Consider the following 67602-nt stretch of genomic DNA (forward strand, 5'->3'; position numbering starts at 1 on the left):
CCGTCTTTTGCAACATAGTGTTCTTCTACTCATCCGTGCAGCCGAAGCTTATTCCGCCTGGACTGATCCAATCGCTGGCTCACTCAATGCACACGAAATATATCTGTAATATATCAAAACCACATACGAGGAAAAAATAAAAGGTTTGTTTCTTTTTGAAGTAAAATTTAAATTTCAGCATTTTAAAATCCTACAATTTTTTTTTTTTTTTTTTTTTTTTTTTTTTTGTTATTAAAAACCACAATAGTATTCATTTAGAAGAAGAAAAAATTTGTTCTGGAACATTCTAGAAATTTGTTCGTAGTTGCTGTTTTTTAAACTGCACAGTTCTATAAACAGATCTTAGACGCAAGGTATTCATTTTTAGATTTTAGATGCATTCTATTTTATTTGTATTTAGAAAAGTTCTTTCAATAAGTAAAACTTCCTGCAACCATGAGGAAATTTCGCACATTTTTTAAGCCAAATATCACAATCATTTTAGGTTTTTCTTTAAACACAGCGATAATTAAACCTTCTTTCATTAGAAGCTCTCCCATTTTAAATTCCCAAACTGAATAATTTTCATCGGTTAACTTTTTTATGTAAATTGATTCTTTTCCATTGTTACTGGTTACAATTATATTTAAACTTTGTAGCTACTATTGTCAGCAACAAGAAAAGATTTTAATATTTTATAACCCTGGAATCCTACAAAAATATGCATAAGTACTTACTTCTCTATCTAACACAGCTATAAAAAGAATAATCGATCAAAACAACTGCGAAATCGTTATTCAAGTAAGAGACTTTTATTTATTTTAAGCAGTACAAAAATAAATAAGTAAATAAATAAAGCAAAATCTGAAAGAGTACGTATTTTAACGTTCGCCTAAAAAGATTTGTTACGGTTTTCTTATGCTCTCGCTGAGCTGGTAATTTACTAGTTTGCTGTTGCACGTACTCCAGCTAACCCATATTTTTGTCATTTTAGATTTTTTTTTTTATGAAGCATTATTTTCTTTCCACCTGTGTCATATAGCATATATATTTGAACAACAAAAACTGCAAAAGTTTCAAAAGCAACATAACAGCATATGTTTAGAATTCCCATGCAGCGTTAAGTGTTAACATACAGTTTTCTTTTATTTCCAGTTTTTTCTCAGATTTGTATATAAATTATAAGTTTTATTAGTAAAATTTCCTTTTGTATTTTTTATAATAACGTTTCTGTGTTGATTTATTTAATGCATTTCATGTTCTTCGCACTTATGCCACATAAAATTCAATTCAACAGCAAAATCATAAAATATTTAAAAATAGCATATCTTTACAATTTCCGATATACAATCTCGCGCGTTGGAGGTAAAAATGTTTTATTCCGCGCGGTGTTATTAACGCTTGCTTTGAAATCATTTGAATTATTAATCAAAAATTCATTAAAAGTTTTAGAAAACTTAAAATGCACAATAAAATATTTAAAAACAGCATATCTTTAGAATTTCCGATATACAGTCTCGCGCGTTGGAAATAAAAACGTTTTATTCCGCGCGTAGTTGCCAGTGCTCGCTTTGATATCGTTGAGTTTGATAATCAAAAATCCACTAAAATTATAATATATGAAACAGATAATAAAATTAATTTGAATTTAGTCCAGGTGCAAATCTTTGAGTTGAAGACTACGTTATTCAAAAATGGATTTCTCTGGGTAGCATCATTTTTTCACAATGCGAAAAACATACATAATGTTTGGATATGTATTTAATATTTGCATTTCTTTTTTTTTTGCCTAACTTATTTCCTCACTATTTAATTCTATATATTATCGTTTTTTTCCTATGGCGGGCATCGGTCACATCCAAGGCCAAATGTGGTTGTCTCTTTATTATGGAGGTACATAACAGGTTGGCCACTTTAGCCTCCTATGAAGGGACAGACAGTTACATCCATGCCTTCTTCCGGAATTCGAACCCAGGCCCTTCGGTATTGCAGCCAGGCTCTCTTAACCACTATACCGTCTGGACGGCATTCTATATTGTCATTAATATACGTTAATCGTGTTACTGGAGACATGTTTTGTTTCACTATTGAATTTGTGGAAATGGTAGCAATATTGTTTTATGTTTGAAAATAGAAGAATATTTTCTTAGCCGCACTGTGCTGCAGGCATTTTTCTGTTTAATAATACTTCATGTTTTAAGAATGTTAATAAAGTTTGTATGTCTACAAACCTAATTCTTTTAGTCCAAGGTGATTTTCACATACATTCATGCAGATTAATTTCTTTAAAAGTAATGCAGGGCAATAATATTTCGTGACAACAGTCTGAAAAGTGATTCAGAGATTTAAAGTGATTCCCTGCAAAATCCCGTTTCGGGATTAATAGTCCATTCGGGCTAACGCCCTTTTGAGCTAATAAATTTACCAATAATTTTCAGAGACATTACAAATCAAAATGTTGAAAAACAAAATGACTTACGTAAACTAATTCATCAGACTTACAGATTAGGTGGCATTTCAGCTTCAGGATTATTTGCCAGAATGACTAAAACCTTTGCTACAGGATACAGGGCACAGCATTTGATGCTTTTATGCTTGGTTGGTATACTGGCTTGCAGCAGGGTGATAGTGATCCCTACTTTTGCCAGTTATTTAAAGAATCCCTTTAGGGCCTGACTTGTGATACAACCGTAAAGAATATTCTCCAAAAGAGATAGGTACCTGACGGGGAGGGCACAGCATTAGTCCTCTCTCGCCAATTTATAGTTTAGCATGCGTTGGATAGATGCGTCTCAGTTATATTATGCAAAAAGCGATACTAAATAAATTTTTAAAGAGCACCAAACGTTAGTTTAACATTTAAGTTTTTATTTTTAAAATAAATAATATAAAAGTAATAAACACTTAAAAAATCGAATTCATATCATCGGGTGTTGTTTATAGTTTAAGTTAGGCATTTAGGGTAGCCTGCTTTTAAAAAATTAATTATTAGAAACAGATACTGAACACAACATCACATATTTAAAGGGAGCAATTAAAAATTGTCCACATTATTTCGTCGTAAATTATTGCCATGTGGAGATTACCGCATTTAATTAAGAGGCTTATTGTTTATTTTACTAGACGGTTTCCGCACGAGCTTTCAAACAGATTTTTACCACATGTGATAATACTTTCTAGTTTGCCGGATCATGAAATACGTTTAACGCGAACAATAAAAACCTCGGAAGAGTTTTCTTTCGAGGCGTTTAGTAAATAAAGTTTAAACCTGAGATCTTCAATTTACAGTCGAGTATTTCAAAGAGAATTTTACTATTGCATGAATAAATTTAACGGTTTTAGTTGCTAGCTGATAAAACTACGGGTAAATTATGACTGTTAAATAAAATAAAAAACTTAAATTAAGAAAGGAATATCAGTTTTATAAACTTCGGCTTTTGTTTCTAGGAGGTTACTATTTTTTAACGTACAATAATAAAAATATGAAAATATCAAATTAAAAAATGCATCAACGTTTGAATGAAAGTTTAAAAAAAGTGTGTATAAAGAGAGATCTACACAAATTATGAAATTTAAAAGTATTTCAGTTGAAATGTTACGCGGATCAAATAGGAAAGGTTTAGGTTAAATTATTTGAATATGGCAAAGCCAGAAGATCTATTTGCTTAAGAAAAAGGATATCTTCATTGGGAAACTTCTGAGGGGAATTGTCTCTTATTTACGTTACACATGAGTAAATGCACCATGCAGTCAGCCGGTTTGCCTAGGTTCAAGCCCAAAGTAGATGGAATTACCAGGATTCAGTGGTATTAACAACGTGGCCATTGGTAGGACTTCAGATAGAAAAACGAAGCACGCCACTATAAACTTAAAATTATGTGGACTTTGACATTTTTTAATTTATAATACTATTAATATAATTAATATTTATTCCTGAATGTTATTAAGTAACGCAGATAATTTTTAAATATTCAATTCGCTTCGCTGATGAGTTAAGCGTTTTTATAAAATGCAAAATACGTGAAAGATTTTTATGGCTTTCTCAATAGCAACATCTTCTTTGTGTCAAATACGAAACGTTAACAGTGATAGTTTATTTTTTTAAATTTTGAAATGAACTTCAAATACTTCAGAGAAAATATACGTGGATACGCATATATATGCTTGAATTTACTCATATGAAAATACTTAGAGATTAAAATCATCTATCGCCTGAGTCGTAGGCAAACATATAAAAAACGTAAACGTTGACAACACTTGGCAACGCATCACTGAAAATGTAGATGCAACACATGCAGATTATTTCCAAATGTCTTTTCATTTACGACATTCATTCGCTCACTTATATTAAATTTGTTATTTAGGGTTACTAACGTACAGGCAGCTCTATAGTCCCCTCCAGGATTTCTGTACCATAAAAACTATAACAAATAAAAAGTCTCTAGCAGAAAACCTATAACAAATAAAATAATGCTATCAATGCATAGAAAATTCTCCATGTTTATTCCCATAAAAGGCCGTCTCATGCAGTTGCAGATTTAACTGCTATGCGGCATATAATTCAAATTTTGTATTTATTGGTGAACTTACTCTCCCTACATATTAGAATTCTTTAAAAAGTTGGTTATAACGGCATTACAGAGATTTTCTCTGAAATATCAAACAGAAGTACCTGCAGACGAGATAATCTATGCGTGCAGTAATAAGTTCGGAAAGACTGGGTACATGTGCAATGCAAAACAAACAAGACAACTCGGATCGATGAGTGTTACCAAAATGTTCCACATCACCAGTAATGAGGATCTGTTAAGATGCATACAGTACTTAAAGATTATGTGCCGATATGCAACATTTTTGTGTTGCTGTTGTTGTTACTGATCCTAACTGGTTAGCCAATAGGCTAGACCAGATCCATGAGTCCAAGAGCCGCTATTATTTCAGATACGAAGGTATGTCTTTTCAATAGGTCATGTTTTAAAGTCCCAGACAGGTTGTAGAGTCATTAGGTTAACTGAAAGCAGAAAATATGAAAAATATGCAACCGCCTTCACCGGGAATTGAACCACGGACCTCTAGATACCGACCCAGCCTGCTACCGTTACACCACGAAGGCACGCTAGGGAAGTGGGAGAAATACCTTATATACTCCCCTTCTTAAAGGGCGACTAGGGTTTTAGGGGATCTAGCCGCCAAATCCTGGGTACGGAGAATCATCATCCACAATCCTTTTAGTTCGGGCGCCACTTGTAGAGTCATTAGGTTAATTGGAAGCAGAAAAGATAAAAAATATTCAACCGCCTTCGCCGGAAATCAAACCACGGACCTCTGGATACCGGCCCAGCGTACTACTGTTACACCACGAAGGCACGCTAGGGAAGTGGGAGAAATACCTTATAAGGTGAGAAGAGGAATTTAGAAGTCAAATACAAATATCTGCATACGGGATAATTTATGCGTCCAACAGAAAAGAAAACTACCTGAATCATAGGTGAGGAAAGATGTCCAGGAGTATGATCCATGAGTCAGACATTTTTTTCTTTCTGAGCCTTATAGCTGATAGGTATTGTAACTTTTAGAAACAATGAAAAAAATATGAATTACTCTATCTTGTTTTCAAATTCTGGTCATACTTTTACAAATGTTCGTGTAAGAAGTTATATCCTAATAGTCCAACCGCCGGTTCGAATTTTAGTGAAAGTACTTGCTACATGGCTACTGTCATTCATTTCCTTATATTTAGCTTAAATATGATTCAGCTTCGTTTAAGATGTTCTCGACGAAAGAATTCGCTCTCTTAGACAGATAGGCTTTCTGTGCTTTCCTGTATTTTACCCGCCCCCCCCAAAAAAAAAGATCATGCAGATATGTATTCTTTTTGTTAACACTTAAAGTTCATAAAATGCAAACGATTCGGTTTACTTGAAATTAAATAATATTAAAATAATTAATTTCAAACTTAATATAAATAGAAATTTAAATTTATACTAATGTTATTGAATGTGGTGTATATTTCAGATTTTTCAAAATGTTGAAAATTTCATCAAAAATGTTGATCTGGGCGATCAAAAACTTTATATTTAAAGAGAGGGGGGAGGAGAGATTATCTATAGGAGTATTTATTTTAATGTTAAATATTAGCTCCAATAATTTTAAACCCGTTTTAATCTCAAGGTTGTAAGGTTTTCTTTGTAAATGAAAACGAGAATATTCCTCCGAATTGTCAATAACGTAATAATCATTAACTTTTTTTCCATGTAAAAGAAAGGTTCTTCTGTAGAAACAATTTTTTGTTACGCGAAAAAACGTAAACAAAATTCAGCTATCAGTATTTTATCTTAATAAGAATTTTTCTTCGTTGTTAAAGACTTTGAACTTCGATAAAATGTAGGAATGATAAATATTTAAGCAACAAATATTAGCAGAATAGATTCTGTCAGAAGCAGGTACAGACAAAATACCTGTACAGAATTCTATTTTTATATTAAAGTTCAAAGGAAAATCAATGGTGCTTGCTGTTTGCTTTTGTTTTATAAAGGTAATTTTTAGCACATTTTAGTAACTAAAAATGTTTATTGCAATTAAAAGTTTAAAATATAATATTATATGAACTCAGTGTGGAATAATGTGGTTGGTTATAAGGGCATACTTCCCATTTTTAGTGTAAAATTATAAAACGTCTACTGCCTTTTTGCTTATACAGCGACCCATTATGTGCATTATCTTTATTGTTAATTAGACCAGATTATCATACAAATTAAAATTACTTTTAAAATACAAATATGAAATAAGGATTATGTGATACAATTAAAAAATAAATCAGTTTCTTTCTTTCTTTTGAAATCTTCCTGTAATGTTTTTCTGTTCTCCGAAAGTACACGTCAATCTGTCTTCTCTTAAATAAACGTCAGAGAATTGTGAAGACCTATCTTCGTACAAACCTCAGCAAAAGCGGTTATCAAGGAACGTATTTCCTTGTTCCCTTTTTAAACAATTTTCAGCAAAATTCTGTATTCTTCCAGAAATTTTACCACAGTTTTTTTTTTTTTTTTTTTTTTTTTTTCAATTGCTGGCAAATTCCACAAGTTCATGTTTTAAAACTAAGTTTAAGGCAAAACATGTCGCCATTTTTTCACAAAAATCATTGGAATTTGGAATACAAAAAATAACGCATACGGAAGTTATGGTGTTGCTTCACTGAAGGACTATTATGAGCATAGTTGCCGAAAAAATAGGTATGCACATGGTTGCCAGAGTTTGACGTGTTCTGAAAATTTGCTGATTTCTACTGAGGTGATTGCGTTAATACGTAAGTACCCAGATTTTATAGTTTAATATTCTATTATTTTTCTTTAATTGTATTATTAGAGTTAATTTCTGCCTTACGTTCAATTTTTAATTTCTTCTGTGCCGTTACTTACATACTAAATCATCTTTTTCTTGAAAACGAAAAAATTCAAATCAATGAAAATTTTTGCTAATGTTTGTAACCGCTTAAGCGTTTATATGCTCCATGCAGATACTTAATGCATTTGTCGGAATTGGGGAAATTTTATTGATCATTTAGCTGTTGCATTACCTATAACACTGCCCACTGAGTACCACGTAGTACGACTAAATTACATCAACCAAAAGAGGGAAATTCCATCCCAGTTTTATAGAGATTATCTCAAGCGAACGGAGCATCTCTTACCCCTTTTCACCTATTAATAAACCTCTCGAGAAAGGCAGCTGGATTCCCTATGACATTTTATTTGAATTTCGCTAACAACGCTGATTTTAATTTACATTTTTTTTTCTATTGTTTTTATTTCGCCGCGAATCTTGCTCATTCCAGAGATTATGTACCTTTGAGCGGCAAGCAGTTTATTGTTAATTTAGGAAAATAGCTCCTAACTATGTATAAAAATTTGGATCTCCGTCCGTTGCCTATCATCCAGCTTAACATTTTAGCAAATAGCGCAAGAATAAATTCTCAAAGTAGAGTTGGTTAGCATGTTCAGATTTTGAGTAGCTGTTAGTAGTTATAGCTGATGTTACAAATTACTTGGTTATTATACATTAAGTATGCAAGAAATTTTAAAGACATATTTTTCGTTCACAGCCATCTCCAGGTGGTAACTTTGTGTTGTACTTTCTTAAATTTAACTTTCACAAGCAATGACGTAGAATACATTTAAATTTAAATTATATTTTAATTTAAAATACTATCTGTGTCTTTCTGCTTTCAGAGTTTAGTTAAATTAATAGTGAAAGTTAATCCAAGAATTTCATGTAACAGGTAAACTCTACTTGAGTTAGATTAAAACCCAGACAGATGTTCCAGCTAGTTCCCAACGTTAAAAATTTTAAACAATTCTTGTTGAAAAGTTTTAGAAAGAATTTTGTGTTGTGTAGGATTTGAATTTGTGGTGTAGCTCGTCATTGAAGTACAGCAGTGGTAAAGTTAAAGGTCAAGTCAGACTACGATGCTAGCAGAAGTTTGGCAGCTCCAGCACAGTTTGACCGCATGCAAAGAAATGGTGCATTAGAAGGTTTTGGCCGGAAGAATCATGAAACAAATTTAACGGTTACATATGCACAATTTGAGAGTATGACATTCTAAACTTTATACCAACTTCAAATGGGGCTTTAAGGCATCATTATTTCAAGTATCTTAACTTCTGATAACGTTATTAATATTAACACATTGATCATTTTATTAGTGGTTCCTCTATTATAATACTATCACTTTTTAAACTATTATTCAAATAGGTTTTACTGTCCACAGCTTGAGTCCCAAGCTTTTATACAGTATCGGAAACTTTAACTTCAAAACTCATCTCTGACACAATCGTATTCCAAATTGCAGGGTTTTTTTTTCCTAATAAATATACTATGTTTCCTCAAATGAGAGTAGTATACAATAATTTCCTTATCGTTCTTACAACAGGAATTTTAATTTCAGTATATTTTTAACTGTACATTACAGAGTATTACATTCTGATAGTTGGGAAATCTTGATTCGTAGTTGTGTTGCATATTTCTTTCAAACACTCCATGAGATTCTGAAACATACATTTATTCCATCTTATCGTTCTCGTAAAGTATGAGAAATAATTAATATGTGGCCTGTGTTTTGACTGAATATAGGGAACTGTGTTATCATCCTGTTCTAAAACAAATTTAAATCAGAAATGAAAATTGTCTCAGTGACTCGGAATTTGTGCTATTATCATTCTCATGTCAAATTTCTTAAGTGGTGTTCTTTCTACTAGTAAGCTTTGATTCCTTTCTGTTATAAAGAGTTTCATGTTATAAAGAGTTTGTGTAAAAGATTCACTGAATTTCAAAACATGTTGCTTTAGCTCAACAGATCTCAAAAACAATTAAGTCGGACATACAACGATGCAAAATTCATTTAGGTAGCGATAAGCATTGAGATTCTAATATGCAACTTGTTCATGCTTATCGTTAGAAGAAATCCCTAGAGTGAAAAATCAATTGCGGAAACAACCTTTATTGCATGACATATATTTATGCAAAACTTATCTGTAAAATCAGTACTTACGAAATATCCCATCGCCAATCACGCCAAACCAAAAGAACCCATTTACTAAATACAAGAGAAAAACGTTCTCGTGAAAGCGAGATGGGTGTAAACTTTAAAAGCTATTAATCTCATACTCACTGCAGTGAGTGAGTGAGTGAGTGAGCGCCACCAAGGAAGACCACTGACCTGGCCTTAGCCTCACAGTGTGTTATCTTCCTGGCAGAAACCATCTACTCTCTGCTTCATCCTGCTCCGGGAACGCAGCCGAATAGACGGCTAAGAGCCTCATAAAGTCTACATATAAGCTTGGATGTTGTTGTACGGGGAAAGAGTATTCTGTTAGAAACTACTTAAAATTAAGCAAAGAAGCAATCACAAGACTGTTAAGAATCGCTGTTAGAATAGACAGAAACTTGTGTTAGATAAAGTAAAGATAGGAGGACTCTGCCTGAAAAATTAACTGCCGTGGATTTTCTGGACTTGCTAAATGTCTACATGCGGGTGCTTATCCTGACACAACTGTCATATCTTTATGGGGCTTCTGTGAAGTCGTTGGTCCTGCATGGAGGAAAGTTGTTACCTATTAAATTATTGCACATAGTAAACTTTAAAAAAATAATAAATAAATAAAAAATAAAAAATAAATAAATAAAGAGAGAGATTAAAAGATGATTAAAAAAATCCTAGCGTCCAAACATAATTTAACGCAGTTTACTTTCCATGTGCCTGACTCTTATGTAAGAACATTTAAAAGAATGGGTACCTGTTATCACTAAGATAACAAATTCCTGCATAATTTAGTTCTTTGCGCATACTTAAACCGTTGTTTTACAAATTGAACCATTCACCTACATTTTCTTTCGTAGTACTTGCAGACAGGATAATACATACATAAGTACAAAACTGAATATTAAACTGAAAAACTAACATGATACAGAGTACAGAAATACAGAAAGCTGATCCCTAATGCCTGCATACATAACACTTAAAAATGCATACATAATACATGAAAACTAAAAATAAAACTGATAAGCATAATACATAAAACTGATCATTAAGTACTGCTATGTAGTCTAAATCCTAGCCAAGTACGAACTGACCTTCATAGTACATGCAGAGAAGGAATAAATACAGACTTAAATACTTTAAAGTGAACATAAACAGAAAAGTACAGCACCATACTCAGTAAAACTGATATCTGATTCCAAACACTTGAATACATAATGCTGATACATAATTACAAAGAGAAACTTACCTACATTAATTCCATAGTTAGTTTTATCACCTTAGAACATGCACATAATTTATACAAAACATAATTAAGCACGTAATGCTGATCACTAGGGAAGAGATTCAAACATGCAATTGATCACATAAATACAGATATTTCTTCCCTAAAATTTGCATAAAAAGTTGAATATTTATTAAAATTAAGAAGGCAAAAATGCCATACAAATAATAATATCATTCATAAACTTGAGGTGATAACATAAGTTGACCTTGCCCTTCTTTAACCTATTTATCACAAACTTGTAATTTAAATACACGATTAGTAAGTGTAGGAAAAACTCATTGCTGTTGAAGATTTTACTGGCACGATCTGGTCTTGCGAGTCCTAGACCTGTACATTAATTGCAAAAGTAAACATTATAAAGAATATTGGCAGGTTGTTGCCATAGTCCTAATTATCTAAGTTAGCCTTGGGTTGAGACGTTCGAGGTGTGTGCCCAGATTGATTTAGTGTGATTTATACATTTTATGATTCAGAGCGCTAAGCACTTGATTATTTCTATTTGGGACACTTATCGTCGTATTAGAAAAAACTTTATCTGACAATGGCTGATTACCGCTTGTAGCTTTTTATTTGCTGTTTTGTTTGTTCTCATATTTGCCGCCCATTGTGGCCAGTAAGCTTGATTTGGCTTTCTTATATGGCACTGTGCCGTGTTGGTGCAGTGGAAGACGGAGTAGTCTGGATCCCCCACCTCTCCACATTGACATCTTTCTGTGTCACTCAGGCTGAATATATGCAGATAGGTCAGGAATGTGACATGACCTGTATAAAACTGTGTCTGATTACCACTATTGCAGTTTAACTCTAGCGTTGTTTTTGGGAAGAACATATACATTCTCCTTCCTGTATCTTCTGTGTCCCATCTGGCTTGCCATCTGTCTATCAGTTGTTTTAGAGTGATCTTTTTGAGATGAGACCTAGGTAATTTATCTGGCAGTTCTGTTCTTCACGGAAACCATACTGTTTTGCCGCTTCTTTTGCCAGGGTGTCTGCTTCCTCATTGCCTTTAATGCCCACGTGAGTCGGAACCCACGTGAGGCATGGCCTTTCTGATGGTAGAAGACAGAGGAGGATTTTTCTAATTTCTTGGACGTACTGGCTTCTACTTTTGTAACCTTTGATTGCGTCAAGGCTAGAGGCAGAATCACTGTAAATAGTAATGTGGATAAGTCTGTTCCTCTTCACATAATTAATTGCTGCTTTAAGTGCTGCCAGCTCAGCTTGGAATACTGAGTTCCTACTGCCAAGTCTTCTTTTCCATTTATACCCAGCTGTATTACCTTTTAGAACGCAGAAGGCACTGCCAGTACCCGTCTCGGTTTTTGAGCCATCTGTAAATATAGCTGTGTGGTTATCTTTTGGTGTCACATAGTGGCCTAGAATACACTTTTCTAGATGTGTTTCAGCCGGATGTCCTTGCGTCACTGGCTTGTGTTTTTCAAAGTCTTCAGCAAAGTGGTGTTGTTCCCATAGAACTCCATCCTCACCTAGCCTTAACACTCTTGCAATTAACGACTCAATTTCTGCTTGCAGGTCTAGCGGAGGAATTCCTGCTAGAACCTGCAGAGCTGTCGTTGAAGTAGTTCTGTAGCCCTTGCAGATGAGCAAGAGTTGCAGCCTTTGCATGGACAGGAGTAATCTACGCATGCTTACGTTGAGTGTATTTCCCCAGATCGCTACGCCGTAGAGAACAATTCTTTCTGTTATTGCTTGGTACCACCTCTTAAGCACCCATGGTGGTGCTCCCCACTGCAGTCCTGTTGTGCGTAGCATTGTGTTTGTGAGTGCGATACATCTTTTCCTGAGTTCTTTTAAGTGGGGAATCCAAGAGAGATTATTGTTGAGGATAAATCCTAGGTATTTTATGTTTGAAGAGCATTTTATTGAGCTACCGTTGAGTCTAATGGTAGGATTTCTTTTCATTACTCTTTTACGCCCTATAAATAGCATGGTAGTTTTTCCTGCTGAGATCGTAAGTTTATGTGTTTGTGCCCACTCTAAGAACCTATTTAGTGCATTTTGTGTAATTTTCTCGATATTATTTCTTCCCGAGGTTACTAGAAGGAAATCATCCGCAAAAGCTTGCAGATGTATTTCGCTCTCTATCTCAAAAATTTGGAACGCTCAATTAGTTACTAGGTTCCACAGGGTTGGCCCTAGACAGGAACCCTGTGGACAGCCTTTCTCCAGTTTATGCTGGATTATTCCATCGTTTGTAGTTACTTGAACTTGTCTGTCTTCAAGGTAGCTCCTTATCAACTTTAAGATCTGAATTGGGCAGTTGATTGAATCTAATTCTTTTGTTACATCAGGCCACCAGACATTATCGAAGGCTCCCTTTATGTCAATAGATATTACTATTGAGTGATTGTCTTCCTCTCTGTTCTTTTTCAGCACTTTCAGGAGATCTGCTACTGCCTGTTCCGTAGATATTCCTTAACGGAAGCCATACTGTTTTTTATTAATTACTGAACTTTTATTCAGGAAATAATTTAGCCTCATTAGAATGATTTTTTCTAGAACTTTGCTAATTGTGGGAAGGAAACTTACCGGGCGGTAGGAGGTCGGATCCGAGGGATCTTTCCCCTTTTTGTGAAACAGAGCGATCTCTGCCAGCTTCATATCTTTCGGAAAGTGTCCTACTTTCCAGCATGCTTTGCAGACTGAGTGGATCAGCTCTGGAAACTCATTATGCAATGCCTTGAGTATTATATTGTCTAGGCCATCCGGCCCCGGTGCCTTTTTCCTTGCCAAACCATTTATGATTAAGTCTACCTTCTCTATTGTTGGTGGAAGATAGTCTCCATTTTTGGAAGACCAGAATTTTTCCTGAAATTGCGTCCTTATTAATGTATGCGTTTCTGAGTCATTGGCGGGATCATCTGAAGGAAAAACCGTTTTCAGTATTACCGAAAGAATATTTCTTGTATTTGGTGCGTCAGGGGCCACATTCGCAGTCAATTGAGTCGGTCTAAAGACCTTACCAGCGGCGATTTTTTGTATTTTCCCAAAAATTTCCGGTATTCTACTACAGTGTTCCTGCCAGGAGTCGGATTTGGCCTTTATTATCTGTAGTTTGTATTGCGCAAGTGCCTTCTTGTACGTCTGCATTTTTTGGTCCCTTTGTATGGATTCTGTTTCTGACTGTGCTAGTCTTCTGAGCGCCCGAACTCTGCTTCTGTTTGCCGTTAGTTTGTCATTCCACCAGGAAAGTTCTTTCTTCTAGCTGGGTGTTTTTTCTTATACGTTTGCTTTGCTGCACTTGTTAGAGTTCCAATTAAATGCCTGTAGGCATCATCCAGTCTGTCTATAGTGTTGCTTGCTTGGAAGTTGAAAATCAATTGACCTACATAAGGACGAAGCAAATGAAGGAACTTCTGATGTCCTCCATAAGCTGTCTTGAACCTCTGTTTCAGAGTATAAGTTAACTGAGCGCCCATTAGATAGCTGATTATTCTGTGGTCGCTCAGAGAGGGAATGTCCATAACATGCCATTCCGACATTTGATTTGCTAATTGGGAAGAAACCATGGTTAAATCCGGCCAACCTTCCGCCCTTATAGTGCGAAAGGTGGGCGGTGAGTCTGACGTGTTTATGATGCTTAATCTGTTTGTCATTGCATATTCTAAAACCATTTTGCCTCTTACGTTTTCCACTCGCACCCCCCATAAGGGACTTGAAGCATTGAAATCACCTGCTAATAAGATTTGATTGTTCCCTTTTCTGACGACAGTGCTGATTTCTATTAATAGTGGATCGATTTCCTCATTTGGTGGAAAGTACACATTAGTAATTTGAAGGTGTCCCGTAGTTGTCTCTAGTTTAATGGTAACTGAGTGTTGCGTCTGAGATGTAAGGAGGGGAGATAGCGGACCATTATAAATTATGACAGCCTGTTGAGAGGTTGACTGGAACGTCTTGCTTGTGGGTGGAATTCCTGGCAGATGACTATGTGCTAAGTACGGCTCTTGTATGAGGGCGATATCCGCATTTTCCTTTGTCATAATATCCATGAAGTTAAGTGTTGCAGATCTAGCTCTCTGCAGGTTTGCTTGGAGAAACTGAGTCCTGTGACTTGTTGGCGGAATTGGTTACTGCCTACATCCGTTGTTGCTGTGTTTTGCTGCCTCGTTGCAGTTCCTGTCGGTACACAGGACATTTTGAAGAACTTGCCGGATGACTTGCGTCAAAGTCTGTGCTATTATGCGTATTGGAGTGAACACAATTCGCACAATTTTCCTCTTCTGCCGTACACTCTTGTGTTAAATGACCTTTTCCTCACGGCAGTTTATCAATTCACCATTCAACAAAAATCCTTTACTATATTGCCACTCTAATTTTTCGTGACTTAAATTTTATGAAAGCATTATTCGCTTATAATCCCTTACGGAAAAGGAAATGAAACCTATTTTCTTAAGTAGAATACAAAAGTATGTAATAAATTTATCAAAGATTTTGTTCAGAAAGTTGATTTATATTCATTCACACTAGGCAAACCCTTAAAATGCAAACGCGACAGATACATTTCTTTGCCCTGAATGAAATCACTGAATACAATGCGCAGTATTTAATGGAAATTAATCGGTATTAGTAATGGACAGAAAATTTATCCTCTTCTTATTTCTAAAATCTAAGTTTTTCTGTCTATGTTTAATAGAGTGCTGAAGAATTTTTGGTACTTACGTATTATCGCAACCAGGTTGGCGCGATTTGTAAGTTTGAGTAAAAAAGTATGGGCTGATCTTTAGAATATGGTAACTGGTAGTTTGGCGACATTTTGGAGGCGATAAAGGTTACTACCTGGGACTTTGGTAATAATGTGAGCAGTACTCAGTTCCGATTACGCATTATTTTGTGTGAGGGAAATGAGAGATCATGGGATATGTCATGTGATATTAATGGACGAATTACGGTTCTTTAATCGGAAAAGGGGGTGAATTTGGAAAAATATCTGTGGCTGTATATTATTTTGTATTAAGCTTCATTGTCTGTTATGTGAAGTAGGGTTGAATAATTTTGGGATTGTATGGCGCTGTCTAAAGTGAATTCTAGATGTGATAAAGAGAATTTTGCTTTTTATTTAGCGAAGGAAGTGTGGAGGAAAAATTCGCAGAAAAAATCGTTCAGTAATTTTATTGAATCCATAATAAAAGTGTATCCACCATGTAAGCAAGATTCTGAAGAAGATTAGGTAAGTTAGTATTTTTAATTATTTGAGGATATTATTTTTATGCATTGTTCTAAATGTAAGGTGGAAGTAAAGTAATTTGGTATTATTGGGAAAATTGTTATTAGCAATGATTTAGTTTAAAGTAATTAGGATTGTAAGCTAATTTTTATTAATTTAATGTATCTGCTTATTTATATTTTAAGTAGTGCTTTTGAATTTAATTATATTTTAATTAAATGATAGTTATTTTGTGAATTTTATGTTTGTAGGAATTTGGTATACGTTTTAGTTGAAGTAAACGTGCATGGAAATAATTTAAATATTTGACACTAAGTATTTGTAATGCTTGCGGTATGAATTCGTTGGTGATGTTTATAATATAATAGATGATTTAGAGGTAAAAGTTTTTGGATATTTTATTTATTTTATATGTGGAAATGTTCATATTTGGAAAAGGTATATACTTTTTCGCGATCAGGTAATTTCATATATGTTCTTTTTACCGGGTTTAAAGATTCAGAAAATTGTCATGTATTTTCGTGAAATTTTTCTAATTTATGAGAAAAAAGCAGTGTACATGGATATAGTGAAGAGTATGCGCAATGCCATTTTTGTGTAATTCTGGGATGTTTTTTTAAGTAAAAATAAGTCGACGTGTACATGGTTTATGTGTATGTGTTATTTTGAAAAACGCGTAAGGAGTATGGTATTGTGCACTTTTTCCCAATTTTGCAGTGAATATTTGTCATGATTAAGCAGTTTTGTTAGATAAAATTTCTAGCATAAGTGTAATTTGGCTAGTAGATTGTTGGAAGAAGTGTTCAGTAGATAAAAAGAAAAGAAACATGTCTTTACTTCGTGAAGACAAAATGGCGGCGGGAAAAAAAAATAGAGGGTTGCTGTAGGAGAGTTGGTCGCCAAATTTTCGCCAAAAAATCGCCAAGTTACCATAATCTAAAGATCAACCAAAGTATGAATAGAAAGAAAATGTACATTTATTAATTACAGATAATTTTTAATACAGTTTTTTATATTATTTTGTTTTAAAATATAAAATAGCAATTAAACCCTTCCGGTTTCGAATTTGAATATGTTGCAGAATTATTTTTTCGGCGGAAATCTTTTGGCTATTGCTTTTAGCACTGATTGAAAACCGTCTTCACCATTAACAGCTTGAGCTTGGCACCATATAAATTCGATAAGGTATGAGTCAAGATGATGACGGGCTGTTCCTCTCTGTTTTTTGTTGCGCCATTTGGCTGAGCCCCACATGCGCTCTTCATGTTGTCTGTGAACACCCGTGTTGGGATCCACAAAGTTATATTTGTGATTAACAGTTCCATGCAGAAATCCAGCATTTTCGAACTCACTTGTATTATATCCTTTCCAGCAATCCGAATAAATGATGCTTCCTTCCTTGATATTTTCGAAAATTTTTTCTATGAGGGTAACGGCGCTTCTGTTAGGTACAGTAACCAAAAAAGTCTCTTTCTTTTCTCGGCAAATTCCGCCGAAAACCCATTGATGTGGTAGTACACGCCCAGTGTTATTTTTTCTTTTTACAAATAAACTTTCGTCTATTTGCACACACATAGGGTTGCCGTAAGTAGGGTCGCCAAATTTGGCGATTTATGCGAGTTTTGGCCTGGTTGCGTTAATACGTAAGTACCGAATTTTTTCTCAATTAAAATTGCATTCTTAAATCTTCTGTTCTAACAAAATAAAGGCGTTTCCATTATTTCTATTCAAAACATTCTCACTATAGCTACAAGTGAAGCAATCAGTCGCTGAGACTTTACAATTAATATTTTCAGGTGTGTCAGATCAGTTCTAAACTAAAACGACCGTTGCTTTTGATACATTTTGATATTAGGCCACAGACCATTATTCTCGACACATGATTTTGCTTTGATTCACTCTAAATGTCGTCCACTGCAAATGCGTTATTTCATTTTTCATCCGGTTCAGTTTCCATTCGGCAAAATGCAAGATATTAGTCTTTCGTCACTAATTTGTCTGTTACTGATGAACAAACTAAACTATTTAAAAGGAATAGATGCAGTTCCTAAGAAAATTATTTTTTATTTTGTAATCTAATTCATTTAAACAAAAATTAATTTAATTTATTGTGTATAGTATATCTAATTAAAAACATCCATTTATAGAATTACGTTATATATCTTTAAATGATGTATACCATTTCTATATTGGTCAAATTGTATGTTCATCTAGTATCTGCTTCACTATTTCCCATGAGCCATCTCTGTTGTTAATCTTTACTGATAAACCATATTAAACTCTAAAAGAGTCCTTTTGGGCGAATGTTAGAATTTGCACCATTTCAAATTCTTTTATTTATTGTTTACATCATTTGTTGGTTTGTGGATTAATAAATTTTTGACATATAATCTGTCGGTTGTCTGCACAAGACACGCTATATTATTTCTACTAAGTCATACATAATTTGAATCATACTATCATTACATTATCTCAAAATGCTTATATTTATAATCTCAAGTTTCTATTCTGCAGCAAAAATGGGTTCGCAGAATATAAGAAGCTGTATATACGCATTAAAAAATTATTATACATGCGAAAAACTGGGGACAGTTTTATACAGATAAAATCTTCTTGCAAAACAGCAAATTTTCCAATGATTTTTTAATATTTACTCTTGGGTACTTGCGGAAAATCCCGTCATTCGCAAGAGACAGTTCACAATCGCTCCAAACAAAAAAAAAAAAAAAAAAAAAAAAATATTATTAAATAAACAAGAAAAAACGTTCTATTCTTATTTTTCTTTCAAATTTATTATTTATCATGTATTTATATTTAATTTTTCATTAAAAATTTCCATTATTTTTTATTAAGAGATTACTGTAAAAGCAATTATTTTCGCTAGGTTTTAATTTTCGGGAGAAAATATAAGTCTCACGAAATACATCTTTTTCGCCTCAAATAATAATAAAAAAATTAGAAATTTTTCACTTACCAAATTTCGCGAAATTTTCAGCTCGCGAAATCACCGATATCTTCATTTTCGTGAAAATTAGGCCTTGATTAATTAATTAAATATAATAATTTTGCGAAAATTAGGCCACGTAACACATGTAATCAACGTTACACCGAACCCAGCGTGTTTGTAGGAGACCTTTCCATTTTTGGCGAAAAATCGCGTAGTTTGGTGTCTTTCCTTTAACAGGCGAAAATGGCCGACGGGGTTTTCTGTAAATACCTATTCTTGCCTATTTTAATTTATATCAAAGTTACAGCTTTTATTTCAGGAAATCAAAAGGAATTCCATTTCATATTCTATGTTCTAAAACAATGCTCTGTTTGAAAGACTACGAAGACTACGCCAGGGAGCACTTAGATCGCAGAACATGGGCTTTTTACAGCCAAGGCGCAGAACGGGAAGAAACCTTCAAAGAAAATCTCAGAAGTTTCACAAGGTTTCTACTAAATCTTTTTTTAACTTCTTTTTACTATTAGAATTTACAGAATGCGGAGTATTGTATTCACCAGTATTATCTCTTCAAAGAAAGAAACGGGTGAATAGAAACTAATTTTCTGAATTTTCGTAAGGAAAAGCTGACACCCGCAGTACAAAAACTGACTATATATTTAATTTTAAAGTTTGAGGTTTTTAAAATTTCGCAGCGCCAGAAAATCGGTTAAATCCTCGAAAACTCGGTTAAAAGTAAATTAGGATGATACAAGGTTTAATGGTCTCCCCCCCTCATTGTCATACCAGTCAGTGCTATTCGTCTGTCGTTTACTAGTATGTAACATTCCTTAATTTATAATATTACATTTATAATGCGCTGTATTTTCACGGAAGTCATTTATAAGTTTCTAAATGTTAAAAATATATGAATATTCACATGCAGTTTTATCAGTTTAGAATCACCTTCTATCATAATCGATAACCATCGATTCTGCATATTTTATGCTACGCTTGTACGTTTTTACATGCCCCGTAAATTTACCCCTGCGCTTTGTGTGCATTTGATACAGTTTTCATTTGTGAAAGACTCATGTCTGGCAGATGATCACCTCGGTTATCAATACATTGCAAAAGACGGTTACAGACACTTTGCATGACGCCGTCAAGGAAATCCCGAGTTATGACGGCAACTTCCTATCTGATTTCTACCTGATTGACATTCTTCAGCTATGTTTTATCCTTCAAAATCCTTAAAGGAAGGCGTCTAAGACACTAAAGTCGGGAATTTGACGGGATACTGAAGATTATCGAAATGAGAAATGATGTGACTTTGAACGAACTCTCGTAATGCGTTTGTGCTGAGACAGCACACGGCGCTAGTGGCTCCGTCTTTGTTGGTACCAAAACGTAGTCGATAGTGTTCGCAATTCTGGAATGACACCCTCATGCACCACTTGAAAATATCGTTCTTCTGTTACTGCGTTTTCCTGGTTATTTGGCATTTTCAAAAAGGTACAGCCCGATACTCCATCCACGCCGATACCGAACCAAATTACGACACTCTGTTAGTATAGCTGCTTTTCATGTGTGCCTTGTAAGTTGGATGGCATCTACTATCGAAAGTTTGTTTTCTTGATATAATCTGTCAAGTGGAAGTTTGCTTCATCTGTTATCAGCAAGGATGAATAAACTGCTGATAGTTATCGAACATGTTATGCATGTATCACCGTGCGTAATTTCTTTGCCACGCGCAATGAATTGTTGCACAAATTATAATTTATATGAATGTAAATGAATGTCCAAACTTAGGATCCTGTGGAAGCTAACAATGTATTTCAATTTGTCGGGTATAATTTCATTATTCCAACGTAACCTTATGTTGAACATTGATAGTTCCGAACAATGGTTGGCTTCACGAACTCTATGAATGATCTCCCGTGTTTTCTCCGTAGGTGTTATTTGTTTAGCATATTTCCTCTAACATGCTAATAGTTCACCCATGCACTGATTGTCTTCCGATTAAGAATTTTCCATAGTCTTGGTTCTTCGGAAAATTCCTATCTAAAGGCATGCTTAACACGCTGAACTGAACCGATTGACTTGGTTTCAATAGACGTTTTTACGGAAAACACACACTATTGCACGGGCGAGTTTTCCGTGACTACTCGTAGTCAAAATTACAAAACTGCCTGAGCAGCATTTCCGTCATCTGGCCCGAAAATTATCAGTTTTTCAGACATAGTGTTTTCACAAATAATTGTACCAATCGCGCATATAGCGCAATAGTAAGGACTACATGGCATGCATGTAAATGAACAGGTCTACAAAAAAAGTGAAATAAAATATTTGGAATCTTTTCTAATATGATATACTTTTATGTAAGAATAAAATATTTAGAGAAAACGTTTGTTTACCCAAAATGAATGGATTGTGGTTCTGTATTTTAATGTGCATGCGTTCAGTTTTTCAATGTTCTTATTAAATATACCTGGCTCATTTTGCTAAAATTCGTAATGATATCGATTTTGAAGTAATACCATTGAAAGTTTTCATCACGTTATTTTGACTACTGCACTGAAAGGATACGTAATTAATTTCCTAAGCTCAGCATAAAGCGCTTATTTAAAAAAGAGGACGAAATATATCACTAAATCTTTTCAATGTTACTAAAATTAGCATTTACCTGATATCTTCTTACAATAAATTAAACGCCTTAAATCAAAAACTATCACTTTCCGAATATTATTATATACTAGCTTATATTTATGAAAATTCTATTACTGTAAAGGAATTAACAGTATGAAATAAAACTTCTTGATAGCAGGGTTTGACATGTAGGGGATTAGAAATGCACAGCAAACGTGCATGCCGCACCCAGCAGTTTACTCTAGACTGTTCTGTGGTACTTCTGAATAGGAGGTTGTTAATAATATAAACTAGATCGTTGTCAGTTAATTCAAAACTCTCCTGCAGAAGTCTCTAAACTACATCGATATGAAAAAACATTTTTAAACAAACTATAGAGTTTCACAGGAACACGTTAAGAACCTGAATGGATAAACATTTTCGTATCTCTAAAATGCTGCTCTTAAAGAACATAATGTTATGAACAGATGCAGAAAGAGTGTACTGAAGACAACCAATCGAGTCGAAATTCTGATAGTTTTCTACAAAATGTGATGACACCCAAATAGACAGTTATTTCATCTGCATGGTAGTGACGAATCCTGCAACTGCTTCCCAAGTGTTAGCCTAGTATTGAATCTCTATTACAGGTACGATATGGTTTGCTTTTACGAACCAGCAACACATGCTTCGCAGAACCTTGCATATAAGCACCCCTTCACGAAGTATTCTTTTGATCAGGAAACGCGAAGGGTTCGGATTGTAATAAGAGAATTAAACACAGAGAATAGCTTGCAGAATTCTGTATCATACATTGCGTATGCATTAAAGTTACATACGAAATGTATGGGACAGGTGAGTCTGTTACTTTCCAATCTGCAGTGTTACATAAGACGAGAAACAAGCTTAATGATGTAGGGCAGCATTGGTACCACAGGTAAACTCAGCTGCTATGAATTCCAAAAGTTCTTAACAGCAAACCTTTATATCAGGAAAATTATAAAGGCTGAGACCACACTTTTTCTTCAGTACATTCTTGCACCATTCTCTAATAAGTAGACGGCTGGCGCCCGAAATGCCCAAGTATTCTTCGCTGTCTAGCAGATCCTGATATACCCTTTATCCAGATGTGTTGCTATTTGAACATATACAACTTAATGCTTGCTAACTGCCGATCACTCTCCTTCATTTCAAGAGTTTCGGATGAGAATGGAGGCTTTTGATTTTCCTCTTCTTCAAGAACCTTTATCCACAATTCATTGGTACTGTTTCTACTTCAGCAGTCAGTACCAATGAATTTCAGATTCGAACGGAAGCAGGCAGGCTTTATTATAAGACCACAAGTATAAAAGTTCTTATTTCAACTTCACCAAATATTGATTTGAGCCCGTTTAGATAATCATTTGTTGGTTTGAAACTTTGTCTATCTGCATCGCCATTGCTAATGTGACATTAATTTCTTTTTAACAGATAGTTACTTCATAGTGATGAAAATTACACGTATATGATTGTATCTGAATTATCTAATGTGGTAAAGAAAATTAAAACTCTTCTTCTTTCAATATACTATAAATATATACTTGATCTATTTGAGTATTATTTTACTATTTTAATTATTTTTCCATATATGTGTTTTAATGTGCATATTAAGTCATTAGAGAAAATAATAAATCTTACATATTATATTCCTAACGCAATTCTAACGCTTAAGTTTGCTATGAGCCTTTGCAATACACTATTTATCTTGAGAAAAACATTTAAGCATTCCGTAATAGGAACAAAAATTTAATATCTCAATCACTAAAATTGATATCAGATTGAAATTATAGTACTTAGCTTTTCATTTTGAAAGGGCCTATCATAAAGCGAATTTGAATTTCTTCATAGGAAATAAGTAGTGTGGTGTGTGGTGTATTTAATTATGGCAAAGCACACTAGGGCTATCTACCTAAGGGGAGGGATGCCTTCGTGGAGGACTTTCTAAGGTAAACTGGCTCGTATACACGTTACACATAGGGAAAACCACGAAAACACCCATGTAGCCAAGCCCGTTCGCGGGATTCGAACCTCGGACCGAACTACCAGTGTTCAGCGACTTTACCGCTCGGCCGCTGTTGGGCCTCATAGGAAATAAAATTAAAAGACTGAGTTTATTTTATTGACAGAAGTGTAAAAATATCTAAACAATAGCATATTTAGATGATGTATTATGAGTTTAATATCGAAGATCTGCAAAAAGCTTAAATGCGCAAAATATTTTAGTAGGAGTTTAATATGTATCAATGTTTCTGATATTTTCGGAATAATATGTTTGCAATTAATTATGTAGGTTAAATTTGTCGTACATTTACAGCACAAATTGCTTATTTTTCCTGTTCGTTTTTAGTCAGTATTTATGCCGCGAGGGAAGCTAATTACTATTCCTTCTCTTTAGAATTCAAGCATGCACTGTATCTAAGCATTTTTGAGAGTAACATTAATTATAGTCTATTATCATTACAGTTAGAATTTAATACTGAATATTGTTTTGATAATATTCTGAACCATATGTACCATTCTAGAAGAAAATATTTTACTGCTTTTGTTCATAGATACACATTAATACCCAGAATGTTGCGCAATAAGAATAGAAGAGATCTGTCTGTAACTGTCTTAGGAGAAAGGATTTCTATACCAGTTGGCATTTCTCCTACAGCGTACCAAAGATTAGCACATCCAGAAGGAGAAATGGCTGCTTCTAGAGGTATGCTTTATTTGTGAAATCTTTATTGTTGTCAGGTTTCTTTGTATGTTAAACGGAGCAAAAAGAAGGTTAATTGAAAGATTCATATTTTTTCCCTTTAAAATAACAATAAAATATTTAAATTCCAGTACACCTAAATCGTCCTTTGTTTGTTTTTAAATGAGATTTCGGATTTCAAAATCAACACTAATTATTATTAGTGTTGATTTTGAAAAGTAATAAAGCATCCTTAACGAAAATGAAACCATATTTAGTTGAATTCTGATTAAATGAAATAAGAGTAATAAAGCATCCTTTACGAAAATGAAACCATATTTAGTTGAATTCTGATTAAATGAAACAAGACTTCGATGGAGAAAACATTGAATCGATGACTTCAAGACCTTAGGCAGTTTCACTTTTTAATTAATATTTTTTTCTTTTTTTTATTAGCCCAAAGGGCGTTAGCCCAGTAGGGCTAATAATTTCGTTTTGGCATTTTGCGATGAAAACTTTAAATGTTGCTTCCAAACATTATCAAATTGTTGCCACCGAAACATTAAAGCCCTGTATTGTATTTAAAGAAATTAAATAATGAAGAATCTGCATAAACGTATATATGTTTCTTGCATTGTGATAAAACAACCTAGAGACATCAAATTTTGAAAAACGTAATCCTCCATCGAATATGGGCATTTTGAAGCCCTAATTTGGAATTTGTTTTATTACCTGTTTCATATTTTGTAACACTTTGACGAATTTTTGATTAACAAACTCAACGATTTCAAAGCGAGCAATGGCAACACTGCACGAAAATAAAAAGAACATGATATTTAATAATTAAAGGTAACACACAAAAGATTTAAAAAAGTCCCTTTAGGCGTAATATAAAATCTGAAAGCTTTCAGATTTTTCTTTATAGTTTCTTAACAAATGAATACAGATTCTACATCGAAACTAAGAAATCTGATTATATTAATCCTATGCGCAAAATAAGTGTGTGAGAAATTGCCGATCAACAGATAACTCTGATGTACACTCCTCATCAATCTTTCGAGACTTGTTTCGGAGTGATGTAAGAGGATAAATTCTCATATTATTTTGAATAAAAATAAATGAATGTACGAATACATGCTTTTCCTTAATGTCCTAACATGCACTTGTTTCTAGAATTAGCTTCTCAATGTAATTATCATGGTTGACCCCAAAAGATGCCTGTAGTTTACGTCTCAACGCATATTTTTCGATACGTTTCCAGTAAAAAAAACATCAGCATTTAGAAATAATCCTGAAGCCAGGATCTTTACATAACATATGTATATGCAAAATGTATTGTGAAACTTTTACGACCCTAGTTACGAGTTTTGATATCCCTCATCTTTCTTGACTCTTTCATAAAAACTTATCGTAGCAGATCCCTTATCTTGGTGTGATTATCAACAAAACTCTTCCCACACATTACATCTATTATCCAAAAGTTTCGAGTTCGTAAAGCTAAACTATACCCTTTAATTGCTCGAAACAGTGTTTTATCTATTGACAACAAGTTACTCATTTATAAGTCCGTTCGTCCATTACTATGATATGCTAGTCCAGTTTGGGCCTATACCAAAAAATGTAATAGGGGAAAATTATAGACTTGCCAAAATTCTGTTCTTAGGCAAATAGTTAAAGCGGAGTGGTATATTCGCAACAATAGAATTCATGAAGAACTGGGTATGGCGTAACTACGCTCACATTATTATACACTTGCTAAAAGCTTCATTGAAAAACAAAAAAACAATTAACAATCCGGCCATTAAGATTTGCAATTATGACTACAATGACCTAGCAAATATGGACAGGCCCATGGCCCAAATGAATGTATGTAATATTTATTATAATGCCTTTACGGTTTATGTTAATCTTCTCTTATTGTATCTGCTATGCTTATTGTATCTTTTTAGTCTTACGTTCATAGAATTTATTTCTTACTTATCGGATTCAAATTACCAGTGTTCGCCTAATCTTGCCGCATTCATTTGACATCGCTTTACACTTTAATTAGAATTTCCTAACTTCTGGCTTAAATATAAATTCTAAATTCTGAATTATTCATTTTAAAAACTTTATTATAAAAAACAAATTACCTTAGATATCTTTTAGGTTATTTCATCATACCATTCGCAATTTGCAAACTGTTCTACAAGGGGTAGAGCCTTGTCGCTCAGGTACTCTGGTGTACCAAACACCTTTCCACGGAGGAGATAAAACTTATCGCCCGATTCCTTAATTCTTCATTGAATGAAACTCGTCTTCAAAGAATTTTAGAATTAAATCAACTTGAATTTAGATACTTCCTCACACCAGACAGCATAATTAGTTTTTAGACAATACTGAAAAATAGCAATATCATACAAAGCTATAATTAAGAAGTAATTATATTTGCTTTGGGAACACTCAAGTATTAGTTTTTCTATTTATGTGCATAATTAAGGAAGAGAATGTAATACATAATTTTGTATTGCACGCATGCATAAAATCACTACAAATTTGACAATATTTTCATTTCCTCTTTTAGGTTGTATTATTAATATGAATTACATGATCAATTGTGAAAAATTGTTTTGAATGTTTTTTCAATAACATGTATCAGTCGGTTGTTTTTCATATTCAGTCTTAAATCTAATAATTTATTCCTATAGCTGCAGGAGAAATGAATACTATATATGCCCTCAGTACTGTATCAAATACATCTATTGAAGAAATATCAAGACATCGGCAATTCCATTCCCCTTTGTGGATGCAAATTTTACCTCTAAAAGATCCACGTTTTACTAAGGAGTTGATTAAAAAAGCCGAAGCACATGGTTACAAAGCAATAGTATTGACCGTCGATACACCTGTTCCAGGTTTGCAGCTCAAAATGTGGAAGAATGGTTTAGCAATGCCGCCACATATAAGGTAAATTGTCTTTCATAATTAAAAAGCACAAAGCACTTAATTTTTTCTTTTTAAGTAAAATGCTAGAAGTGCAGCATTTTATGAGACTGTAGCATAAATATTTTAGTGGATTCAAACTGCGCACTGAAAAATTAGTTAAATTGCGCTATAATTAAACAAATTGCGCTATAATTAAACAAGTTAAATTATTACATTAAACCCTCATAAATGTATATCTAAAAATATTTGAATTATTTATCTACTTTCCTGACACAAAGTGTCACAGTACCTAATGCAAAGTAGTATCTTCTTTACCAGTAGCGTCACTTATACACATCGCATCATTTTATAATTTCACTTGCGCATTTCATTTTTCAGTAAAACTCATTATCTCAAGAGCATCAGTGATGTGATTTCATTATAACATTCTCTTAGCTTGAGACGTTTACTCATGTGCTTAACATTTATGGTGAAATTCAGTTATACTAATAATATTGTCGACAGAGTACAAGTTAACTGCGAAAACAAGAAACTGTACAAATATCAGTACTAAAATGAAACTATGCACTATTATAAGAAGGTGTCTGATCTCTCAAGTTGAATTAAATTTTAATCAGAAATATTAGAATAAACACGTCAAAACATGCCAAAATAAGTAAATCTGTTAGACTGAAATGAGACTGGTTGTATTATTATGCATTTTCGTTATAAATATTTGTACTGTGTAACATGTTACTTTTCCCCATTGCCAGGTTTATCTTTGCATATACTGTACTTGCACGCTATTTTACTGACAACCGTCCTCTGAAAGGCATAGCACATTATTGAAAGTGGTTACATGTTTTTTTCAGTTTTTTTCTCATGTGCTTTTTGCTGAAAATTACAATCATGTCCATAAATTAAGGATAATTCGGAAAAGCGGAAATCGAACTCTAAAATAAATATATCACCTGTAAAATCACTACACACATCTTCAAGAATCATATGCAAATTTCAGGAAGTAACCAGATGACACCGACGGTACGTCACAATTACGAGAGTGTAAGAGAGTGATATATAAGAAATACAGGCAAAGAAGTAAAATTGTTCGCAGGCGCTTTATAAGCATTTCAGTGCAATAACTGAATAGTTATCACACAAAGGACGCATTTGGATGATTTTTTACGTGGTAGAATTATCGGCCGTGTGGAATGTGGGCGTACCCAACTGGAAGTATCAGACGAACTTGGAATTGCCCAGAATGTCATCTCCAGGCTTTGGCAACGATTCCAAGATGATGGTAATGTGAGTAGACGTTACAGCACAGGTCGCCCCAGAGCTACAACGCCGAATGAGAACCGGTATTTGGCAGTTACTGCCAAAAGAAACAGGCGGAGCACAGCCTCAGACTTGTTTCGTCAGCTCTCTTCAGCCACTGGTATGACAATTTCAAGGCAGACCGAGTACAGACGCTTAGGGCAGAGTGGCCTATATGTTCGTAGACCTGTCAGATGCGTTCCACTTACTGCAACGCACTGCCGCCTGCTGTTAGCCTGGAGTAGAGAGCATGCATTGTGGACACCGCAACAGTGGGCTTGTGTGACGTTTTCCGACAAGTCCAGGTTTAGCTTGTAGTCTGAGTCTCGCCAGACTTTCATATGGAGAGCTCCAGGTACCCGTTACCACCAAGAAAACATCATTAAACGACACCGTTACGGTGGTGCAGGAGTGCTCGTTTGGGGTAGAATTATTCTGGGTTCCAGAACTGACCTGCATATTAAAATTGGAACCATGACAAGCCAAATCTATTGGGACGTCATTCTGAAACAACATGTACGTTTGTTTCAGGGAGCCATGGGCGCATAATTTGTGCTATGGATGACAACGCCCGTCCTCACCGTGCAAACATCGTAAGAATGCCTTCAATGGGAGGATATCACCCGTATAGACTGGCCAGCATTCTCACTGGACTTGAATCCAGTAGAGCACGTGTGGGACATGCTTGGCCGACGAGTTGCAGCCCGTCAACCTCCTCCTACATGTCTACCTGAACTTCGGAGAGCATTGCTTTTTGAGTAGTGTAATCCCCCAAGATCAGATCGATAGTTTGAAACTCAGCATGCGTAGGCGTTGTACGGACTGTATTGCATCGTCTGGGAGACATACAATGTATTAACAATCATACCAACCATGTAATATTGGTTTTTTGTAAATAGTTTTTTTTTTTTTGTAATTTGTTCCAGGGAGAAAAAATCGCTAATTTTTTTTTATGATATCAAACATAGAGCATCTTTTTTGCTCTTTACCTTTTGTTTAATAAATAAGCTTTACAAATAAGTCAAATGTGTTTTGCTTCTAACTCTTCCTTTTCCTGATTTTGAATTATCCTTAATTTATGGACATGAATGTATAGTGATAGATTAAACTATATTTATTTATTTAATTTCTGACATTAAATTATATTGTCTGGAAACTATATTTATTCATATACGCTTTAAGTGGCTTATATGTCCAGTTACTGGTGCGAAATAAAATAAGAATGGTACAGGCAAAATTAAGCGTATCCATATCAATCAATAAAATGCACAATAAGCAAAAGAGTAGAACAGTAATTTATCTTCTTTCCTAGCTTTTTGATCCACAAAATTTGCATTGATTCTTTTATGACCTTGTGAGACTAATTACGACTCATACCCAGATTTATATACAACACTGAGCTAACACCGTTTTAATCATATGCAAAAATATCAGCAGATTCTTTATCGCATAGTTCAGGTTTACACTTGAAATATGTCCAAACACGAACTTTTGTAAAAACACGCACCAACAGATTCTTTAAACACAGCATTCAAAATTTTACTTATCCTTAATAATAGGTGAAGTTGCATTTGAGAAATTTATTTTCAATTTGATTTGATTAGTTTTTCTTTGTACATATCATAGTTTAGTCTGAATCTAAAAAAGGCTAAGTTTTTTAATCTATTTTTTAAATTAAAGAAAAATTGTGCGAAGATGTGTAATTTATAACCCTTAAAATGTGTATGTATATTTTTAGAAGCATTTCTAAAACGTGTGTCCCCCAAGGGATCTATATATATTTACGTGTGTGAGTGTTTAAATATTAAAAGAGCCATGCATTCAAACTTAATGCAAAAGGAAAATTCATGTCAAATCTGAATCTCAGGCTTATCGGTATCACTGAAATTTAGTACGCTTTCCACTTCATACATAAAATATGAATTGACTTTTACCTACAAATAATTCAAATCTTTTCTCTTGAAAATAAAGAAATTTTTCCTTTCCCTTTACCCTTTTTCTTTGTTTCATTTACATGAAAATTACATTTAAGTAACAGAAGAACAGATGCCGATGCTGCACATAATCCATAATTATTTTTAACGAAGACCAGAAGTGATGGCCATTTTATAATGGATTCACCATTGCCTTTTATGAAGGGACAGATAATTTACGCTCACGCCTTCTCCGGGATTCGAACCCGGGTCCTTCGGTACGGCAACTAGAGTCACTGACCTCTTTTTCGTCTGTGAGGTAATAATTAATTGTAAATTAGGAATATGGATTAAATACAAAGAATTAGTAAAAATATTTTGGGGACCAAACTTGTAAGAAACTACGACTCTTTTTACTTTACTTTACGTCTTAGGAAATGCAATTCATTCGCTCTTCATATAAAATCAGGTAACAGAGTGAAGCCCGTAGAGCGATGCTGCCTTTGACAAGAATAGAGAAGCATCCCTTGGAAGTTGAGTTAAATTAAGACCTTTAATTTATTAAACCCATTTCCTTCAAGCACTGCAGACTCTTATAGGGCTTGCCGTTCCGCAAAGCATAAGATCTTTATTTTTTCTTTCGAATTTAATTATCCAGTTATTAATTGATAAATTGAATCATCTAAAAGCAATAAATGTACGTTTTAACAGCCTAATTCAAGTAAATACAAATGCATTTAATTAGTAATACAGTAATAATTGTTAATTCATACTTCCCTTCGTCGCTTCGGAAACTCATGATAAAATTATTATAAGCAATACAGCGGAAGATTTGTAGAGCAGTACATAAAGAATTTCTCCATGTTTGCGTCTAAAGGCACTGTTACGTTACTTTAGACTTTGTATCTGATGATAGTTAAACGCAGCCTGGTATTCATGACGAACATGAAACATGCTGCACCTCAGAATTTCTTAAATGTGAATCTATTGTGTCGGTGCCTTAGAAATTTCTTGTGAAATGTCAAACAAAAGCGCCTTTCTAGTCAAGACAATTCGTGCGTAGTACAGGTTCAGGAAGAATGCTTGTACAATGTAAAACGAGCGAGACAGTCAAGACAATCGCTAAGTCTGCTACTTTATCAGAAACTATATTGGACTTTTATGTGCTAACACGTAACTTTTTATGGTATTTATTACGATTATTGCTTTAGAAATTTTCGCAATCTCGAAAGGCATCTTGCATATGCAACTGAAAATTTTAACCCGAAAGAGGTGTTAGTCACGATTGCGATACTAATCTCGAAATGGTAAGCCCAATATAATTGAATTTTATTAAACTGGCGAGTACTAGGCCTACGTTGAATCACTATAAACGGGTTATTACTTTTCAAATTGTTGCCACCAAATATCATCGCCCTATAGTATATTTAAAGAAATTAAATAAAGAAGAATCTGCATGTTTCTTGCATTGTGAAGAAATAGCGGTACCTAGAGCCCAAATTTTGAGTAACGTAGTCCTACACCAGAACATAGAAACCTGGAAGCCCAAATTTTGAATTTTGAATTTGTTTCTTAACGAATCGTGAATATTTGAAACCTTTCAGAATTTTATTTTTTATGAATATTAAAGGTGTTTCTAATGTCATGTGTAGAGTAAGTGGTACAAAGTTCTTTCCCTTATTGAGTATGTCTAATACTTTTTAAATTATTCAAACCTTCTTTTTTATTTTATTTTAATATTGTGAAAAATTTATAGGTAAAGTTTTGAGATAATAGCTATAATCTAAAATCTTCCCAAAATTACTATTTTCTTTTATTATTACTATTCCTAGGAATAATAGTTATCGTACTCATTTGCATACCTTATTTTAATTCCCATACGTAATTCATTATTACTTTCTTGCGAATAATTCTAGCCTATTTATTCATCTGCAAAATTCCACCCTGTCCAAAACGGCCATACAACAACATACCAAGTAAATGTTAAAAGTAACTAAATTGCCTTACTCGTACTTTATTTTTTTTTTACCAATGGCGAGCTGTCAGCCGACATCGGCTTGGCGACTACTAAGGGCAGAAGTGGTGGTCACTATTATGGAGGCCCCTAATAGGTGGGCCACATTTGCCTCTTATGAAAGAGCGGACAGCTACAACCATGCCTTCTCCGGGATCCGACTCTGGACCCTTTGGTATAGCAGTTGGCTCACCTGACCACTATACCGTCTGGGAGGCTTAACAGTTATATTATTTGAAGGTTTATGTCTAGATTGCAATGCATCGTAACTCCGTCAAATTTACCACCAAGTTTAAATATTAAGAAAAGTTTGTTACCTTTGCTGAAAAAGAAATATTTTTACCTTAAATGCTTCCTCAGATATAAGCAAGCATATCAAACAAATATTCTTACAAATTTTGTAAAAATTACAGCATTAAGAAAATACTTATTTTTTTCAACCATTGTAATCTATGCTTTCTGTACTGCAAGAATTTTTTTTTCAGTGAATAAAAAAATTATTACAAAATAATAAACTGAAAACTGAACTATAGTAAAACCTTAAAATAACTTTTGCTGGGTTTAGGAAATAATACTGTATATTTTTACGACCAACAGGAAAGTAATTTAATCTATCACAAAAGCAAAAGTATGGAATTTCTTTCTTTGCGTAAATATTCAGTTTTCTGCATTTCACACGGAAAATCATGAAATAAAACGAAATACCACTGCAGAGATTATATGAATTTAATACAAAGTGAATATAATTTTCTTTTAAAATAAACAGTAAAAACTACAAAATTTAAATGTTCGGAATTTTTCAGCATGTTTTAAAATTATTGAAAGGAACAATGTCAAAACAAATTGCTTTTTTCATAAGAATAGGAAATTAATGATCAGGAGATTATGAAAATTCCTCTTATTTTTTTATCTCTAATTAATCATGGCTTATTTCTTCAGTCACCTACACGTAGTAGGAAATAATTAAGTAATTTAATTATTGATTTAATTTTCGTACCATCTGGACACACTGCCCACATATACGCATTAAAATTAAAACAACTGTTACACAACAAATAATCACAGCTTTCGCGTTATGTTTCTTCAAACAATACTTTGAAAGCAAATATTCAAAATCACTTATTTTTTTTTATTTTCAGAAAATTTACAAAAACTCATCTTTTAGGTGTTCCAATCAACAATTTTTAATAATTAAAAAACCAGCACCAAGCTCATCGAACAGCGACGAATAATAAACATGATTTAAAAATGTTTAAAAAGATTTGTCGAGTTTAGCAAGCAAGAAAAAAAACTGAATTGTAAATTAGGTTTTTTGCGATTTAATTTCTTACAGAGGATAGCTATTTAAAGAAAAGGAACACAATGAAAGAAAACCAAGCGAAATATATATTTCATCATATATTATTAGCAAATTTGGCGACATTTTTTGGCAGTATACTATGTTACAGAAACTAGCTGATTTCAGCATTGAAATTATGCATCGCCTTTTTTATATTTCAAAATTTTACTAACTTGCTCCTTCCTGTGACAGGGATATAATGTATACATGTAGCATTCAGTTCCATTTTGCACATTTAATAAATTTGTTGTAAATTGCATTTAAAAGTTTATCTTCTATATGTGGTTTATTATCTTTGAAAAACATTACGTGTTTTACTGGTTTTTTACCCCAAACCTTTATTAATCTCATAGCGAACGCACATTTGTAATTTTAGTACTATGTTTGGCCTAATTTTTCTGATATAGTAAAGAATAGAATTCATCATATTATCGTAATTAAATTAATAAAAATGTCCTTGTTTTGAAAATTTTAATTAATCAATTTATTGAACATCTGACTGGTTATGATCGTAAATTTATGAATAAAAATGAATAATAGAAGATAAATGAAAACATTATATACGATGCATAATGAAACTTCTTGAAATAAAATTTAATTTGGCAGCTGCATTTGGCCTTTTGTCAGTAAATTTCTAGAGCTTAAAAATGGAAATTAATATTTGTAAGCTGATGTTTTTCTAGATGTCTATATATTTCTTCATATTTGGCAGTAAACTAAAGTTATGTCTTGCTCGCCCTAAGCAGCACTGTCACACAAATTTCCTTATACATTTTGCCAATTTTCTAGCCATTCTATGCAAAATTTGAAAAAAAAAAAGCGTAAGTAGTAACCGCGCGGCGCAAGTGACGTCACAGAAAAGGGCGTGGTCTCCACCATCTTGGATCATGTGACAACCGGAAGTGACGTAGATGGATGGAATGACATCATCAAAGTTTCGTTTTTATTTTGTAAGACAAGAAATGGATGAACAAGAAATGGATGATGTCATTCCAAACACGTTGTTCAAGATACCGTTACCATAAACATAAAAATTGTTCGTTGCCATAAAAAATAAAAACTTTGAAAAATAGGGTCGTTGCCACAAAATCAAAACGAAACTTTGATGATATCATTCCGTCTACGTCATCCCATCCATCAACGTCACTTCCGGTTGTCACGTGATCCAAGATGGCGGAGACCACGCCATTTTTCTGTGACGTCCCTTCCGCTGCGCGGTTACCTCCGGTTACTACTGGCGTAGAAGGAATGAAATTTTGAGTAGAAGGAAAGAAGTAGTAAATATCAATGAGCAACATTCGTGCTAGATGGCTCAAATTTTTACAGCTCTGTGCAATAAATTTGAATAGAAATTAAATCGAGTTACATACGAAGCTAGAGAAATAACAGATCTAATCAATGTTGATGCTGTTAAGCGTTCAAAAAAAACTTAAATAATTTAAGAGAATTTAAAAGAATGAACTTAATGAGATAAATGAGAAGAAAGTATCAGAAACCTTTTAACTAATAAAGGACCCAAACCGTTTATAATTTAAAGCTCAGAAAATAAATATAACCTGTTGAACAGCATATAAATCTAACCTGATGAATAATATATTTAATTAAAGCACATATAATTATAGAAATCATATAAGAGGGAGCTAACATCTACTGATGCGTTTATCTCAAACAAATAGTACTCTTCAATGCCTATACATCAGTATTCTAAATAAATATAATTCTGTTTTAAATTACAGAGTAATAAGCAGATATTATCTTTACTATAGTTTCGAAGTTCTCATGTAAATATAACCGAAAATATAGACAATCGTTTTCATATTTTGGAAAAATAATTTTTAAAAAGAAACAAAAAAAAAATCTCAAAATTTTCAAATTTTAATGGCTGTTTTAAAGTTTAATATGGTTTATCGGTAGAGATTATAAACAAAGATGGCTCAGGTGAAAGAGCAAAATATTTTATAGGATACTAGACTATACATTTAGACTTACATGGGAAAATTATGTTATCTTCTGTACGTTTGAAAGGAGGAAAAGTATATAACGTTAACTATCAAGTTATTTAACGTTTTTTCATTAGATATATCATGAGTTGAATATATTTTTATTTAAAACCAGATTAAAATAAAAAATAAAAAATATTCTTATGAACTGTATCTATTGTTTCTAAGTGGCTTAGTTTGTTAATAAGTAACAGAGGAATTAAATTTGAAACATAAATATCTTACATTTTCTCAAATGGCAACTGACTCGAATTAAAAACGAAACAATGCATTAAAGTGAATCAACTCAAAAACGTGTTTTGAGATTAATAACCCTTTGGGGCTGAAAAAAGCATATTTGAAAACGCAAAAGGTCAGCAATGTAATATCACAAGCAATATTTTAATGTTTCTAATTAGATATATCATAAAATAAGGATATTTTTATTTAACTGAATCAAATTCAAAAGTAAAAGCATGCTATTTTTAAGAACTGCATGTATTGCTTTTAAATAACATGGTTTATTTGCCAATAACAGACAAATTAAATTTGAAAGGTTTACATCCGAATGGCAATAGACTTGAATGAAAAGTGAAACAAATCAAAATCGTGTTTCGAGACTAATTGCCCTCTTAGACTAAAAACTGAATCCATTATACTTACTCCGTTCACTTCTTCGATTTCGGCTTTTATGTTCTCTTTTACAATTCCGTTATAATGCAAAAATTACCTGTATTTTTTTTTTCATTGATATAAAAACTTTTCTAAATGTATTTTATGTTAAAAAGCATTTTACTTTAAGTTGTTTATTTTCACTAAACGTGTGTGAAACTATTTTTGAAATTGAAAAATTTCACCTGTCTCATGTATGATTTTGAAACAGTCAGTTCTTTTAGTTGATACTTAACCTTTCTGTCTTGATGATGACACGGAGTCAAACATTCATCAGATATAAATAGCTGCTATTTTTCACCATATAGCAGAATTTTATTTATCAAAGATAATGCGCAAAATTGCCATTTTATAAGCAATAAAGAGTAAGACAAAATCAGGAGCCTTGTGAACGGCAATTCATCTTTAATTAGATTTGCACATAAAATGCTTACCTATTCATGCAAAATTTTAACAAAATTCAATATCCCGATGAAATTCTCTTTGCTAAAAGTCTTTTAGAAGAAAGAATATAGCTTTACGCTTAAAAAATTATTTCAAATTTTTAGTTTTTTGCTGTATTATAATAAACAAAATTTCTATATTCTGTGCTAAAATTCAATAAGTTTAACTTTATTTTTCAGTATTCCTAACGTAGCTGATGCAATTAAGAAATTAAATGACGATGCTGAGTCCTCCGATCATGTCCGTAATGTGGATTTCTTCGCCGACACTCTCACATGGGAGGACGTGTCTTGGATCAAGAGCATTTCTTCTTTGCCCCTAGTTTTGAAAGGAATTTTAACAGGTTTTGTTTTTACACAAGGCTATTTTCTTGTTCGTTTCTTGTAGAAATATGTATGTACTTTACGCTTATAGTTTTCAATTCGGCTTATTATCAAATTGATGCATAATAAATACGTTATATGGGGCATATTTCATCAATAAAAATAATGTCAAGATTTTTCATAAAAATCATCTGTTACCGGTAATATACATTGAAAGCACTTTATATATTTCTAATCTGCATACAGACAAACCTCATTACAAGTCACAGAAAATTACCTTTCAGCAAATGTTTTAGTACTTATAAGATAGTTCTCCCCGCCTTCTTAGCGTGGTCTCGTGATGTATTTCCTGTTTCCTGCTTTCAAAAAATACCTAATGTCGATACATCCTAAGCCTCTTACAGTATAAGTGAATAAAATGCTTAAATAAATGACATTCTCACTAGTCTTCAAGTGTCAATTTTAAATAATTTATATTACGGGATGAAATGTAGGTAATGCATGTAATTTTACAGTATAGAAAAATGCTTTTACATTAATATTTGAATACTTCTGGAGCAGCTATTGATCATTTTTACTCAGTTTCTTGCAAACATTCGTTGTCTTTTGATGTTTCTTCTTAGCAGGTAACATCAACTGTTTGGCAATATCCAAACTCTCTGAAACATTCGCTTTAATTGGTGTTTATCGAGAAATTTTCTCGCAGTCAATTTCGGTGGCTCTATCGTTAATTCTGTAATAAAACATTTGACATATGCTATGATTTTGGCAAATACTTCGTCGTTTAAAATAATCGGTGTTAAAGTAATGGTCACCATCCATCTGTATGGTTTGCCTCTACTTGACTTTTTCTTGCAAAATTTGAGCAAGGGGAACTGTATCCTGTATATAAATCTTCTTCATAGTTTTCAACAGAAAATACCTCAGTTTTGAAACTATTTTCAATGCTTTTGGATGAAACGTCACTTTACCGCTTGAAAACTGACATAAAAAAAATAAAGGACGTAATAACTAGGGACCTTTCCTCGCTGCATTTGGAATTCAGGATAAGTCCTTTTTCCAGTGCGACATTCCGGAGACATGAATATTAGCTTAGGTACTTCCATTTCTTTGATTTAGACGTTATCTCCAATAACAGAGACTTGATTTCTTATTGATTGTTTCTAGATAAAATATAGCTGACAAGAGGTAAGCAAACTGCCAGCCACCTGAAATAGACAAAGACTTGTAACTTAATATAATAGTCAATCTTGATAGATGCTGAGATAGTCATAGCTGTGATCGAATACGTTATATTCTGGGTTGAATTTAATTGCGTATTGAATCAATTTTTAACAATTTTCCCAATCCTTGATGTGTACTCCTTTCGTAACTAACAGTGAAACTTTGCTGCTAAGAATGTGATTCTTCAACCTGCGAAGAACAGAAAGAAACATACATGGTAACAGTACGAAAGACTTTTCTTTACCTCAACCTCTCTATGTTATTTCATTGCTATTCACCTGTGAAATGACAAGTTGAAATCTTTCGTACAAAACCAATTATATTTAGTTTCTTTTCTTTTATTAATCCTTATAACAAGAAATAACGACGTACTGCAAATTACCATTTTTGTACAATTATTTGATTTAATAAAATGATGTAATTTACAATAGTTTCTACCCGATGACTTGAAATAAAATTTTTCTAGAAGTTATATTAAAAAATCCGGTTGAAGATCTCACTATTTTAAAGTACGATGTTTTAAACTCATTGGCTACTATTAATAACTAAAATGTGATGTATTTGGCCAGTTTTGATATCATATATATCATACTGTAATTCCTTTGTACAAATACATTTAGTATCCTATATATTTTAATTGATATATATTTAAAGCTACGCATGGCCTCGTGAAAAGAAATTTTTAATTCTCTTCACTATGTAAGCATGTTTCGAAATTAATAATTAAAACAATGAACAACTTTTTCATGGCACTTTAAAGAAATTTGAAATAACAATGCTTTTATTACAGCTAAAGATGTTTTGCTGGCAGTGAAACATGGAGCTTCAGCGGTTTGGGTTTCTAATCACGGTGGACGACAACTAGATGGAGTTAATGCTGCCGTAAATAAATTTCGTGCTTATAAATCACGCATATTCTACTGTGATTAAGCTTAAAAATACATATTTTGTTTAAAAGCTTAAAAATCTATATTTTGTTTCAATATATTGTCAAAACTTGTTTTTATTGAATTAATTCATTACTGTAATAAATATTACTTCAATCTTTTAAATGCAACATACTCCTTGCAATTTCATTATATCGTTCTTATTAATAACTCAAACTAAGAGTAGTATTAGTAGATAATACAGCGTGGTGTACTTATTACAAAATTATTTATTGTAAATGTTGATTTGAAAATAAACTAACTAGGTGTTGCTTAAAATACATACTTTGAAATTATTTTTGGAATAGGGACGCTAATTGTAGTAACTTTGTTAGGTTACACTTTAATTGAATGTTAGGATTCATTCTTGTTCTTTTAACGAATTTGTTTCTAACCATTTAAATAAGTCTTTAAAACAAATAATTATGATAATAATGATGTAGTACGCATGCCCTCAAAGTTTTCATTCAAATTTTGGTTGTTTCTTATTTAATATTAGAGCAAGACCGAGGGCAAAGACGGTTTTAGAAAAGCCCCTACTGGGTTAGTTACCGTACTGGATTAACGATTTTAAGTTGGTATCGCCTTTTTTTCGGGGGCGGGGAGGTGGGCAGAAGTGTTTTTCCAATATTTTTGACTTAGAGAATGCAGAAAGTTCTAAAAACTACAAAGAAATGTCTTTCTTGGTGACAGCTAATTTTTTGGTCTGCAGAAATGAGCCATAAAATTGAATTCCGTTACCTTATTACGAAAACGATAAGTAAATCGCTAATGAATAAATCTCAAGCGGCAGGAAGAATAGAGGATAGTAGACAGCCATAAACAGGAAAGCGCACACAGCAATGAGCGAAGAAAGCAAGAAATGGGTTAGTGGTAATATCGTGTTCAAATGACGAGCGTCATTTAGCCTAGGACTGAATCTTGAGTTTCCGAGCAAAAAGGAAACTTGGATTTTCCTCTCAGGTAGATGGACGCTATCGATTTGAGCAAAATGAATTTTTAAGATCCCAGCGTCAATCTTAAAATGTTGTAAAAGAAGGTGCCTAATGCTTCCTGCGAGATGGTCGGGCAATGTCTGTGATACGAACATCTTCACGCTACGTCCCTTCCTCTATCCCGGAAGATCTGCGTTTGGGAGCGTGATCTTCATCCAGTTGTTTGAAGGATGTTCATCTGGCTCAGCAAGAACTTTGACCTATGACTATTTTTCCTTCTCTTAAGTAATATGTAATTTGGTGAAATTCCATACTTCTTCCTGTTAATATTTGAGATATGCAAACTCGTTTATTTTGCCAAGTATTCAAACTGTTTAAGTCTGTAGTTTAGACTTTTTTTACTAAATATATGTTGATATTCTACTATCTAAAAGAAAAAAAATGTAAAGTTAAACTATTTAAGTATTGTATTTATTTTCTAAGATATGCTGGTCCTTACTGGGTTTTAAATTTTACATTAGGTAAAGACCTTTTTATTTAAATGGAGGTAATAAACACTATACACTATTTAATGTTACATTATTAAAAGGCAATGAAACTTTTGATCTTTCTTACACAAAGCAGTTCCCTTTTCATTAACAACTTTCTTTTAGGTTTTAACAACAACTTTATTAGTTTTCAGAATTTCATAATATTCGTCACAAGTATTGTTTTTTCGAAGAAAATATTCCAACAATCCGTTCACATCTAAGCTTTTTCCAAGGCTAAGCCTCGGATCAATTGGAATTAGTATTTTCACTGGCAATATTTCTATCTTTAGCGAATAGGCGAATCTAATTTACTGAACAATCCATTAAAAATACTCTTATGTGTACGCTATTTTTAGCAGTATAACAATAATCTGACATTAAACTAAATTAATGAACTCATAATATTGAGCATTTTCTATCCTAGAGGTTCTAATATAAAAATTCAATTTGCTTATTTTGACTAATGTTTTCCTCCCATTTCTTTTTATTAAGGGATTACTTTAACATAAACATTATTTGTTTTCTAAATGTAACTTGATTTGATTGCTAAATTTGCAGATTTTTGCAGCTCGATGCTCTTCCTGAAATCAGTGCGGCCCTTGCCGGAACTGATTGTGAGATCTATATGGATGGTGGTATTCGATGGGGAAGTGACGTTTTTAAAGCCCTAGCTCTCGGTGCCAGAGCAGTATTCATAGGGAGACCTGCATTATGGGGCCTTGCTCATTCTGTAAGTTAATCTTTAAATATTTCATAAATTTTGCCAAAAATACGAGTTTTTTTTTTTAATTTTATTTTCGTAGGTTGAAGGTTTAGTTTTTATCTTAATTATACTTATTATTGTGTTCCATTATTCTTATAATTTCTACTTGAGTTTGGTTTTAGTTTAAGTTGCCTAACACGGATTTTTAAATTCATTCAATTTCCAGGTTTTTAATTTACTTAGTATATTATCAAATATGAAAAACTAAGCAGTTTCATGGAATGTACGGGCATTCTTATTTGACTCCAAGCTAAAAAAACGATTGAGATTTTACACGCAATCCATCCTATACGGAATTCACAAAAGTATTATAGTAATTTATGACAACAGCGTGTGCAAATTTTCATCAACAAATTATTTACATTATAGGAACAAATTATAAATTTGTCCCATTATAGGAACACATTTTATGGAACAAAATAATTTTTATTATAGAAACAAAATTTTTTATTATTTTATTATAGGAACAAAGTTATTTTTATTATTTATATTTCCATTATAGGAAAAAATTATAAATTTGGGGAAATAATGGAACAAATTATTTCCATTATTTCCACATAGGTTGAAAATTCGTCTGCTTGGTCTTCATTATCACGCATATGTCATTTTTGTGTGGCATGAAGCAAGATTTACAGGCCTTTTTAAATTTACAGTGAAACAAAATTCACGCGTATAATATTCTCTTACTCTATCATATCTATTATTCGTACCCCTTCTTATCAGGATTCTTGGAAACATATTTGAAGAGAAAATCTCCAAAATTTGTGGAAATAGCTAAAAATGAAATATGTAACGGCAAAAAAGAATTCTTTTAAAATCTTGCGATCGCTGCTTTTTTCCATTTTTCTTCATTTTTCTATCGTATCTGCACTGGTATTAGGTAATCATTACTCTTGTACAGATTCAACTAAGCATTTCTCTGATTCCAAGCATGTTTCCTTCTTTCACTTCGTTTTTCATCTTTTCTCATGAATGGCGAAGAAAGAGCCTTTAGCACTTCTAAGTATATCATTTAAATGAAAACGTATTGTGCTTTTAGTTAAAAATAAGATAGCAATTATAAATCATTTAAAAATTTGAAACAGCGAATGTATTAGTTTTTGAAAAGACTGTATGAAGTGACTGACTTGAATCCTAAGATAGCTTTTATTATTGCAAAATTAGCAGAGAATATTTATAGTTTAATCTTTCTAATGAAGATAATTTTAAGCAACAGATGGCGAATTTTACTGTACTTTTGAACTCCTCAAAACGACTACTTATAAAAATTGTACCTATTCAAACTGATCATATATGTCAAATATGAAAATAGATAAAAAACAGTTTATGATATAGAAATTACTCAAATTCTTAGAGTACAGAAACTTCTGTAAATGTAGTTGAGCAAATGTAAATGATTAGTTCGAAAGAATGCAACTTATTTTATTAAAGTTTTACATTAACGAATGTTGTGTTTGCAATTTTTTTCAAGTTAATAAAGGATTATATACTTTGAGATATGGAACATAATTGCTAATTATTCTACTTGGTTTAATAAAAAACGTAATTGAATACAGAAATGAAATACCTAATGCTGAAAGAGAAATTTGTATTTAATAAACTTAAATTGCCTGCCATTAAAATTCCAACACCATGACGTAAGTAGCTGATCGACGTGAAATCTCTATAATAAATAAAATTTGGTTAGACATGAAAAGGATTAGCGGTGAAACACATACGCAAATAATGAACATTTGTAACAGTACCTAGAAACCTAGAAAAGGTAACAGTACCTAGAAAAGTAGGTTTTGCATGCATGAGTGTGGTTTCCTTCTTGCTTATTCGACTAGAAGTGAGAATATACCTCAAGGAAGAAGATAGAAATTCCAAATGAATGTATCAGAATTGATTCCAGGAGACAAATAGTGAATTTTGACTTCAGCTTATCATACCACCAAGCTGCTCGCACTGGTCGAAAGTCGACCACTTTCGTGTGACTACGGAAACGATGAGACCAGATACTACATTCATAGTGGTGACATATAGGCTCATTACGACCTCCACGCAACAATGTATGATTTGGCAGCATCTTGTGCGAATGGCCTGCGTGAACCGTACAATATTTCGCACACGTTTGCACAGAAAATACGGTATGTGGCATAATAAGAAGTGTCTGCATATTGGGTTGAAAGTTCGTCTTGTTAGTTACGCAGTGTTTACACGGCGGTCATTGCTTTTCTGCCTTTAATGTTAAAGCACATGCCTCTCCAGCTATAGTGTTCACTGAACGACGCACATTAACGCATGAATGATACAATTTCAACTTCTTAGACGAATTTGCTTCTGCTTGCACATTTCATGACGAACACGCACACATATGGCGCTGCCGTGAGCAGCTTTTGTTGGAAATTTCCTTATGCGTTATCATATCAAGTAAGCGACGGGAATTATTGGATATACCAGCCCCTCCACTTGTCATAGGTATATCTGGCATTCTTACCAGTCCGTATTACATAACAGACGTCCTGTGCCTTTACTATATCTTCAAGAACACTCCAGAGAAAAGAAACAAGACAGTTGCGACCGCACACCCCGCTCAACGTTAGACACTTCCTCGACAAAGCAATAGTTTACTGTTCTGACTTGATAGATGTTTTCATCAGATCTTTACTGAACTGAACTTGCCTATGATTCACACATTATTATTGAACTATGATACGCTAACGCTAGTGGAACAAACACCATCAGCGGCTACAACAGATGAGTTCTAGCTCCGAATGACAACTTTATGGACTCAGTTTTCCAAAATGCTATTCAAAATTACTTCGATTCTATGCCTCACCTTATAGCACAGATTATTATTGCACATTATTTTTATGCTTGGTGATATCATTCTGTTTGTTCTACATAGCTGAAATTCAATCATTTTATATTTGTATTATCTGTAAATTAAACTTATATTGTGTTATCATTTGTCCCTGCTATTGCTGCAGTTTAAATGGCAGCAGTGTAGTAGTGCAATAGCTTATAAAGAAATATTTTACATTACATTGGTTTTTATTTAGCTATGAAAGTTTATTACCCATTTAAACATTTCTCGTCCCATTCAGTTACTTTAATGGGATCATATTACTAAAACTGATGTAATTAGACAGCAAAGCTTGGAAATGCACGTTTTATAATATCGCAATATACACATGATAAAATTTCTACTTTGTAGTCACCTGTTCGCTATGACATCCAAATGTTAAAATATTTATTAAGCGTATAAATTTTGTATATGGTTAAAAAATCCTCTTTCAGCAATAATAGAAACAATTGAATCGTAACGTTTTCTGAAACATTTACCGCTCAGCTAATGAATTTGAGAAATATAATCGGATATTTTATCATAATGATTTCTTAATTGTAATTAACAGTTCTTGAACAAATCGGAGTTGAGCCTTTCATGTGGTATATTTTGAAAATAACAAAGTAGCAAGTCTGTGATGAAATGAATTACAGAAAATGTGTGATCGAGACACAAGAGAAACAGGCCGACGTTGAAAATAAAACAGCCAAATCGACAACCTTGTATTTCTGGTAGATTCGGTAAAATCCCAATCGATTTCGAAAGTAAAACGAATCCTGATGAGGATTTTTGCAGAATTTTTGCTCCGTTTTACCCTCGAAATCGATCGGGATTTTGCAAAATCTACGCCGAATACAAGGTTGTCGATTTGCCTGTTTTATGTGTGATCGAATTTGATTTCCAAAAAACATACATAAATGCATTTTCGTTTTATTTCATAAAAATATAAACGATGAAAACCCGCAACACGGAAACTTTTCCCTGTATTTAAAAGCCAAGTAGGAACTTATATTGCGTTATTCAATTCGTTAGCAATCATATGAAGAATATTAGCCTCATGTTTGATTTTTAGTTATTATGTAAACATAGCATATTGTTATGATTAAGTAATAATTTTTAGATCAATTTGAAGCACTTGTGCTGTAAATCGTTCAAACTAAAAATAATTTTCACGATTAGTGGATAATTTTCACGACTAAAAATAATTTTCACGGTAGTGGCATTACCACTACTGAATACAAATCTTTAGCTTTTAGGGTATTCTGTATTTCTCAATGTGAAGATTATTCTGCGTTACTTTAAACGTATAAAGCGTATATTTTCACTTTTCGTATCCCAGTTGTCTATTCGAATTGCTAGAAAAACCTAGTCATTCCTTAATTTTAAAATTTTGAAAAGAATAAATTTTAATTTTTGATTACTCATTGCACCTTTTTTTGCATTTAAACGAATTGAAGTTGGTAACATTATTTTACTTTTGCCATCCTTAGATATGATTACATATTTCCACTTTTACCCTCAATTTGATATTCAAATGTCTTTAAGTTTGCACATACAGGCTGAATCAGAAAAATGGTTAAATGTTGATCTCATTGAGAGATGTCAGTCTTTTGGTTACGGGAAATGAGAGAATATCATGAGAGATTCAAGCTCCAAAACAACGCAAAATAATACTAAACACTTTCCTTTAATCATTTTTGCCAGCATTTTCTTCAGAATTACCGATAACTGCTACAAGTCTCTGAATGATGTTTTCTTTTCTGAATTTGCCCTTTTATAAGCTGCAATTTTATCCGCTTTACTCCAGTCACCGTCAATATTGCTGCATTATAATCATGCCTTCCTTACCTCATAGCTTTGCTAAAATTTTAGATGCAGTAGCTACACTGCAATTCTAACAATTCTAAAATTATATGAAAAAAAATTGGCGTTCTAAAATATATGAAACTTCATTATCATAAAAGTGAGCCAGCAAATAGAAGCTACACCTTTGCATCTTAATAACTTTTAACGGGGGAAAACATGATGCCAAGTGAGACATCAGAACTGGAAACTCAGTTTAAAAGAAATACTACAAATTCCGAAACAAATTTAACTTAATTTTATTACATATTTAGTTTGAATATGAAATGCGAAAATATGCTATTTTGTTTTCACGAATCTTTTATTCTTAAACAATTTTTTTCCACTGCACCAATGCCGCTTTTCTTCTAAAAAATAGAAGTTCATAATTTTAGTGATTTTTCTTTCTTTTAGCTTTTGAGCACTTTTATCTGCAACGTAATAAGTAATTATTATCTTCTATGATATGAAATAATAAATAATTCTCATTATGCGAGATAAAAATAAACGTAACTTATTTTTGTTTATATCTTTTGGAATGTTAAATTTGCAGAATTTGTAACTTTTGGAAGTTACCAAAACAGTTTGACTATTTCATACTAATCACAATTATTTGATTTTTAAACAAAATTAAATTACTTCAACGTAAATTAATAAGTTCGGCAAAATGTGTGTGATTCTTTAATTCTTGGAGTTCTGTTAACTCTAAACAGCTACTATTCCTTCATTAGTCCGTTTTCCCAGTTTTGGGTGATATTTCTCATCGAGTCTCCTACCAATTTATAGTTACTAAATTTTTATAGTTACTAAACTCACGACTATCGAAGCGCTATAAGACCTAATGTTAATTTTGGGCATAAGGAACAGGAAGGACGTTTAAAACCTTTAATTTCAAATTTATTTATTGCTTGCGCAAACAGTTCAAAACACACAATTCTTTGAAAAACAGCAATGTTTAGTAATTTAGTGTTTTTGCTACAAAACTTTTAAAATGAGTATATAATTATCAATTATTATGTAAATTTATTGTGTAATTGTAAATGCAGCGTAGATTATAAACATTCTGTAACTATGCATGTGATAGCTGATTCAGACAATTCTCAGGTCGTTGACAAAAAGAATATAAGAGATAAAACTTGTAATAACAGAAATGGTTTGCAGAATCAATCTAATAAGGAAACACTGCGTAATCTTTACTTTTATGAAAGAAATTACGACACGATGGTAATTAAAAACATTAATTCAAAGCGTTTTGGAAGAACTGAAAAAGAAGATCACTAGCCTCTCATATAAGAACTATGATCATAATATATAGTTTATGTTTGTCCCTCTACAGGTCTTGCTGATATAGCTCCAAATATAATTTTTCATTTGACTAGACGAGAGATTTCCTTTGAAGAACTTGGTGTAATCGGGAGCAATGGAACTAGAACTAATACTGGTTTAAAAAATGGTATTATCTATCAAATCGAATTACGCATTGGGAGAAAACTGAGGGAGCTATATGTCCCTACACTTCAATGAACTTGATCTATTTTATCATTTGGGTGGTGCTATCGCAGGGTCCAAATATGTTAGCACTATTTTTTCGCTGGCTTTATGCTTTTTACATGTTGATTTCTCCATTCTTCAAGCTGACAGAAAAATTTTGAGCAAAGATTAATTATACTTATTTGATACTTTTGTTACCATAAAGTCAGGTACAATTTTAGAAGTTTTAGTAGCTCATGATCCTGTTCCGATTTGTAAACAACATCAAATCGAATTATCAGACTTTAAGTGAGCTTAGAGAAACATGCTGATAAAATTAGACAGTTGATATATGTTATTTGAATTGTTACATGCTTCTCTGGTTTAAAATCAAAACCATTAAAACTGTCACAGACAGTCCAAATATATAAAATTAGGTAAAGCAACAATCTTTTGTTTTGCGTAGATTTTACTTAAGACTCAAAACTCAAGGCTAAATACAAAGTCGTTGCTTTGCCTAATTTTCAATAATACAGCTGAATGCTTTTATTGATCATCCTGAAAAGTTTACCTTTGCAATGAACGTAGATTAAAGAGGACATATCAGAGAATAAGGTTTGCTCCGATTGTTGAAAGCTGATCACTTTCCAAGAGAAGACTTTCAAAGCTTCACAATGCTAAAACTCAGCTTCAAAATAACAAACTACATCAGCATGATTTGCTGGAATTTTTTCTTCCCCACTATTAAGAAATATTACGAATGAGGATATCAAAAATCTATTAAAGACTGTCACATCTCTGCAACCAGATTTCCAAAGCTTCCCTTGTCACACCCTGGCTATAGAACGATGTATCAAACTTGTGACAAAAGCATCTTAAACGGTATGTAGTGCTGGATTAAGAGACGGCCTTAATTAGGACGACCTTCTTACCCTTAGTAAGCCAGAAATTTCCGTAAAAAAACTAACTTTAAGGTGGCCCGTTTTGAATAACAAAACTACAAATTATAAATATATTCTCTGTTTGTTTATTATTCAGCGCTAAGCTACTCAATGGTTTTTCGCAAAACAGCAAGTGCATTGGTTAATGTCCTCACAAGTACACCGTTGTATGTTCGTGTTGAGCAAGAAGAAATAATCTAATCAGTATTTCATCTTTTCACTTCCAGAAGGTTTTCGATGAGTGGCATAATCTAAACAATTATGAAATGCCAACGATGACGCTACATGTTCACCCAGCACTTAAATGCAAGGTATAAACACACATCTGCACGATTATGACATCTCCACCAATAACACTCCGACTATACACATGAATGCCTTACATATGGAAGACAACGTTGACAGCGCACTAATTCTTCAGCATGGAAATGAAACCTTATATTTCTGGAAGCAGTCACTAAGCGGTACTAACATCGTATTTCAGGCAGAAGCAGTAGCTATTTCGACAGCTATCTAGTATATCTATCAGAGAAACCTAGAGGAAATCTACATCGACACAGACAGCATTTCAATTCTTCTGTCTATTCTCAACAATCCGTACATATCTTCTATAATTACGCAAATTCAGAGAGATTTATGGAAGCATCAACATCATAACATCACGCTCTTCTGGACAAAAGTGCAGCTGATGTGAGTGGAAACACAATTGCTGACAGATTAGCCAATGAAGCAACATCAGTAAAAATTCATTATCCCTAACAACACTTTAGTCTTGCTCATGCTTGAAGAAACAAATGAAACGCACAAATCAAATGGAAAACAGAGTGGGATGAATGTGAACAAAGCTGTCGCACATACTACTACATCACATATGTAGACGAGAAACGCAACATCACAAATGTAGACGAGAAACGCAACATTACAAATGTAGACGAGAAACGCAACATCACAAATGTAGACGAGAAACGCAACATCACAAATGTAGACGAGAAACGCAACATCACTTCCCTGCAATTAACAAGATTTATTACAAACCATAACCCCTTTACCGAAGAGACGGCGTCAGCAACATCGACTTCATCTGTGGAGAAACTGGTAGCCCGGACCATTATCTTTACTGTCTGCCTACTCACCAGAGAGCACCACCTTAAAATCCTCAGTAACAATAATTAAGGCTTCTCAACGTTTATGGTAAAGCAGTGTCATCAGGTAGCAAGGATCGCCAGAGTTATCGACAAGCATACAAAACTAAAAGCCGACTTATGCCTCTGCAATGCTTTAAAATTTTATTTCACCTTTATTTATTGGGGGAGTTTAACAATAACAGTGCCTAGAATAATAATCTAATATTCACTCAGTTGGTTTCTATTTCTGTTCTACTACTATATTTGGATGGCTTGTAATGTACATTTGTAGATTTCTGTAAAGCCTATAAAATGTTATCTTTGTAAAGTGCATTTGTAATGTGTACTATTGTTAGCGTTATGCTTTAAGTAATTTTTGTATCTGAAACAATGTAATAATTATGTAACTATGTCACAACGGCTACAGGATGTTACATTATATTGTAGCCGTGTGATACATAGTTATTTAATGTACTCCTGAGGCTAGATATACGGGGACGCGAATCAATGCTACCTAATCTCTTGCTGGAATGATGGTGTCTTCGTCTCTCGCCAGCTGTTTGTTTACTAAAAATTAAAAGAGTAAATTATCAGAAATTAAGAACTATTGTTATTTTCACAAAAATAAAACATTGTGTCTTTCAGCCTTTTGAGCAAATAATAAATTGAAATTGCAGATTTTAAACATTTTTTTGTGTGCCTCAAAACTTACATTAGGACCTACAGCCTTTCGGTAGTAGTGAGAAAAAAAATGCCGAAAATTATTAAAATTTTCACCATTTTTCAAAACTTGCAATGCGGGAGTGGAAGATATAATTTTAATTGAATTTCCTTTTTCCATTTTGCTGAACTATGCGATAGTTAACACTTCCGGTATATAAAATTATTAGAAAAAAAATTGGCCCACCATAATATACTAGTCTTTCAAATTTATTTTTAATTTACTTATAACTCGCATGTTTTTTCAGTCACATTTTTCTCTTTCCAGGGACAAGATGGTGTGCGTCATGTACTGGAAATTTTAAAAAGTGAACTAGACAGAGTAATGCATCTAGTTGGTATGTGATATTTTTTCCAATATTTATTATTTTGAGGTAATAACTTAAGTGCTAACTAAATTATTATACATATTTTTTGTACTACGTTCTTCACGTATATCTGTTATCTATTAAAAATTAAGAATTGGTAAATCAATATTACAATAAGAAATTATTATTTCGGAAGCAAAATAAAAATTAGTCCAATAACATTTAAAAATATTGAAGCAATTTATAGCAATTGAAGACTTGCATTCAAAAAGTGACCACTTTCACTGATTTGCATTTAATGTTTAGATTCACTTCATTTATAGAGAAAGAAAATAATAATAATAAAACAAAACAAAAAATCTGAAAGGTTGCAGATTTTAAATTACGTCCAAAGGAGCGTTTTTTAACGTTTAAATATGACGCTCTTTGCACTTAAACAATAAAATTCAGTTCAATAGCAATGTCGCAAAATAATTTTAAAATGAGCATATCTTTAGAATTCCCGATACACAGTCTTCGGCGCTGGAGATAATTTTTTTTTCCATACATTAGTGCCATCCCTCAATTTGAAAGCTTGAGTTTTCAATCGAAAATTTGTTCAAGTTTTACAAAATATGAAAGAGATAATAAAACAGATTTCAAATTCGCTTCCAGATGCCCATATTCGAGTGGAAGACATGCAAAATTTATTGTCTCTAGGTTCTGTTGTTTCTTCACAGTTTGAGTATGCATTCATGCAGATTCTTCATTTCCGATACATAGTTCCGTGGGCTGAAGATGAAAAGGTCCCCTCCCTATAGAGTGTTGCCATTGCTCGCTTTTAATCATCGAGTGTGTTACTCAAAAATTCGTTAAAGTTTTATAAAATATGAAATCGATCATAAAACAAATTCCAAATTTCAAATTTGATCTTCCACATGCCCATATTCGTAGGAGGATTACGTCATTCAAATTTCGATGTACCGTTGTTTTATCACAATGCAAGAAATAGTATACATACATTTATGCAGAATTTTCATTATTTAATATCTTCAAACATAATTCAAGACTCTAACATTTGGTGGCAACAGTTTGAAAAGGGAAACAGACATTTATAATGATTCAACGCAAAATCGCAAAACGAAAACAAATAGTATCTTTTAATTTAATAAGTTGCTTCATACTTTACAGCAACTTTATGCAGTTTACGTATATAATAATGTTTCAGAAGTGTCAAACATTGTAAAATATCATTTTTAATCTATCTTCTGTATTATCTAACAATTAATTGTGAGTAGTGTTTATTGAAAATCCGTAAACACATGCTAGAGCTTGATTCATAATCGTCAAGAGGAGTTAATGCTTTTACTAACATAATTTCTTTAAAGCATTATTTGATATAACGACTCCGTTCTTAACTACGAAAAATCAATCAAATAAAACTTTTAGAATTCCAAATGTACGCTAGCATTAACTGACGATTGCAGAATGTTAGATATTCAAGAAATGATTCAAATTAATAAATAAAGGCTTTTCAATGAAAAATTTAAAAATTAATTTATTGTCACGAAAATCTCAAGCTTTATTTATTGAGGAGTTTTAAACTGAATATGTTTAGCTAATCGGAAATCATCGAAATTTTCCAGAGTTTTCTTGATTAGAATTTTGAGTCTGTTTTATTATCGATTTCATATTTTGTAAAACTTTAACAAATTTCTGATTAACAAACTCAATGATTTAAAGTGAGCAGTGACAATACTGTACGGAAAAAAGATTTTTATCTCCAGCCGCCGCAAGACCGTCTATCGGAAATTCTAAAGATATGCTGTTTTTAAATGTATTGTGATACTGCTGATGAATTGAATTTTGTGGTTTAAGTGCGAAGAACATGATATTTAATAAATAAATAAATGTAACACACAAAAAGTTAAAAAATGATTGATTTACTTACTTATTTTTTTTCGTGCACTGTAAATGGTAATAGTGTATTTTAAAATCAGCGTTGTGTCACGATTAATTTTTTCCCAAATTTAAAATGCAGTAACCATTTTGGTTCACTTCAAATATAGAGAGTTTGAAGTTTTATTTCATGGCCCCAGTTTGTAAATGCTATTAAATATGATTATTACCTATCAATAAATAGTACGAATCAGCATATTTTATAATTAATTTAAATACTAATAAAAATCATACTTGGAATTCAGCTACTTAAGTTGAAGGTGTGAAAGTTTTATATTCTGTGCTCATTTTTCTCTATTTTGGATCGGGAAATATGAATCTTCAACTGTGTTGATCTGGATGCGATCTATGGATTTTTATTCTTGATAGAATGACTTGCTAACCACTCACTCATGAGAGCATGTACAGGGTATTGCGATAATTTCTTGCAAATTTACCTCATTGAACCAATTTTCTATAAATACTAATGTGCTACTCGAGTATTTTTATAAATTGTTAAAAACGTATTTCAGGTATTGTACACTTTTTCAAAAATGGAATTCCTCTGCCCTTTAAGTTGTTTAATTCCTATTACTTTTTAATATTCTAGGATGCAGCAGCATAGAGGATATTGGACCACATTTCATGAAGAAGAAAGAAGTCTCTAAAATTTAAAAAGAGCATCCAAAAGAAGCTAAATTTTCTGAAATTAAATTTATCAATATCATCTACAGCTGTGATAACTTTACCTGTGATGCAAATGCGAAAGTTCCAGTGTATAAACTGTACTATTAATTAAGTGTAATATGTTTACTTCTGAAACAAAATATTGATAATTTAGTACAATAAAGCACATTATTAAATTAATTATCTCAACTATTACATGCATGGTTTGTCCCTCAATCCATTTGTAGAAAACAAAATGTTTTTCAGAGTTTAAAACCTCGAAGTATTCTGAACTTCTTACCGAAGCAGAAAGCAACAATTTTTTTATTAGCCTAAAGAGGCAATTTGCTCAGAAGAAGTACTAATTTCATTTTGGCATTTCATGCTGGTTCACTAAAACGACGTTTCACTTTTCAAATTGTTGCCATAAAATATTGAGCCGTGCGATATATTGAAAGAAATTAAATAATAAAGAATCTGCATGAATGTATGCTCGCACTGTGAAGAAACATTGGTACCTATAGACAACAAATTCTGAATAACATAGTCCTCCACTCAAATATGCGCATCTGGAAGCGAATTTAGAATCTGTTTTATTATCTCTTTCTTTTATTTTGTAAAACTTGAACGAATTTTTGATTGACAACCTCACGATTTCAAATTAAGGGATGGCACTACTGTATGGGAAAAAAAACATTTTTTTATCTCCAGCGCCGAAGACTGTGTATCGGGATTGCTAAAGATTTTCTATTTTAAAATTATTTTGTGATATAGTTGTTGAATTAAATTTTAGGGTTTAAGTGGGAAAAACATGATATTTAATAAATAAAGGTAACACACAAAAAAGTTTAAAAAATTCCCCTTTGGGCTTAATATAAAATCCGACAACTTTCAGATTTTTTTATAATTTTTTTTTCATTTACTTATCATCATTTTTGTTGAAATTTTATGAGAATTCATTTTAGTGCATGTTCAATGAAATAAAATAATCGCAATCTGAAACGTTGCAATTTGTATCTCCTTTTCAATACATTATTGCATATTACGGGCTCGTAAAGATTTTTTTTAAAAACCTATGCCAGCTAGAATGGGAGAAATTAATTCTGATTTTTTTTTTTTTTTTTTTTTTTTTTTTAAATTTTGAAAGCTTTCCTGTTTTATATTAAGCCCAAAGAGGCATTTTCTTCATTTACTCACACATACATGTTTCGAGAGCATTTCTATTTACACCCATTTGGGTTAAAATTATTGAAAAATAGCGTACATTTCAGAATTTCTGATAGAGAGACAAAATACATATGGAGACAAAAATGTTCTATTCTGAGCAGTGTTGCCTCTGCTTGCTTTAAAATTGCTGACTTTTTCAATCAAAAATTCGTTTAAGTTTTTCAGAATATGAAAGGGACAATAAAACAAATTCCACATTCCAAAGTCGGACTTCCGAGTGCCCATGTTCGGGTGGAGGACTATGTTATTCAAAATTTGATAATTTTAGATACCGTTGTTTTTTCACAATGCAAAAGTTTTTTAAGTGGGAAAAACATGATATTTAATAAATAAAGGTAACACACAAAAAAGTTTAAAAAATTCCCCTTTGGGCTTAATATAAAATCCGACAACTTTCAGATTTTTTTATAATTTTTTTTTCATTTACTTATCATCATTTTTGTTGAAATTTTATGAGAATTCATTTTAGTGCATGTTCAATGAAATAAAATAATCGCAATCTGAAACGTTGCAATTTGTATCTCCTTTTCAATACATTATTGCATATTACGGGCTCGTAAAGATTTTTTTTAAAAACCTATGCCAGCTAGAATGGGAGAAATTAATTCTGATTTTTTTTTTTTTTTTTTTTTTTTTTTTTTAAATTTTGAAAGCTTTCCTGTTTTATATTAAGCCCAAAGAGGCATTTTCTTCATTTACTCACACATACATGTTTCGAGAGCATTTCTATTTACACCCATTTGGGTTAAAATTATTGAAAAATAGCGTACATTTCAGAATTTCTGATAGAGAGACAAAATACATATGGAGACAAAAATGTTCTATTCTGAGCAGTGTTGCCTCTGCTTGCTTTAAAATTGCTGACTTTTTCAATCAAAAATTCGTTTAAGTTTTTCAGAATATGAAAGGGACAATAAAACAAATTCCACATTCCAAAGTCGGACTTCCGAGTGCCCATGTTCGGGTGGAGGACTATGTTATTCAAAATTTGATAATTTTAGATACCGTTGTTTTTTCACAATGCAAAAGTTTTTTAAGTGGGAAAAACATGATATTTAATAAATAAAGGTAACACACAAAAAAGTTTAAAAAATTCCCCTTTGGGCTTAATATAAAATCCGACAACTTTCAGATTTTTTTATAATTTTTTTTTCATTTACTTATCATCATTTTTGTTGAAATTTTATGAGAATTCATTTTAGTGCATGTTCAATGAAATAAAATAATCGCAATCTGAAACGTTGCAATTTGTATCTCCTTTTCAATACATTATTGCATATTACGGGCTCGTAAAGATTTTTTTTAAAAACCTATGCCAGCTAGAATGGGAGAAATTAATTCTGATTTTTTTTTTTTTTTTTTTTTTTTTTTTTTTAAATTTTGAAAGCTTTCCTGTTTTATATTAAGCCCAAAGAGGCATTTTCTTCATTTACTCACACATACATGTTTCGAGAGCATTTCTATTTACACCCATTTGGGTTAAAATTATTGAAAAATAGCGTACATTTCAGAATTTCTGATAGAGAGACAAAATACATATGGAGACAAAAATGTTCTATTCTGAGCAGTGTTGCCTCTGCTTGCTTTAAAATTGCTGACTTTTTCAATCAAAAATTCGTTTAAGTTTTTCAGAATATGAAAGGGACAATAAAACAAATTCCACATTCCAAAGTCGGACTTCCGAGTGCCCATGTTCGGGTGGAGGACTATGTTATTCAAAATTTGATAATTTTAGATACCGTTGTTTTTTCACAATGCAAAAAACATACATACACGCATTCGTGCATATTTTTCGTTTTTCAATTTCTTTAAACATAATACAGGCGATAATATTTGGGGGGCAACTATTTGAAAAGTGATTTAACGCTTTTAGTGATTCGATGCAAAATGCCGTTTCGAGACTAATAGCCCTTCGGGGTTAACGCCTCTTTGGGCTAATACGAGTAAATAGCAACTTATAAACAGCCTATCGAAGAAACATAGAGATAAGGTAAATTTTGCTTAACAAAAGAACATTTCTGATCAGCAAAATTGCTTTCATAATAAATTCTGAAGCAATATTCGTCGAGAAGCAGCTCAATATACTCCCAAGTTTGTTAGGTAAAATGAAATCTGTTTAATATAACGTAATAAAGTATTACCAATTTGATTAAAAAATACCTCGCCTTTCCAGGTTTCATAATTTGAAATAGAATGCATTTATTAGTCTTTAAATCTTTTGCTAAATTTTCCATATTTCACATCTTGAATAAAAAGTGGTCTATTTGTATTCGTGAATGTCAGTCTGAAAGATTAATTAGACTGAAAGAATAACACTTAATCTCGTTTTGGGTATTCTTTCCTGTAAGAATTTGTGTAAGATAATTAAATTTTGAAATTTCTAAAAAGATTTCAGATGCCGCTCATTTAAAACACGCAAAAGTCTTACAATATTCTTTCTAAGCATAAAATGTGTGATTTATGAAATGAACTTATGAGCTTCTACTTGAACTTAAGTCTTACAACCTAATAGACAAGTAGCGAGTCACCGCTAAAACTGAAACAGTACGATAAAGACTTGCAAAGGTTTTAAACAAGCTTTTTATTTAAAAGAACTTTTAACAAACTAGGCACAATTCGTGTTGCAGATAAACCACTATTAGCAGCGATGTAAAATTAACAATGACACTTAAATTTAAACGTTAATAATAAAGTAGTCCAAGATTACACGGTATCATCTGCGATAAAATGCAAAGCCGAGATAATTACATTTAGATAGAGCTGGCAGAACCTAACAGCGCACCGCGAGTGCCTGAAACTTCTCTCACTAAGATCTCGGATCTTCACTTTTGTAGGTAGTCTACTACCTTATAGCCTTTACTAAAGCATTTTTATCTCAACCTCTAAGGTCCACATAAGTAACGGCATTTTAAAATTTAAACCCGAGCACTGCATGCTAGAAAATCTTTTACGTACAACTGAAGATGAAATGTTGCATTTCTTAAAGTAGTTATAGCAATATCCGATAGCATTTTCATTTGAAGATGTTGCAGTTATACATACGACATAAAGCAGAATGATAAAATAAATTATAATATTTACAAGTCCCGAGTCATTTTAAGGTTCGCTTTGGGAGCGAAGCGTATTTGCGATTCCTATTTGTGTTGGCTAAGCCAATCCGCTGTCGTCTCTGTATCACTTAAATTGAAAATAACTAAGTCTATACCTGTTTAATCAGGTGAAGGTAAAGCCCAAAAAACTTACTTTACCGGGTAGATAATATGTAACAGTAAATAAGAAAATACGTTACAGAGCAATAAAACGATGCAGAGATATCAGTAGTTACCAATTTGGGGATTATAGTGACCTGTTCTTGGTCTCTAAATCTGCTTCTTCAATAATGGGGTCGTACACGCTGATGTTTCGAATTGTATCGTTTAGATCAGGGGTTCTTAACCCCGTGCCCGCAGGCATCAATGTGTCCGAGAAGTTATTTCTGTGCGTCCTCGACTGTCCGCTATATACTATATACAATGCCAAAAATCGCATTAAATGCAACTATTTTGAATTTTTTTTTACCTTTCTAATGTAGGGTATTATTTATGAAGCTTATGATTGCATAAAATAAAGAAATATTAAGAATCGTTGTACATTTTTTTACTGCACCCGCCAACATTTCCTATTTGTCAGATGTTCCCAGACGGGGAATAAGATTAAGAACCCTTGGTTTAGATGATAGCCACACTTTGTATTTGTATAGCCACACTTTATTTCTTCATCTAACAAAGGAAGAAGAAAGGACTGGGACTCCTTGCCTAATTTTGCTAATTAGTCAACTAATTAAAGCAGCTAATTGGAACTAACGGATTCGGATTTCTGAAGTGTCAAGGATCAGAGAGACAAATCTTTCTTAATTATCGGACGTGTATAACCCGAGATAACAATTTTGTGCTAATTCCGGACTTTGAAATTTGATAACTGCGCGTTATTGCTTATATGCAAAGGTGTGGTGAATGTTATGTGCGTGTGGCTATTTGTTTGGATTACGTGTATATAGAAGCAGACCAAGACAACAGAGAAGCGATATCGGCCAAGGTAGGCTTTAAGCGCTGATTAAGTAACTAATTAATTTTAATTACAACCTACCTAATCTTAACTTCTGGTAATAAATCTTAACTAGTACTTTAATAATACTGTTACAGACCCAAGTTTGACATAGGTACTTTTAGACTCTTAATTCTTGTCGTTCAATTCTCTATTCTAATTAATTACTGTTAATTAACTGACCAAATAACAGTATCCTTATAACAGTTCTGGTACTCTGGCCAAATTTATCAAGTATCTGTTACCATGTATTTATGTGTTTTCAGGCTACAGATTTAAAGGTGTTTCACCGTTGATTAACCGCCTCTAATTAAGCTAATTAACAGTGCTGATTTTGATTATTGTACTTCATACCTATATAACTCTGATTTTTGCATCTTGTATTCACTCAGATCTTACAGTATTTAAGTGAATGTTTACCAGATATTCGGTACTTTAATTTAATTAGTAATAATTGGTCCTATTCAATTATCCTCAGTTAAATTGTAGTAATTTTCTAACTCTTAGTGCTATTTACATGTTTACTTTGTGTTATGAGTAAATATTTAAGTATACCAGATTGTAATTTCCTGTGAACCAGACAAACTATCACATAGTGTACAATTAGAGTCTCCACGTTGGCATAAATAAGATAATACGTGTAATTACACAAGGTATTTAAGTGCCATTCTTTTTACAAAGTTATTACAGGGCTGAGTGAAACAATGTTCTTTACAGTGAAAGTGTTTAATGTACTGTGTGTGCTAATTCAGTGATTAAACGTCAATTTACAAGCGTTATTTAGAGTCACATCCAGTGTTACAACGTGAGCTGATAGTGCATAACCACCAGTCTTCAGTTCACGATAAGTGTGTGCTATAGCTCAACGATTGAAGCTTATATGTGCAAACTGTGTCAACAACAGTGCTAATAAGTGAATTAATCGTGCCCAGCCCCTAGTCAAAGCGTCGGTAAAGTATAGTGCGTGATTTAGTTCAGTGTTCAAGCAACGTTAGTGCATCTCAGTGAAAGTTATTATACATTTCAGTGCGATACAGTGCATCACAAGTGTAAATACGTGCAAATTGTTCCAATATCAATTTCAGTGTCTTTAAGTGAATGAATAGTGCATGGCCATTAGTTAAAGCCCTCAGCTAAAAATATAGTGTTTGTTGCAGTGACCAAGCAACGCTAGGCTTTGTTTCAGTGAAGTTAGTTTTCTCTTCAGTGATTTAAAGTGCGACACTAGTGTCATAGCTAGTGTGAATAGTATCGTACAGTGTTTTTAAGCGCATACAACGCTGAAATAAGCGCATTTTAGTGTACACATCAGTGTCAAGAGTGATTTCAATAGTGCATTATACGTGTTACCCAGCGACTCCATAGTGTCAATTTAAAGGATCACGCTTCTACTTGTGACATGACACGCCAGTCCAAGCCCCCAGAGGAAGCCAGTAACTCAACACAGCTTAATTCATCAGAATTACTAGAGTCCGATCGGACAACACCAGAAAAGATCTCTGCACTAGCCAACGAGATCCGGAATATCACTGATACAAGCCGAGGGGGTAGATACCTTCTCCCTCAAGATTTAAGGAATAGACTGAAGGACGCATTATCTGTGCTCCAAGGCCTTGCCTTAGAGGGTCCAGAGTATCGCCTCAAACCGCCAGCAATAGAGGCAGGTACCAATACCTCTACTTTTGTTTGCTGTGGTACAGTGCATACTACCTCTCCATCTGCACAACAGCCCGCCTGTGAGCAGACCCCTCCGCAAACAGTAAACAGCACACCGCAAAGCTTTGCAGAGGCCGTGCGCAAGAACAGTAAGCCCAGTATCGTGATTAAACCAAAGACCAAAAGGCCAACAGAGGATTTGCGGAGAGCTCTACAAGACAAGGTCCCTTTGGACAAAATCCCCGTAGCAGTACGGAGAATACAGCCTGCCCCGCAAGGAGGTCTGGAAGTCTATTGTGATACCCCCGAAGAAGTTGACAAGTTAAAGTACCATCTTCAAAAAGCAGACATCGATATAGATATACAGAGGAAACAGCGACGTCGACCAAGAATAGCAGTACATAATGTTGGGGAGCATACCAAGCCAGAGGAGCTCATCTCTGAGCTCAGCACGACAGCAGGAATCTCCGCCCTGCATTTCAAGATTCTCTTCCGTCTGCGTGAGCGACGCCCACAGAGGGTCAAATGGATCATCGAGTGCTCCACAGAAGGATTTACTGCAGCAATCAAGACAAAGCACATATTCACGGCATAGCAGTCGCATGGCATCTCCGAGTTCCTTGGAGTACGAAGATGCTATCGCTGTCAACAGTTTGGACACAGCCAGGACGTGTGCAGGTCCTCCAAGATCTTCTGCGGTTTCTGCTCCGGCGCTCACGCAACCAGAGACTGCACTGGAGACCAACCATCATGCATTAATTGCGGAGACGCAAATTACAGGTTGGGTACCAGATACAATTTCCACCACCCTGCCTATGCAGCAGAATGCGCAATTTATCAACGGGCAGTTGACAACGTCCGTAGCGCAACGGAATACTGAAGAGAAAGTGTTTGTGAACACCCATACAGAAGCAAGTACGTCACAGCCTTCAGTTACTTCTGCACCTCATACCAGTAATAGTCTAACCCAGCCACCTTATCAGGTTCAATTTTCCGTCTTACTTTCTTCGGGAACATGCAAGGACCTGACTCGGAACGGAGAGCTTACTAAAGCTATGTTCAATAACTGTGGGAAGTAGACAGGATACACAAGAAGGGTATACAAAACCCTTTATTTTTCAATATTTACAATAACTTCCGTACTTCGGAATACAAAGACCCACTACTTGTGGTCTAAACGTAAAAATATAAAAATAAAACTAAACTCTAATTTAACTTTAAAATAATAAACGTGGAAGATTGGCCTTATATTAACAGGAAGCCGTATGTAGTACAGAGAACTGTGAACACTACAATACGTTTAAAAATTATCAAGAGGATTAAACCTCTGGCCTGGAAGGCAACCAGCAACTGAGTAAAACTTCTAAGGTAAGCGGCCTGCTTCGACTAACTGCTTCCTCCCTTTCGCTTGGCAAAAAGCCACAACTTAAGTACTTGGCGTTCGCCAGACAAACTTTGCATAAATACGTTAACGCTTATAATTCTGGCCGGAAGTAGAAAATAAGAAGTGATAGAAAAGATTTAAAATAAAATAAACGTTAGTAAAACTTAAGATCCTTACAACCTCAGCAACTGGACGCTGCGCTGACAACGGACATTAATATGGACACGATCCCAGTTCAAACACCAATAAGGTGCCTTCAGATTAATCTGCAACATGCCAAAGCAGCCACGGCACAAGCTGCTGCATATGCCGCAACCGAAGGGGTTGATCTAATATTTGCCCAAGAACCATATTGCTTGAAGGGAAAAGCGGTAGGCTATCCTCTACAATGGACAGTGTACCAAAAAGAAGATGTTAACGATTCACCCCGTGCAATACTGATCAATTGCAACCCAGCGTGGACACCGGTTATCATCACCACAGAAAGAGACTTCGTGGCTATTCTTCTTGAGATGCACAACATAACGGTTCTCTTGGTCTCACTATACTCCCCTCCGACAGCTAATATAGATACAACTATCCAGCGAATGCAGCAACTACTTCAGCGGTACAGGTCCCATAACATCTTATGTGCTGTGGATTTGAACGCCCACAGTTCCACATGGGGATATGCCAGCACTGATCCTAAAGGCCGGATACTAGAAGATTTCTTTTCTAGTCAAACTATGAAAGTACTTAATCATCATGATGCTGCACCCACCTTCGATCGCGTCCACTCACAGGGATGGCCCGACCTTACAGTAGCAACATTGCAAATTGCGCAAAAGATTCAGGATTGGACGGTCGTGGAAGGCTTAAGCCTTTCAGACCACAATTATATTAGATTTTCTATCGCCAGTGAGACAGCCACCTCGATAATCAAGAGGTATAACTTGCCAGGTAATAAAGTAAGGACATTTGCTGCAGCCATTAAATCCCAACTTGCCCATTTCGTAGAGTTGATCGAAAAAGCAACTACAAAAAAAGCCTTAGAAATTATAACGAGTGACATAATGTCCACCATAAGAACAGTTTGTAATGAACTGTTGCCAAGCAGAACAACCAAAAAGATCTCTAATCTAAACTGGTGGAGCAGTCATCTCAGAGAACAACAGCAGAAAGTTCGCGCCCTTAGACGCCGTCTTAAGCAGGAGCGGCGTCACAATATTTCTTCTAACACGCTCATCACCTTTCAACAGGAAAGAGCAAAATATAAGAAAATGATCCTACAGGCCAAACTGGAAAGCTGGAGAAAGTTTTGCACGGAAAATACCGAAATATATGGCATACACCACAAGATTGCCAAGTGTAAGCTTTACAAACCCGCCTCCTTCCATCTGCTACCTGTCCCAGAGATTTCCAATAAACTCACAGAGACCATGCTTGCAGAAATCGTGAAGGCGGTCTTCGCCACAGACGACCCCTCCGAAGACACGCAAGCACATAGAATAATCCGATATGATACCTCGGACATTGATACTGCAGAAGATGCTTGTTTCACAAAACAAGAAATATTGCACGTCTTAAAGTGCCTACCGCAAAAAAAAGCACCTGGGCCGGACGGAGTAGACTATCGTATAATTAAACTTATTATGCGTTCGAATATCAATCTATTTCGACAGCTATTCAACAAGCTACTAAGTACTGGCACGTTCCCCAGGTGCTTCAAGATCGGCTAAGTAATTCTATTCCTTAAAAAGAACAAGGATCCGAGAAGAGCGGATGCCTACAGACCAATATGCTTACTATCAGCGCTTGGTAAGACATTTGAAAAGTTGCTAGTGAACAGGTTCCGACATCACTTGCACTCTAGTAATTACCTGAGCGAGGATCAATATGGGTTCCGTACAGGCAGATCCACCGTCCATGCTCTCATGAAGGTTAAAGAATGTCTCCTACAAAACAGATTGTCCGGTCATCACACCGCGTTCATCTCAGTCGATCTCAAAAGTGCCTTTGACACGTTGTGGTGGCCGGCAATCCTACGGACACTAAGGAACTCACGCTGTCCACGGAATATCTATCGGACACTGGAGAACTATCTCGCAGAACGAAAACTAATTCTGCAGCATAATAGTGGCATACTACAAAATAATCAAACAAGGGGATGTCCGCAGGGTTCCTGCGCGGGACCCTTCCTATGGAACTTAACGTACAATAGTATACTTACACAGCCGTGGCCAAGTCACACGAAAATAGTTGCATATGCCGATGACACGGCACTAATAGTACAAGGCCCTACTAGAGAGCAATTGCAGAGAAACTGCCAAGAATCCTGCGACCTCTTTCAGGAGCGATGTGCAACGCTGAAGTTGAAGATTGCCGAAGAAAAATTCCAAGTTTTATTGATTTCAAAAAAAGGAGGCTCCCTAACGCGACAACCACGCATCACGCTCAACGGGAAACGACTTGCAACCAAGCGAGAAATCAAATACTTGGGAATAATATTTGATGACAAACTGAATTGGATAGCGCATGTGCTCTCTCTAAAACAGCGCACAGCAAGCATCGCTCAGCAGCTCAAGATGATGAAAGGATATCGCTGGGGTCTCAACCCCCATATCCTCAAGATCCTCTATAACACCGTCACTGAGAAGATCGTGACGTATGGAGCAGCTGTCTGGGCCTTACCGATGCAGGGCAGAAAAGTAAAGCATTTGCAAAGCATCCAACGGCCGTTTTTATTAAATATCACGAGAGCATTTAGAACTTCCCCGACCAATGCACTGGCAGTCCTGGCTGGCATACTACCCTTGTCCATTAGTGTCGAGAAGGAAGCTACGTACCAGATAGTCAAGCAACTCGGCCAAACAACGCAATTTGGAGAAGAGGTGTTTACTGCAGATAACCTCGAAAGAGCAGTCATCAGCCTTGACAGGCACCCGTCTTTGCAAGGACGGGGTGTTAATGTCAACCTAAAGCAGACCACAAGATCCACGAACACAGATGTTACCTATTATACGGATGGATCTAAAATAGACGACAGTGTAGTGTCACTGCTGTGCATATGCAGCACTTAAAGAGGGTAGAATAGTAAGCCAATGGAAGGGGCATATGGAAGCGCACAATAGTGTCTTTCAAAGCGAGGCCACAGCTATAAACTATGCACTGCAAGCGATTATTCAGCAGAGGCTATACAATAGTTACATAATAACAGACAGCCTGTCTACGTTATGCGCCATCCTTAACCCCACCCACAGTTCTCCAATAATAGCAGCTATTCAGGAATACTTACGTGCTCATAAAGAATTAAAAATTAATCTAGAATGGACGAAAGCCCATATCGGGAATCATGGTAATGAGACTGCAGATCGGCTTGCAAAAGAAGCAGCCCATAATGTCGAAGCAGTCCCAGTACAACTCCCATGGCCGGTTTCTCATTTAAAACGGAATCTGCGCGCCACAGCTCTGGCACTCTGGCAGGCTGCGTGGGACAACGAAGACACAGGCCGCCGAGCGCATACATTTCTGCCTAAAGTAGATAGGGAACTACTGGTTGCACGGCCACAAATGGTGTATTACATCACAGGGCATGGGCCCTTTCCAGTATATTTTGAGAGATTTGGAATCTCCAATTCGGATCAGTGCTGCTGCGGCGATCTGGGCACAGCAGAACACTACGTTCATGAATGTCCTCTCACGGAGGGAATGCACATTCCGTTCCCGCAGACGAACAGGGAGGCATTCAACAGATTTATGGTCAAGCAGCGACACCAGACCAACAAAATTACTCATATAATTGATACGCTAATGGACATGGGTCTAGACTTATGCCATGTGTAAATATAACTGGTCAGTATGTCAGTAAATTTCAATGTAAATCAGTATCATTCAAGCATAAGTAATCTAGGTATGTCTGCGATGTGTGTATATAGTGTGGGCAAGCGTGTCCTAATGTATGTTATTATTATTATTATTATTATTATTATTATTATTATTATTATTATTATTATTATTACTTTATTTTTATTTTTATTTTTATTGTGCTAAGTGTATATACTAGCTCTGTCTTATTATTCCAAAGCAAATTAAGGTAATGTCATGTAGGTATTTAGAAAGTATATGTATGTAACAGTGTCGGATTGCATGTCAGCAAATATGTATTAACAGAAGCATGTAAATAACTACTAATGCATATCTGCCCTTGTTTAGCCATGTACAATGCTATTCTTGAAGATTCAAAATCACTGGACCCGGGCACTTTGGACGGGTGTCTAGCCGGTGGCATTTGGTTCGCGGAACTGCCAACCGGATGGTCCAGGCGTTGGGTTTGGGCGCCTTGTGCAAGCCTCCCATGTGGCCTCTCTGGCTTTACTCTGTATAAGGGCGGACGTGGCCCTATATGCTAATTAACTTAATAGTAAAGGGGTGGTGGCCACGTCCTCCGTCACTATCACTATCACTATAGCCACACTTTGTGTAAAACTTGTTAGGTAAATTGAGAATTTCACAGTTGATGTTTTTAATATTGATGTTTTGATGTATGACAGTGTTGCGAATGAACTAAGGTGAATCAAAGAAATTTATTCTGTGCCTAGTTACTGTGATTTGAGTCTTATTCGTGCGAACAGTAGCGGCCTGGGCAGGCACAGCATATAATAGGCAGGATGGCCCAAGGTAATATACGTTTAGTGTTTAATTTTAGTTTAGGCATTTTCCAGTTAAAGCAAAGATCGACGTAAACGCTTTTTGCGCTTTGTTCCGAATTGAGGTCACGCGATACTTGAAATTTAACCTTTTGTCAAAATAAAAGATGCCTAGGTATTTGATGTGTGGTTCTTTTTTTATACTGGTTCCATTCATGGTAATTTCTTCGAGATCTTCCCGAAGTACGATTAAACTGATGACTACAACTGACTACTTTAGAGAATTGGTTTGCACATACCACGCCTGAAACCAAGGAGAAATATACTTTATTGCGTTCTGACATTTTCGATAGCAAGATGAAGATTCAAAGATTTACATAAAATGGTGAATTCAGGGTAACGATATATTATAGCGCTCTTGAAAATCGGGATAACTTTAATGAAGAGATTAAAAAGAGTGGGCGAAATGATATATAACCTTGAGGTATTTCAGCCATGATTTTTCTAATGGTGGAAAGATTATTTTTGATACGCACTTAGAACTTTCTTGAATTTTAATTTGCAAGAAGTTAATGAACTCGGGATAAGGTTTAGGGAGATGAGCTTGATAAGGAGCGCATGATACCACACCTTATCAAACGCTTTCTGTAAGTCCAGAAAACCGCTTGCGACTGTTTCGTTTTTGTTGAAGCTCTCACCAATGTATTCTACAATTCTTTCTATTTGTTTTGTGTTTGAGAAGCCATGGTGAAAGCCGAACTGGTGACCTTTGAGTATGCTGTTATTCTGGATGAAATTTTGGATTCTTTTTATAATGATTTTTTCAAATAATTTTGCAGTTGGAAAAAGTAAGCTGATAGGCTGGTAGTATACCGTGTAAGAACTGCCTTTGCCTGGTTTTTTAAGGACAATTATAACTGCATGCTTTCAAGCTTGGGAAAAGACACTAAGCCTGAGACAAGCGTTAAAGATATTCGCAATTAAGGCAATGTCTTTCGTAGGTATGATTTTAATAGTTTTGTTAGAAATCCCGTCATAACTAGACGCTTGACGAGATTGAAGTTTTAGGACAAGATTTTGTACTTCTGTAAGGAAAGTCGGCCTGTTGCTGACGTCGTTATCTGGATGTAGTGCGTCACATGATTTGTAAACATTTTCATCATTTGGATTTGGGACGTAACTGATGTTAAATTGTAAAATTTACAACATGCATTAGCGGAGAAGAGATATGCAAATGATTAGAATTTCAGCGCAGCCGCACAT

At 33.9% G+C, this 67602-nt stretch overlaps 1 protein-coding gene across 2 annotated transcripts; it reads left to right on the forward strand.

The window, feature by feature from the left end:
- Positions 1–6388: 6388 nt before the first annotated feature.
- On the forward strand, positions 6389–53565 carry LOC118200142 (2-Hydroxyacid oxidase 1-like). 2 transcript variants are annotated; one of them, XM_035372070.2, is made up of 9 exons: positions 6389–6514; positions 19257–19424; positions 24136–24287; positions 26951–27209; positions 37025–37188; positions 39183–39274; positions 41352–41513; positions 50742–50811; positions 53309–53565. In XM_035372070.2, the coding sequence occupies exons 2-9, from the start codon at positions 19300–19302 to the stop codon at positions 53371–53373; spliced, it is 1089 nt and encodes a 362-aa protein (XP_035227961.1). In that variant the 5' UTR covers positions 6389–6514; positions 19257–19299; the 3' UTR covers positions 53374–53565. The 2 variants fall into 2 exon arrangements, with proteins under 2 accessions (XP_035227961.1, XP_085669977.1); XM_085813851.1 differs by lacking the exon at positions 19257–19424 and having other exon boundaries at positions 6494–6514.
- Positions 53566–67602: the final 14037 nt, after the last annotated feature.

The sequence above is a fragment of the Stegodyphus dumicola genome, chromosome 3 (genome assembly GCF_044657685.1).
Source record: "Stegodyphus dumicola isolate Sdum_Otavi_A_Nest chromosome 3, ASM4465768v1".
Classification (NCBI taxonomy): Eukaryota; Metazoa; Arthropoda; class Arachnida; order Araneae; family Eresidae; genus Stegodyphus; species Stegodyphus dumicola.

Bases quoted from the DNA above. Each gene is read 5' to 3' on its own strand.
- LOC118200142 (XM_035372070.2), top strand. From the start codon at position 19,300: ATGCTCTGTTTGAAAGACTACGAAGACTACGCCAGGGAGCACTTAGAT. The intron at 19,425-24,135 runs GTTTCTACTAAA...TTTTGTTCATAG, and splicing joins AATCTCAGAAGTTTCACAAG to ATACACATTAATACCCAGAA. The intron at 50,812-53,308 runs GTATGTGATATT...TTAATATTCTAG, and splicing joins CAGAGTAATGCATCTAGTTG to GATGCAGCAGCATAGAGGAT.